At 40.5% G+C, this 60,948-nt stretch overlaps 2 protein-coding genes across 3 annotated transcripts; both read right to left on the bottom strand.

The window, feature by feature from the left end:
• Positions 1 to 10,053: 10,053 nt before the first annotated feature.
• CNTF (ciliary neurotrophic factor) lies at positions 10,054 to 16,916 on the bottom strand. The gene is made up of 2 exons (XM_028111393.2): positions 15,181 to 16,916; positions 10,054 to 13,996 (listed from the first exon to the last, which is right to left on the bottom strand). The coding sequence occupies exons 1-2, from the start codon at positions 15,292 to 15,294 to the stop codon at positions 13,511 to 13,513; spliced, it is 600 nt and encodes a 199-aa protein (XP_027967194.1). The 5' UTR covers positions 15,295 to 16,916; the 3' UTR covers positions 10,054 to 13,510.
• Positions 16,917 to 17,846: 930 nt separating this feature from the next.
• On the bottom strand, positions 17,847 to 59,518 carry ZFP91 (ZFP91 zinc finger protein, atypical E3 ubiquitin ligase). Of its 2 annotated transcripts, none has more exons than XM_028111392.2 (11): positions 59,053 to 59,518; positions 53,726 to 53,754; positions 28,437 to 28,646; positions 28,253 to 28,289; positions 27,078 to 27,179; positions 26,419 to 26,553; positions 25,605 to 25,655; positions 25,107 to 25,185; positions 23,855 to 23,969; positions 21,208 to 21,307; positions 17,847 to 20,861 (listed from the first exon to the last, which is right to left on the bottom strand). In XM_028111392.2, exons 1-11 carry the CDS (start codon positions 59,400 to 59,402, stop codon positions 20,351 to 20,353), a joined length of 1,719 nt encoding a protein of 572 aa, XP_027967193.1. In that variant the 5' UTR covers positions 59,403 to 59,518; the 3' UTR covers positions 17,847 to 20,350. The 2 variants fall into 2 exon arrangements, with proteins under 2 accessions (XP_027967193.1, XP_027967192.1); XM_028111391.2 differs by having other exon boundaries at positions 27,078 to 27,182; positions 59,053 to 59,517.
• Between the last annotated feature and the right edge of the window lie 1,430 nt (positions 59,519 to 60,948).

The raw sequence follows: 60,948 nt of genomic DNA on the forward strand, positions 1-60,948 counted from the left end.
GTGGAGATGCACAGCCTGGAGTCCCAGCCGGTCACGCCCCAGCACCTCCTCCAGGAAGGCCCCGAGCCCTGCACCCCCGGACTCGCAGGCCGCCTTTCGGCAGCACCCGCGGACGCTGCGAGCTCGGGAGACCAGCGGGGCCGCGCCCCTGGCAGAGACGCCGTGCCGAGGTTCCGCGCGCGTACTCACCCGCGAAGACCAGGTGAGGCGGGAGCCGCTACCCGCCCGCCCGCGGGAAGAGCGACGTCACGTGCGCCGCCTCCGCCGCGTTTACCCACCCAGTCCCCGCAGGCGTCACCCCGCAGAAGCGGCGGGAGGCCCGCGGCAGTTAGGTGCCCGCCGCGCTACAGGTGGGCGGCCGCCGCGCGCCGCGCCATCCGCCGCCACTCCGCGCTCCCCGCGCTCCCGGGCTGCCTGAGGCGCGCGGCGCCAGCCTTTAACCCCCGAGCCACCGGAAACGGGGCTCGCGCGCGGGCGACCGCTGTGCCAACTGACGTTGGGGGCCGACTACCAGGAGGGCGAGGTCGCGTGCGTGCAGGACGCACCCCGAGCCCGCTCGCCGGCAACGCCTCTTGCCCGGCCAGCTCCCGCGGTCGAGCTGAAGACGGGCCCGCCCCGCCCCGAGGGCCGGCTCTTCTTCCCTCCCCGCGGCCAGGCGGTGCACCCCGCCGGGAGCAGCACGGTGTGGGGGTGCGCCTCGCAGGCCTCCCTGCCCGCCACTTTGGGCGTCCTCTTCGGAGGCCCCCTACAGTCCGCAAGTCGGCTCACCGGGGCCCAGGCCTGCCCCTGCTACTTGCACCCGCGGGCGCACCTCAAGGTGTGTGTCAGCAGTGACCCAGAGCTGGGTGCAGTCCAGGCCGTCCCCTTTGGGGCTGTCTTCAGCTGCCAGGTGGTACATCCCTTGGGCCTTGTGAAGGACCAGAGAGCCCTGGGCCCCTGAGGGAGATGTTCTATCTGGACAGCCCCACGGACCACCCCACGAAGTGCCCCTCAGGGTACAACGAATACCAGGGTGGTCTCAGCGATGACTGCCAAATCCTCTCCTGCCTCAGGGCTGGGCCCCTCTTGGACCGGCAGCAGACAGCTGACCAGATGCCCCCATTTCTTCCAGGCCCCCCTTTGCTTAACAGCAGCAGTACCCGCAGGCTCTCTGTCCTGGTTGAGTCCAGTGGTCATTAAGGGGGGCAGGGAGGGGGCACAGGAGACTGTAAGGAGGCATCCTGACAGGAACAGAGGGCCTAGGGGCCACCCAAGCAAGCCACTGCAGAACCCAGCCCAGTCTGAATGCATAGATAATGACAAGAATTCTGTCCGAACTTAAAAATAACCAAACAGGACTCCTGCATCATTACTAGTTAAGGTTTTAGCCCATTCTCTTCTTTCTACCACCTAGATAAAAAGTCAGACATCCAAACATAGAACTGGTTGCACTTTGGGAAGGCACCATTGTAGAACTACACTGTGTTTCCTCAGACCCTCTTCCAAATCACCTAACACTCAAGTCCTGTCGGTCCCTTGCCCTGACACCCTCTTGCTGAGAAGCCCCACCCTCTCCACTGTGGTTCACAGGTTCCTCTCCCTCTTTGTAAGGGGCCAATAAGCCCAAATTTGTTCAAATACAGGTGTATTCCTGATGGTCTTTGGTAGGAAGGAATCAACAGGGCCACTGTTTTGGAGGGATGCACCAGGAAGCTTAGCTTTGGAAAACTTACATGCATCCCCAAAATCTACGTCACTTCCAACCACCCCTATCAGAGAGCCTTCCTGGTGGAGGTGCTGTTTAGCTCGGGTATGCCAGAGTGAATTGCCATTCCCTAACCCAAGACAGCCGTCTCTTGGAGAGCCAGTTTTGTAACGTTCTTGAAACACAGGCTTCATCACAATTTAACCCCAGAGTGGGTCTCTGGTTGTCACAAGAGCAAACTGAGGGTGTCCCTTTAAACCCTAAACTTTAGAACCACAGGGCATGCAGAACCTAGTTCAAATGGCCTCTTGGGGTGTGAATTTTTAGAGCCAATTCTGAAGGCACATGGAGAGACTCCAGGCTCCGGTAGTTGGAAAGCATGACCTCACAGGGTTGACAAGACCCCACTTCCCTAACTTCGGTTTTACTTCTTGGTATTTCAACTGCTCAAGCTACAAATGGGAAGATACCCGGATACTGATGAGATAGTATTGGGGCCAACTCCAAATCCTGAGAGGAAGAGGCAGTTGAAATCCGAGTAACACTGGGTTATTTGAGATCAGCTCTCCTGCTGCTGTGATGTATGCACATCGGAGCAGACAGTCAGCTAAGGACTGACTGTTGCCTGTCCTTCGCCTTCTCCGGACTTGTGATCACTACCATTTATAGAGACTTTCTCTATGTGAGAAGTACCTTTCTAAAAGCATCTCACTTTATCTTCACCAACCCTAAGTTCAGTAAGTAATGCTCATATGAGGAGACTGGGGCTCAGGTTAGGTGACTTGCCCAAAGTCTCATGCCTCCAATACTACGAATACTAATGCCTGGTACCTACTGAGTTTTAGACTTTGCCCTTTGCAAAGTTCGGTTTATTAATTGATTGATTGATTTGTAAGTAGGCTCCACGCCTAGAGTGGGGCCCAACATGGGGCTCAAACTCATGACCCTGAGACCAAGACCTGAGCTGAGATCAAGAGTCAGACACTTAACCAACTGAGCCACCCAGGCACCCCAAAATTGTTTAATTGCTTGAAAAATGGTTTTCATTAGGTACTGGGAATATCCCCATTTTACCAGAAAGGAAACTGAGGCTCAGGGAAGCAAGAAACTGCAGCTGAGCTTAGCAGTAAGTCTATGGCTTTGGTCCAAGTCAAATATCAGCCTCTGATAATTCCTTGTGCCTCAATTTGGTCCTCCATAATATGGAGGTAGCATGTTAAATTCCTACGTTACTTGAGAAGACTAAATGAGCTAATAGATACAAAGCATTTTGGAACAGTCTAGACTTTTTAAAATTTAACTAATTTTCTAAATTTAAATTTAAATTTAAATTTAAATCTATGAGGTCTGATTTGCCACTGCCTTAAGAGTGGGATCCCAGAGCCAAATCAGACAGACGTGAGCTCATGTCCCAGTCCCAGAATACTTGCTTGTCTACGGGGGCAAATCGTCTCACCTCTCTGAGAACTAATCTCATCTATAAATTGGAGATAATCATGAGACTGATGTCATAAATTGTTACAAGGATTAAACAAGAAAATGCAAGGAAATCCCTTAGTACAGTGCCTGGCACGTCACCCTGAGCTGTCACAATGTGCAGATAATTTTTTTTTTAAAGATTTTATTTATTTGACAGAGACACAGTGAGAGAGGGAACACAAGCAGGCGGAGTGGGAGATGGAGAAGCAGGCTTCCCGCGGAGCAGGGAGCCCAATGTGGGCCTCGATCCCAGGACCCTGGGATCACAACCTGAGCCGAAGGCAGACGCTTAATGACTAAGCCACCCACGCGCCCCTCTTTTTTTTTTTTTTTAAGATTTTATTTATTTGAGAGCATGAGTAGGGGGGTCGGGGGGACAGGGCAGAGTGAGAAGGAGCAGGGAGCCCAGTGCAGAGCTCTATCCCAGGACCCTTGGATCATGACCTGAGTTGAAGGCAGATGTTTAACCAACCGAGCCATCCAGGCAGCCCATAATGTGCAGATAATTCTGATGGTGATGTGCGGAGGTGAGTGGCAGTGCACTGGATACACAAAGATGTATCATCAAGACTTACAACTGAGTGGGTCAGACACCCACAAAATAGAAATTACTCATTGTGGAAATGTCACAGAGCTTCCAACAAAACATTATGGGAAAGTGAGGGACACAAATTCTAAGTGGGAAGGATCTGGCAAGGCTTCCTGGATGGGACAGGGCTCGGTCTCAGGTAGGCACATTTTCAAATAGGTTCAGTTCTGCTGGCCTGGGAGGAGTCAACAGATTCTTTCCTTCCTGATAGTCTCAATTCTCCCCCGACAATACATTTCTATTTGCCTCCTCCTCCTACCTCACACACTCCTTCAATCTCCCAGGAAGAATCCTCTCTTACTCCTCTCAACCTCTTTAGCAGGCATGTCACTGTGAGTTGGTCACTTGGCATGAGTTCTTGACCCAAATTGACTGTGAGCTCTTTGGATGGGGGGCAGGGATAGTCTGCTCATCATAGTTACTTCCAGAGCTCAGCATCAGGCAGAACACCTAATGAGTACAAGTTTGCTGAATGAGAGAAAACCAGAAGTTGTCTTGCGGGACCCCAAGTAATAAGAGCCAGCTATCAAATCCTTTTAGGTTACCTGTTCCTCTGAGATTATTCAATGTATTATTTCATTAATAAACCAGTTTTAAGCCCCATTTTGCCCATCATAAGGTGCTTGAATAAATAGAAATGTGAATAAAACTTAAGTTTTCACCGTCTCAAAATATTCTAGGCAAGTAGGCTAAATAAGTAAACAAGTAAGTAAGGAAATAATAAATAAGTAAGTAAGTAAGTTAAGTAAGTAAGTAAGTAAATAAATAAATAAATAAATAAAAGGAATGGGCGAAGGGGAGGTAGCAGCATGGTGCAACCATCCAGCATCCTATCCCAGGCACTGACAGAATGGAGACCGCTAGGCTACCATCAGGGAGTTGTTCCTTGGACACTACACAACGTTGTCTCCTGGAGCAGCCTTGGACAATGGGGTTGTTGCTATCTTATGGACACTGCAGGTCACATAAAATAAAGAGGTCTCTGTCTTTATTTTGACTTCTGAAGAGCTTAGAACCAAATTTTGGTCCTTTCTATACATTTTTGTTGCTAAGTTCAATCTTAGTTCCAACTTGGCTATTATGAAAACCTTCTTGGGAGACGCAAATTTGCCCAATTTGGAAGGTGGAGAGTAGGGCGATTTCCTGATATGCCTTAGGACAACTAAATCTCTGGTGACCATCCAGAATCACAGGGGGCTCTGCACTTGGATTTGGACAAGGGGACCCTTGCAGTTCCCTATAAAACTAAGGCAGAAGAACTGACCTGACCCATGGTGATTTTTCCTTCCTTCTGGTCTTGGTCCTGTTCATGCTAACTTTAAGAGGGTCACTGATATAAAACCTTGAATGGTTCCTCATTGCCTACGGAATGAATCTAAATTCCTTAGCATGATGTTCCAGGCCCCTGTGGCGGAGCCCTCACCTTCCTATCCAGCTTCATTCCTCAGTACTCACCTCCCCACTCCTTCCGTGACTGCTATGTTCCACATTCAAACTCAACATATTTAAAAACCAGACTTGAGGGGCGCCTGGGTGGCTCAGTCGTTAAGCGTCTGCCTTCGGCTCAGGTCATGATCCCCGGGTCCTGGGATCGAGCCCCAACTGGGCTCCTTGCTCCGCAGGAAACCTCCCTCTCCCTCTCCAACTCCCCCTGCTCGTGTTCCCTCTCTTGCTGTGTCTCTCTGTCAAATAAATAAAGTCTTAAAAAAATAAATAAAAACCAGACTTGTGCTCTCCTATGCTACCCACAATATCTGTTGCCCCTTCCATGTTTCCTGCCTAATTTGTTCACTCTCCTACTTGGGAGAGGGTACTCTGCGCTTCTTCCCTCTTCCTAAAGCTCAGTGTCCTTCTCCCCAGCTTCCTGTGCTAACTCCTCTGCCATGATTATCAGAGCTGGCCCCTTTTCTCCATCCCCTGTCACTTTTAATTTAGGTTCTCCATCATCAGGATTTTTTTTTTTTTTTTTGCATCCACTCTTGCCCCCATAAACCCACGTGCTCATAGGAGCTTGAGTGCTCATTTTAAAAATGTAAGCCTTATGTCACTTACTGGCTTAAACATTTCCAGTGATTTCTCTTTGCAGTATTGGTACCCTTTAGCCAGACTCCTAGGACAACACACCTGCAGTCAAAGATGGGTTTATTGGCTTGTTGCAGTGAGGGAGATGGCAGCATATCATGGGGAACTTTGGGGCACCTCAGTAAGGAAGTGTAAGCAGGGATTCATTATAGGCTTTGGACTTGGGTTAGTTTGGAGAAGGATACAGCGAAGTATAGTTTTGCTCTGAATTGGGTGCTGTGGGAAAGCAGGGGCAATTCTATGATTGGGTTCATTTTTATCTGGGTGGAAACATCAACCCCATACTGGCTGCTGTCAGAGTTGGTTGTACACTTGTCTGTGTTCAGCAGTTAAAACAACACCCAGATCCCTTTCCACACAGACTCTTCCCGCTCGTGAGCGAGAAAACAGGCGCTGATGTGCAGCGTTGATCCGAGGTGCGCAGCTCGATTGCAGTAGCGTCACAAGCTGGTCCGATCTAAACCTCATAGAACCATTACCTCACGGAAAGCTATCCTGAGACCATGATAAGTGAAACAAACAGCCCACTTCCTAATTTTGTCTAATCACAGACAAAAGCACAGTCCCTGTGGTGCCCAGAAAATCCCCAATCATAGAATTGCCCTCCCTTTCTGACAGTGTCCAAGCAGGAGCGAACCTCTGCCTTCCCAGGCCCTCCCCAGAGGCACCCAGCGGAAGCCTCATTCTACAGTAAGTTCCAACACTCTCTTACTGAGACACCCCATAGTTTCCCATGGTGTTCATTCTTCCTCGCTGTAACAAGGAATAAAGCACCTGCTTAACCACAGGTGTGTTTCTCCTGGTCTTTGGCCGAGGGCCTTGGCGCTCGCATCGTTCCCCTGCCCCTCCTGGTTTCAGCTGCTGTTGGCCTCCTTTCAGTTCCAAGAGAACAGGAAACTCAGTCCTGCCTCAGGCTTTGCACTCACTAGTTCCCTGTGCCCCTGGTACTTGCTGTCAGGGTGTTTGGGGGCTGACTCCTCATCATTCAGATTTCCGGGGGAAATAACCACTTGAGAAAGCCCATCGTGACCCCTTCTCTTGGTACTTTTATAATTGCACCTTTTTGATTTCCTACATAGTTCTTATCCCTCTCTAAATTGTATTATTATGTGTTGCCTGTCTTCCCCCACCAGAATTCAAATTTTAAAAGATCAAGGATTATGTTGTGTTCACCTCTGTATCCTAGTGCCGCAACCTTTTCCACGAATAGCTGAAACATATACTACCTTGAGAATAGCAGCATCTTCTTAATGGCTCTCTCTACCCCAGGCCACTTCCACGTCCAGGACAGCTCTCACAGAACCATCTGAATTGTTTTTCTAAAACAAAGAGAGTCTCTCCTGAAGGTACCTGCCCCTCACTCCTCCTGTCTCATCTCCTCCTGTGGCTCTTGGAGAACCCCGCGCTCAGTCCCGGTGAACATTCGCAAACATGCCTCATGCCTGCCGGCAGCCGAGCATTGACCGTTTGCTGGTCCTTCTCCAAAATGTTCTTGCCCACTTCTCATTTTTTCCCCCGAGGCCAAAACCCTAGTCATTTTTCAAAGTCTAGCTCCCAAAGTGCCTGTTTGGAGAAGTTCTCTCCATTCCTTCCTCCCCTCCTTGGGGCTCCCGCAGCTCTTCTTTCACATCCTGGTGCAATCAGCTGCACCCTGACTTCTGTCCCCATTGGCTGTATACCTGTTGTCTTTCTCAGAGCTGTCCCCGCCTGAAGTGCTTTCAGGGCAGGGAGCCACCTGCTGTCTGTGCCTCTTTCTTCAATTGTACAATAAGAATTCATACTGTAGGGGCAGAAAACTTCTTTCTTCCCCTCTAGGTTCATTGGCTGGTCTAATAATTAAATTGACAGAAGATGGATTAAGAAGAGAAAAGCAAATTTAATTTCGTACATACTCATATGAAAATATGAGACCCAAAGAAGTGACCGGAGCAGGCACATTTTACACCTTTTAGACAAACACATCCATGAGGAATTGACAAGACCCAGGGGTCTGGGCTTGGGGTAGTAAATGAGTGAAGTAACAAGGTTTGTTTAAACAGCCTTCTCAGCCCTCAGTTCTCTCTCTGGTGATGGGGAGGTCCCGCCCCTGGTACAGGGGGGGTACTCTCCCATGGAGATGTTTTTGCTTTCAGGGGACAAAGTGGGTGGGGGGGGCAGAGCATCCTTTTTGCACTGGCTTTTTAAGTAACTTATCAACATGCCAAAGCAGCACATTTTGGGGTGGCCTGCCATAGTACCCACCTCATAGAGTTTTTGTGAGGAATAAAGGAGTTAATGCATGTAAAGCAGAATGATGACCGGCACAGAGTAAAATGAACACTGAGTAAGTGTTTGCTACTATCATTAATGGTCTTTTCTGTATCCTCATTACTGGTCCAAAGGAGGTATCAATATGTACTGTTGTTGAATTTGGTTGGAGCAGGGCAGGAAAACTGCTCAAAGCCTGAGCTTTGGAGCTTAGAACCAGGTTGGTCAATTTTTTTAGTGGCCTGCTAAGTTCTCTGTGTAACCTCCAAATCTCCCTCCACCCCAAGATTTGGGGATAAGAGCCAGGGATAATTGAAAGAGAAAGCAGTCCAAAACGTTTACCTAGTGGTATGGCATAGGACTGGTCTGACTTAAAGATAGACACCTGCCTCAGAAATGTATTTTTAAAAAGCTTCCCTGGATCCCTTGTTTGAATGTCACTTATCCTGGAAGGATTAGCATATTTAATCATTACCTCGACTGGGTCCCACTTTTCCCATATCAGGGGAGCGATGATATATTAGGACCACCAGATGATAGTGGAGGTGGCAGCCGGGGTGGCCAGAGGAGTCTGGGTTATGAGTTGCTGTTCCCAGAGTTTCCAAGGTTTGTTAAAGGAAGGGTTGCCAGAAAGTGCTGGATGCAAGGGAGTGAAAATGATGCAGAAACACCAGATGTCTCCTAGGATGAGGTTGGTCTAATGGAGAAGCAGGAAGACTAAGTTGTAGTTCTAATTCTTCTACTTTCTAGTGGGGACACCTGAGGCAGATTACTGAACCTCTCTGGCCCTGGAGGGTGCGCGCGATATATGGCAGGGGACTCTAAGTCTAAAGGTGTGCTTTAACACACCCTGGGCAGCGTCTGCCAGGGGGAGCCTTGTCTGACCCCGATTACTGTGAATGGCACCTTTTGGGTGTAGAGAACAGCTGGTCTCAGCTCTCAGGGAGGTGCAGGATTCCTGGCAGCTCCCTGTTAAGACTGGCTTGGCCTCTAGTGGCCAAAGGCTCACAGGCACAACAGGGTGACGTCTAGGCTGTGACCAGATGGGATCATGAGGAGCAACTGGTATTTCTCTGAGATCCTTAACAGAGTTCTCTCCTCAGCTGAAGGCCTTCCATGAATCCAAGCTATTTGAGCCATTTTTTACTTGTATTCTCTATGTTTGTATGTCATTCACAAGTACTTTCAGATACTTGTCTAAACCATCAATCAACCTGTGAAGTTGTCATTTCCATTTCATAAATGAGGAAGCTCAGAAAAGGTGACTTGTCTCAAAAGTTTGGAAACTTACCAGGTTTGTCACAGAGCAGGATTTGGCACAAGTTTACAGTGGCTTGATCCAAGGAAAGTGAATTACAGAGATCGAGAACGGATTCCAACATAAAATGATCTCAATTGCTAGGTGGCCCATGGCAGTGGGGTGTAGTGAGTCTGGGAGCCAGAACTAAAACTCCAAACCTGTCAGGTACTAGGAGAGGGACTTGGGCAAGCTAATGCGCATTCTCACTTCCCTCACTTATGAGATGGTCTCTCAGAAGATAAAGGATAATATCTGACATAAGTAAATGCAGTACTCATACTACCTTGAACATGAGGATAAAAGTACAGCACCTCTTGGTAATTTTTATCTTTCCCAACTTAGTTTCTACCTTCAAACTAGACTAGAAATGGGCTAATTGGGGTTCTTCTCTGTCCTTCAAGTTTGCCTGGGGTTCAAAATACTTGAAATTTAACCATACGAAAGGAAATTTGCCTCATCTGCAGGCTAGCTGATAGGTATGGGGCAATCTACCTTTTCTGGGTAGACTGGCCTTGGGAGTTTATCCCAGTGGCCTGGCATCATGGTGATTTACCTGGCACGCTTGACTGAGCATGGCCCTGGCTGGGAGGATTACATTTCATCCAATGTTGAAATCACTTGAAATTCTTCTTGCTCATCCAAAGATACAGAAATAAAAGAAGCAACTCATGGTCCTGCTGAGGCGAGATCTTTATTGTTAGCCGTTCTTGGATCTTTATTTTCTATCTGCCAAAAATAGATGGATCCAAGTAATGTAAGAATCACATGCACATGGATGTTACTGCACACCCCACACACATTTCACCAAAAGATCAAATTATATTTTTACTGTCTTTATCTGTAGACTTTAGAGCTCTATAGAAACTTTTGAATGGAAAGATGACATTTTTATCATTTTCATTTTTTCAACGTACCAACATTCAGAGGGTTCATTCTTGGGTGGGACGAAGCAGGAGGCCAAACCATTCTTTTTAAATGCCCTGGCCTAAACACTGTCTAGAGACTAACCCACATGCACACACACCGTAAGTCAATCGAAGTAATATCCAAACTCCTTTTTTCCCCCTTTTCTCTTCACCAGTCCCTTTCTCATCATGGTGAAAGCCCCTTTGCTTCCTGCATTTCTATTTTACTCCTTAGTATTAATATAGAGAAGGTGCTCAGCTACTTGCGGAGCTAAGGATTCAGTCATTCTAAACCACTTCTGAGATAGGTCTCCCTAAAATATTTACTGGTCCTCTGCTTGTTTGACCAGTGGTCACAAGAACGAGTCATCCATTGGGCTTTAATCCACAGCAGGCTGGAATGACAGCAATACCAAGGCTATGACTTTATTAAAAACTCTCAATTCCCTCAGACCCATTTCAAAGCTAATTTTATTCGATGCTTGGCCTATGAGTTTGTGCCAATTTGCAAATTTTTTCCAAATCACCTTCTCAAATCAATGTAAAAAGAGTTTATCTTCTCTCATATATGCAATTCCTTAACAGATTCAAGAAAACAGAATCTCTCTCCCGCAGAGGACTTCTACAGGCTGTGGGAATACTCTTTACAAAATACAAGTTAGGGGTTAGGAACTACATTCATGCCTTTTTATTATTACACACACACACATATAACATATATATCACTATATAGTTACATGTTATACATTATATATAAATTTTATATTTATGTATTATGTAATATAGTTTACACATATATAAAAATATGATTCCCCAGAGATCCGATCCATATATAGATCTAAGGAATAAGGAAACTAAAATCTAAAGGCCAAAAATCTCTTTTCGGTTCTGGATCCTTAAAGAAACCATACTTCCACAGTGTTGCCATTATTCCTATCTGTATTTAAGACACACACCTAGAACATGGACCTATTGTTGGTCCCTTCTTCACGGTGTTGTCCATTTCAGATAAGCATGATGCAGTCTACACATTTAGATCCATTCACGTTTATGACTTTGTTTTTAAAGTTAAGTGCTCACTTCTCCCTTATTTTATCTACACTTTTCTAAGGATTTTCTCTATACTTCTTTTGAGGCATATTGCAAGTTTTTTTGAAGAAGAAACTGGTACGGAACTCTTAGCCCAACGCTGGGAGTACACTCTCGAGACTTGCTGCTTGTGACCTAATCGAGACTTCTAGAGCTTCCTATTTCCTCCCATTCAATAGTTAGTACTTGTACCTCTTCTGGACCCTCTGCCACTTTAAATATGCCTCTTATATATATAAATACTCCTTCACATGTAACTCAGGGCTTAAGCCATGTTCCATTGACTTTTGAAACTTCTGCTGACATCTGCTCTGCCACATCTGCTGAATATAAGGACAAACCCTCGGAGAGGGGTCACTCCTTTCAGATTCCGCAAGTCTGTAATCAGTCATTCCCCACTAAGAATTTGTAGTCACATCTTTCTCATTTGGTACTCAGACAACCTCTGAGACACAACTGAACTCTGCCCTCCTCCAGAAAGGGATTTCGGGCCCTTGCTGAGCTCCTTTTAACACCCTAACACTTAAACCTGTGCCTCCCTCCCAATTCCAACCATTATTGATGTTTTCTACGCATACAAGCTCATTCCCACAAATGCAGACTACAGAGCAGGGCCTTATGTCCTGTTTTGCCACGGTGCCCAACCCAGAATCCTCCTAACACTGACCTCGGGGAGTTTTGGACACAAACCCTTGTGGGAAAAAGACACGAGCTAGGTCACCCCATCCCATCTCATGCAACCTATGTGTGCTAGCCCCCTCTGACTCATGGTTCACTTAAGAGCACAGGAGCTTCAAATAAGTAAACTAAATTGATTTGGGTCCCACATCCGAGATGGTGGGTTTAACTGGTAGTGTGAAGTAACATTATACCTGAGAACTTTTGAATTTACATTGCACCACTAGTTTCACAGGCATGACCACAAATGACCTTTCCATTAATGCCCACATTTACCAGTTGTCTTTCACACTGTTTCTCTCAAGAACATTAAACAGGGCATCCTGCCCCTCTGTTGTGAAGCATGGAAGCTGTGCTCTATATTGTTTCAGAATCGCTGGCATTCCCGCGGGGAACAGAGTGGGCCTCACCCTCTCCTCATGACTAAGTCCAGAGAATGTGTGGTAAAGGAGTTTGTGACATTTTAACCTGAGTACTATTCCAACCATTGTCCATGAATGCTTGCTTACAGTGCCTGTATCGCTACACTGCTGATCACAGTAAACGTGAGGTAGGCTGCTATGAGCTGTGCCTAACCCAAAACATTTGTGGATACTTTATAAAGCAGGCTGTATTACTGCACATCCTCAGTTTCCTAATTTCAGAAGTCTGGTGAGCCTACTCTTTTCCCCAAACAGAATCTTAACATCTCCACTGCTCTCGTCTTTGCCAAGCGTGGGCAACAAATACTGCCTCTTTAACACAATTATGTCACTGACCTATCAGGACATATAATGGGGATTGTTTTCCAGTGCTGAGGATAGAATACTTGAATGTATTTTCCAACCCCGTGGCAAAGAGGTGCAGTGATAAAGGGTCATAATCAGGCCTCTGAAGTGAAGGACACATAGCCTTTGGGATGAGAAATATCTGGGTTCAAACTTAAGTGTGCCATTTGCTAGCTGGGTAACCTTGACCAAGTTATAATTTTTCTCATCTGCCAGATGGGAATAACACTACCTCCCTCAACAGGGTTGTTGTGAAGATTATAATATACACAGAGCCCCTGGCATACCACTACAATATAGTAGATACTCAATAAATGTTAGTATTTTTATTATCCAAGAGTTTGAATTGGCTAGAGTCCAGGATTTTTAATTAAGCTTCAATCTTCCCAGAAAAGTCATCTAGGACTAAAGTTAAACATATTATTTATCCTGTCAGACTGTTAAATCCTTGTAAACTTAACTTAGTGGGTAGAAAAGGTTAGAGCACTAAGGTGGAAGGATGCTGCCCTTGCCCCCCCACACGCACGCCCAATTGTCCATGTCGCCAACCCTACTTGATGATGAAAATGCCTATGGTCTCAAAGGTTAGAAACTTTCAACCTTTCAAAACTTAAGAATGGGAAAGTGAGGCCTCAGGCCTGTGTATATTCCATTAGAAAAGGAAGGAGGGAGAGAGAGGAGGGATAACTGTTATATTTTCTTGTCATTAGCAATATAATGGCTCCCATGCATTGGAATCCCAGTCTGATGAGAAATGACTCGAAGGTCATGGATGGACCTCACTGTCCACTGTGAAAGCTCTCGCAACACCTTTAGGCCCCATAGCTTCTTCTCAAAGAGACCACCATCTCCACCAATGATGGGCATCCCATCAGCCTCGTTGGGGGGGATCTTGTGTTCCAGGAACATCATTAGTTCCTCCAGCTGGTAAGCAAAGGCAGCAACTTGGAGTAGAATGGTATGTATTGCTTGATGGAAATCCCCTTCAGCTGGAGTTAAATGCACCTGCTGGTCTTCTAAAAGCCTGCCCAACATAACATGGAAGGCACGGTAAGCTTGGAGGTTCTCTTGGAGTCGCTCTGCCTCAGTCAGCTCACTCCACTGATCAGTGCTTGCCAATGGCACACCATCCACAGAGTCCAGGTTTATGTTCTCGTTCAGGCCCTGATGCTTCATCTGGCCAAGGATACATAAAAACATCACATCTTCTGTAATTATCCCAAAATTCTCATTTAATCCCTAAATCTCATGTAAAGTCTTATTCACCTTCCTTGTCAAGGATCCAAATTGTAAAGAAAATAAAAATGACTAGACTTTAGGAAGACCTTATTCTCTCTGAAATGATACATACTGCTTTGACTACCTAGTCACTTTTGTGGGAGAATCTGCAGCTTTCATTAGATTCTAAAGGTTGAAAAACACTAGTCTACAATTTTTCCTTCCCACTTTGAACTCCCTCCTGGAAACTGGAGTACCTGAATCATACTGGAGTTTTAAGTATTTTAAACATACTTGAAGACACTGACCAGACCTTAGGAAGTCCTAGAATTAACCCAATGCAGCATTTTTCTAACCCCCTCTCCTTCATTATCCACTCTCAATGGTGAGGACAATCCTTTAGAGAATTCAGTGGGAATTAGTTAAATAAAAATTAAAAAATAAAAAAAGGCACTAAAGAGTCTGATTTCTAACTGGTGAGGCTGTACAAAGATAAACCAATTCTCAGAGAACTTAAATTTAGAACTCTCCTTCAGTGTTTCTATAATAGTAAGCCTTAGGTGGAGACTGATGGTGATCTCCCTCTATCAGAAAACCAATCTGGAACTCCATGGTTAGTTCCTCTGACACTTCCCTAAGTACCCAATGAATCTTCTAGGGAATCCTTTTGATAGTGTAGGTGACCATTCTATTTAGACACACAGAAACTTGATATATGTAATGAAAAAGTGGGTGGCTAATACTGTACAGAAGAAATTCTTTGGGTTTATGCTGCTCAAAAATTCAGAACAATGTGAATGAAGAACCCACACTTAGAGGGCACATGGTTAATCTATTCTGGTAGAATTCAGATTGTAAGCAAATTAGGAACAGCCTCCATGACATGCAGCCAATCCCACTCAGAAGCCTATGTCTATTTTTCTTATTCATAGATCAGGTCTCCTAAACAGCCTAGAGAAAAAAATAAGGGCACAGGAGTTTCCTTAAGGTAAGGAACCATGTCAAATAATAGGTGCCCAATCTATGAATGACTATATGATTAGGGCCTTCAATGATTGGTATTGGGAGCTGGAACATGATAGGAAGGGGCTGCATCAGAAGAGATGAAGCGAAAACAGACAACAGCAAATCAGGCAACTTACATAAGATTCCAAAAGAGCAGTCAGGTCTGAACGAATCTTCCTTGCTAGCCAGATAGAGCGGCTACAGAGGTCCCGGCGGTGAGGGGTCAGCGGTGAGTGCTCTGCAAAAGCCATCCCCTAACTCAACTGTCCCAGGAAACAAGTGAGCTGGGTTTGCTACTGTCTACACTGGTCCAAATAAGAAATGTGACTCTCAGACTAAATCCACTGGGCATTCTCTACTAATGGGATTGTGCACCCCACCCCCACGCCCCTGCCTGACTCAGAGGTGGCAGCAAATTCCTGGCTGTGGATTTTTGTGCCTGTGGAATCAAAGGCCCCTTTTTAATCAGCTTTTTTTCCTGCAGTGTCTGCCTCCATCCCTCTCCTCCACTCAGTGCTGAGCCTACTTGTTTTTATGTCATTGTTTTGCTTTTGCACTTAGCAACAAGGTCACTATCACACTAATCCTCATGACACCCCTGCCTAATGTGATCTACTTTACATACACATTTTGTTATCACCCTCCCTTGCACTCCCCATGTCCTCTTCTTTCTTTCTCTCTCCTTTTTTGGCCTAGTAAAGTATTCAATAATATTATGTTATTATCATCAATACAGCTGCCACTGATTAAGCCTAGCTACTCTGGGCCAGACACTGTGTGAAAGGCTTTAAAGCCTTTATTTGAGTTTTAGAATAGTTCTATGAGATAAATATTATTTTCATTTTACATTAAGAAACTGAGGCTTAACGAAACTAAATAATGTGCACAAAACCCAGCAAGCAGGCACAAAACTTAAATTAGGTCTCTGATTCTCCCATTGACTTTGCAATTTCATTCTGTAGGATTTTCACATTTTGTTCAAGAAACAAAATTTATGCAAAATAGGTCCTTTAAAAATATAGCATCTTTTCATTGTGTATTTAAAGTTAGTTTCATTTACACTCAACTAAAAATCAGCAAAGTAAGTCATCTCTAACCTTGATCATGGTGCCTTCCTTGCAGCTACAGGATGAGGAAGGTACTGTTCAGGCCTGTTCTCTTCCAAAGGACAGGAAACACCCAACCCTGACTGGGAAACATTTCTACGGCAGTCTCAAGTGACAACATGCTTTCCTTTTTCTTCCTTATCCCAGTCATACCACATTGCTTCTTAACAAAATACGAGAATGAGCTGGGCTTTGAAATGAGGACAAAAGAGTTTAAAAGCATGTGCAGAGTTCTCTTCTATTGCATCTAACTTAACTCTGTAGGTTAGATAATGCTCCCTGAGCAAGAGCTGCAAGTGTCATCCCCAAATCAATTAACTTTCACTATTTCATACCATAGACATCATCTCTAAATCGAAACACATGCCTTTTCAGGTGCAAACTTCCATAGGGAAACAATAAACAAGGGGTGGAGAGGAGGAAAACTGAGACTGGCACTCACAGTAGGCCTTTTAAGAAGGTAGGAGGATTCTATTTTTATCTTTTTTTTTAAGTTAGTACTCATTGTGGACACTGAGTTTTATGAAAAAGCACTGATATTAAATGCTATCAAGGTTCTGTCATTATCAGACTACCATAAACCTCATAGCATCCTTAACGTTCTTTCTACTAGATTAATAAGGCCATCTTTTCTGTAACTCTGTCAAAACACTGGAGGAGTTTCCAAGTTGGCCAGCTGATCAAAGAATCCTATGGCAACTCAGCATTAGAGATCAAGAACGAAAGAGTCAGAAGTGAACTGACTCTGCCGGAGAGAAGCAATAGTACCTGCCACATAAACCCTGCACTGGGGGCACTGGATTCTCAGCAGCAATCGTTTTAACCCTTAGGATAACTGTAACTCAGTACAATCAAGGAAGACAAGTTGCTTCCATGAAGACAACTTTTATTTTTCTTCTTTACATATTTATTTTGGATATGCCTTACCTAGATTAAGAGAAAACAAGGATTTGAAAAGCAGAGTATCCCTTTTATTATAATTTCTTTTTACATAACCTTTTCAACCTAGATTCAGGTAACTACCTGTCTCTCCCATCAAAGGAGAAGGGTCCTGCACATTATAACAGGCAAAAAAGGCTTTTAGGAAATAAAAATATTTTAAATTGATCCATTACAATTTTTCAATTTTCTTGAGTACATTGGAAAGTGGGAAAAAGAAGGAGGGAAAAATGGTACTTCAAACAACCAGACTGTAATAACCTTAGCTGGGTTTAGTACACTCTTTGTATTTTTTCCAACAGGTACAAAGGAGGTTCAAGTGCTCTATGTAGAGGCTTTCCATACCTGAATTCCTTTTTAACTTCCAGTAATCCTGGCCAGTGTTTATCCAAACTCTCTGGAGCACAGTAAGTCTCAATTATGCAAGTAACCCTGGGCAACCAGAGACTAGGGGAAAGCGCATCTCCCAGAAATAATACTTGTATCTCAAACTACCTTTTCAGAATTTTGAACTGCCAATTCAAATTGGAGAATGTGCAATGGGAAGAGTTATTAAAAAGGTAACCCAATTTGATTAAGAGTACAAAATGCAGAATTTTAAGACTAAAAGGGCTCCTTGGAAGGACACAGAAGTAAACAGCATGAGAAGCAGACAGGGAAAGGGAAGAGGGCCTAGTTAAAGACGGCTTACTTACACCACTCTTATTGTGCTACCATCCCTTTATCAAAAGGAAAAAAGATAAAGTCCATGGAGAATATTTGAAGATTGATTGCAAACTGCTATAATAATTTATTGAAGGAAACGGTAGGCAAGTGGTACCTATAAAGAGGTCAAAAAACAAAAGGAGGAAGAACAGAAAATTTCTAATTATTAGAACTAACTTGTTGCTTTGGTGGGGAGGAGTGTGGTATAGGGAAGAACGTATTTTCCCTCAATCTCATCAAGTTTTTTTATGCAGTTTGCTTCTGTGTAGGTGGTTAAAATATCTGATGACTAACCACTGCAAAAACAACTTACAGAGACAAAGGAGAAGATAAATGTGACAAAGACAAAAGGTAATAGTGTGGGGTACAGATGCGAGCTAGTGAAAAAGTACAAAATGGACTTATAATGGGAGTGGAACAACTTTGTTGTAAACCCACCCAATCAACCTGATAGTATTTTCAAATGTACTCAACATACCAAGTCAATTCCAAATCCTTACTGTGGGCAGGAAAGCATATTCTATATCCCTTCTATCCTTATTCCATTTTCTACCCCCACACTGGAGGGATGGCAAATCTGCAACACTCTGAAAAGAAACAATAGTGCATTTAAGTCTATTCTCTGTAGGTGTCTGACTCCCTATTCCCTGGCATCCCAACCACTGACATCAGTGGGTGTAAAGTAAGCCTCTTTCAGAGATGACATTGTTACCCCTCTTTTTGGGAAAAAAATAAATCAAAGAGAAAACTGATAAACTTTATAGTTTTAGTGTTTGTGAAAAACAAGCTGTTCCTTATTTTGCTCTCAGCAAAACTTCATTCTTTTCCAGCAGCCATCACACATTTCTGACAAACAATGAATAGGGAGAGCCTTTAATTCCAGCTTGTGAGGTACACAGAAGGAGAGATACTGCCCTTCTAATTCTCTAAAAATGAGCCAAAATAGGTTTTTAGTCTTCTGGGAGCTATAAACGTACAAAAACACCTCCTGCCTCTCCCATGGCCAGTAATAGGCAATCCACCCCAAGAAAATCCCTATCTCAATGGAAGCGGTTATTCCCAGAATTTTAGGTGAAAGCCAAAGCCATTATTATAGATTATTGTCTATGGAAGCTTTCCTCTTCTGAAGTGTTACTTTTATAAAAGGGAAACAAAACAGAGTAATTTTCTTTGACTTCAAACTGTACGAGTCATAGACTATCTCTTCACTAATGGTAGTGTCCTTCACTAATTGGGAGCTGGAATGAAACAATGATAAAGCAAAGCAAAACCAAAAACAAAGCAAGGGGCCAGAATTGGGCCAATAGGAAGGTGTATAGAAAGAATTGATGGGGATAAAAAAAGAAAATAAATTCACAAGAGAAAATCTTTTTATCTGTAATTCAGACCCTGAACAACCCTTCTCTCATCCCCTCAAAATTCCTAAATCGCAATGCTCTAAAAACTGAAAGAGCACTAGTTACCAAAAACCTAACATCCTTCCCTAAAAAGGCTTCTTCTGAAAAAGCACTAGGCTACTGTAGTGATTTTGTTAGTGCTGAGGACCAGCTTTCTTTAAAGGCCACTGGAGAGCTATGATTTTAGAGGCTGGCTGTGCTTCTTCAACCCTATATCTTGCCTTCAAAAGTACCTCTTATGGAAAGGACCCCATGTCAGAATAACCTAATCTCTCCCAGCCCCACAAAATATAGCAACGAAGACCCCCCCCCAAAAATATCAGACTTTCCGTTAATAAATAAGGAATCTCAGGTTCCACAACACAAAAACACACATGTTCAAAGTGCAAATTTCTGCCATTAGTCTGGGACTTTTCTCACTGATACAGAGCCCTCCCTTATGGTCAGAGAAACCATGTAGAGGGCAGCACCGCCCCCCCCCAAGTTGGGAGCCTGCTTCCAAGCTAGTGAGCACCACTGAGAACCAGATGGAGGTGTTGGAAGGGGATTGAAGTGCTGGGGTCACAGAGGAGGGAGGTTGTCCCCGTGAATCCTTCCTTTCCAAAACCCAGCGGGGAATGGAGGGAATGGGCTTGAGTGAGAGAGGTGTGCTGTTTTAACAGCTCACCCTAAGGGGCCTAAAGTGCCAAGTCAAGCTGCCAGCCTCCAGAGATTAGAACTGTATGATACTTTGGGGATAAGTGTGCTGCAGTGGGTAGAAGCCAGAACCATAGGGCAGCAGTGAAGGAGAAGGGGTTTAGAGGACAGTAATATACTATCAAGAGTTAAAAGCTGATCCAGAGCACATCAGAGTTACAGGTTTAAGAAGGGATCTGCCGGTGAGCAGGAAGTCTGCCTGGCTGGAACTGAGTAGGAGGATAACTCTCACTTTAAGAGCTTCTTTTTTGCCTACCTTTTTGGTAAAGGCAACATCAATTTTATAAAGGGGACAATAGAGGGAGAAGAGGGTGGGTGTAGGTGTGTGTGCTGTGATCCACAATGGAAAGAGCAGGCCCTTCAGTTATTTTACTAGATTTTAAATGCTTTAAATTTTTTTTTGTCCTTTTTATCTTTTAAATACAAAGTCTGAGCTGTCCCAGTGCCCAAAGTCTTCCCTTCCACTAAGGTCCAGTAGAGTCTGAATCTTCAATCAGAACCTCTGTGGTAGCACCGAGTATATCCGAGTTCATGACCAGCCCTTCAGTGCCCCCACTGCTGCCACTTCCCACAAAGATCTTCCCATCAGCCATCAGGCTCACCCGTTCTGTCCCACTACAGTATGACTTTGACATCCCTTCAGCTTCTAGCAGGAGGCACTCTCCAGAGGTGGAGTTTCCCAATGGCTCAGGAAGAAGAGGAAGACCCTGCCCATCTGCAGGTTGTGTTAGGGACTCTGGGTTAGTGCCCAGGATATCTGTGCTGGTGATGAGGGCGCCTGCATTGGCAGCCAGAGCTTCGGCAATCAGCACCTCAGGGTGGCTTTTTGCTTTGTGTGCCACTACGCTGTCCTTCTTCTCAAATTTTTTGCCACAGATATTGCAAGAGAACTGGTAGAAGGAATCTGCATCATGCTTCTTCATGTGCCAATTAAGGGATGCCTTCTGCCGACACGTAAATCCACAGATCTCGCATCTAGGAAGAGTGGAAGAGGAAATGGATGATCAAACAAGAGAAATGAAGAGGGCTCTTCTTCAGGGTCAGGACAAGAATTTAGAGGTCACATATATAGGCAATAGTCAGTAACACACTTCTTGGGAAAAATGAGAAAAAGCTAACCAGATGGAAAATTCATCTGTTTCGTTTGTTTAAAAAAACTGAGGGAATGAGAAAAAGTTCACTAAGTAGCATCCCCAATCAATAATCACTCTAATTTGGTAAAAGTCAATAGCAGTGGCGACTGAAAAGTCTGCACAGGGACTAACCAGCAAGTAGGGGAGATCTGCGCTTTCCCACATGTCCACCAGTAAATAACACTCACTGTAATGGCTTCTCGCCAGTGTGAATCATTCGGTGCACTGCCAGATTGTGAGAACTCTTGAAGGCCCTAGCACAATATTCACAGATATAATCCCTTTGATCTAAAAAGAAAAATAATGTGGTTAGTGTTCCATTTAGAATCCTTCTAAGTATTTAATTTTCCCAGTTCACAATAAGTAAGCAGATAATCAGTCAAGTCAGTTACAATAAAAGCAATACTGTTTTCAATGTACAAAACACCTTGGATAAACAAAATTTTAAAAAGAAATATACCATTTTCAATTTTTTTTTAAAGTCCATACACTCAGTAGCATAAGGACTCGTTTTAAAAAAAAAACTAAACAAAGCAAAACAAAAACTAATGGGACTATGAGAATTAGAACCCCAATCTCAATCCCAGTAATCCAGATCTTGGATAAATTGCTTAGTAGTAAAGAACATTTTCCCTGGATTTTATTCTTTAAAACAGTTTTTTCTGGTTGTGAAAGCTGAAAGCTTATATATAAAGAATTTGGCACTGAGACCACCACCACCACCACCACCACAGAATTTGGTATTCCCTAGAAGAAAAGTGATCCACGATTAAAGTGGTAATCATATCTTCTGTTTCAGGTTTAAAAATTGTTACCCAAAATAAACAATTTAAATTTCTCTCAGAAGGTTCAAGTTGCTGCTATCAAACATATGCAAACAGTACCTGTATTCTTTACCTTATTCTCCTACCCCACCCACATCTTCTGCACCATTCAACTACCTCCCTTTCTTTCATTTCACAATCCCCCCACATTTCACAGGATTTTTGATGTATTTGGTAACATGGTGTAGAATCTAAAGGGCATTGCACTTAATTATTTCTTTATCACTTGGTTGGGAGAGAAGCAGATAAGGAGATGCTCTGTATCTCTTGAATAAATGACCACTATTGTTTTCTATGCCTTTCACTTAAAATTGCTACAAAAAGTCTCAGTGAAAACATGAGGGTAAGTTAAAAGGCAAACAATATGCAATTTAATTCTATATTCCATCCCAAACAGTTCTAAAGCCAAGTGTCGAAGAAGAGCCAAGTTTGTCCCAGGCTTGAATACATTTAGGAATCATTGGGGGAATCTTAGTAAATGCAGATGCTAGCTGAGCAGGTGTGAGACAGAGTTTGAGATGCGGTATCTCTAACAGCGGCTCAAGTGACACCAGTGCCTGCTGGCCTATCTTCTACATGCTGAGTAGGCAAGGTCTAAAAATGCACTTTTAACCCAGGGACAATTCTTAGTGTTTCCCAGGTCTTGTCCACCTTTCTAGCTTCATCGTTGCATGGCAAACCTGGGTGGGGCATCCACTTGCTTAAATAAATCACATCTTCAAAGGGAATCTGCACTAATTTGGAAAAAGAGAACTACAATAACATCATAAAACTGTACTAACCAGATGTAAATATTTGGAATGGACTGAACTTCTAAAACACTAGTTTGTCATAGCAGGCCTATGACATTTAGCTAAAGCTGGTTGTCAGAAACTACTTTGTAGAGAATAAAACATAATTAACAGGGAGAAGGAGTGGAGAAAAGGCAGCACACAGCAAGGAACAGAGTGGAGACAGCTCTCTCCCCGAGGCCACACAGTACAATGCAGAGACTGGAGACTCAGCAGTGATTCAGGCCTGACCTCAAGTCCTGGTGCTCTGAAATGTCCATTGTGTGCCAGACCCCGTGCAGCAAACAGCACTTTATATGTGATCTCATTTTAACCTTACACTAACTCCACAATATCGGCGACATTATTATCCCCTTTTTTCAGATGAGGGAAAGTGAGAAGTAACTTCCCTAAGTCACACATACAATAAAAGTAACCCTGCGTAGGAGACAACCAGAATTCCTAGTCTTACCCCCTACAACTGTTGGGAAGATGGTGTGTAATAATCCAGTGTCTGGCACCTACTCAATTAGCTCTAATACCCAGCTTCATTTGTTCCCATGAGCTGAACTGCATGGAGATTGTCAGTGGCTACAAATGAATGGAATTTGAAATCATTCTACATTATGTATAACGAAGACATTAGGTTTCTCTTTTTGAGTCAACAGTTCCTACAGGAGATGACACGTGAGGTCAGTGGCTAGCTTTCACAACTGCAGCAGCACAGAAGTGCCAGGAGCTACTTACTAGTTACCATAAACCAACAGGCAAGCCTCTATATCACTGAGGCTCTCTCTTCATACTCCTCACTTCTAGTCCGTAAGAGCTACTGCAAGTATCTCCTGGAAATGGAATCAGAAAATCCTGGTTCTGCTAAAAACTAGCAGTGTGACCAAAGGCAAGTTATGTAATATGCAAAGCCTCTGGTTTCTTAGCTGTAAAACAAGGATAATACAAGCAAACTTGGTGATGCTGAACGGATGGATAAGCAATAACAGTTGATACAGGATATGTGCTCAATAAAAAATTATCCTGGTCATAAAAGTCAAAGAATAAAAGTAAAAAGCCCTCATTTGTTCATCCCTTATAAAATTTGTTTTATTACATTTTATTTTCATACCTTTCCCTCACACTTGACTGTAGACTCTTAAGATTTACATTAGAAAAAAATATTACCAATCTACACATTTAAAAGTAGAATGCATTTAACACTTGATAAAACATTTTATTTCAGAAAGTACCTGTATGATGTTTGGCATGTCGTAGAAGTTGCTTCTGGAGCCTGAAGAGTCGCCCACAGGAGGGATGAGGACATACGTATTTCTTCTTCAGCAAATGCTGATACTTAATGTGGTGCTAACACAGTAAGAGAAAATAAAGAGAGATAAAAATGAAGACTTCCTCAAAGTTTGTTCCTTTGCTAAGTCAAAAGTTTTAATGAGGGGCGCCGAGGTGGCTCAGTTAAGCGTCCAAATCTTGATTTTGGCTCAGATCATGATCTCAGGGTCCTGAGATAGAGCCCCACATCAGGCTCCGTGCTCAGTGGGGAGTTAGCTTGAGATTCTCTCTCTCCCTCTCCCTCTGCCCCCATCCCCGCCCCCTTAAAAAAGTGCTAAAGGGAAACCAAATATTCTGAATATGGAAGGGGGGTGCAGTATAATAAAACAGTTAAGAACACAGGCTATGGAAATAGACCTGGATTCCAATCTGGGTCTATCATTCACGAGCAGTGTGACCTCAGGAAATGTGCTTAAATACTATGAGCTACAGTTCTCATTTGTAAAATGAAGACAACTGTAAGTGTCTCACAGCATTACTGCAAGGATACAGAGATCATGTGTTGTATGGTGCTTAGCAGAGCACACGGCATATAGTGGAAGAACAGAAGCAATCACTATTAGCACAGAGACAGAATCAGAGAGTAGGGCCTTAGTCTCATATTATCCTTGCTGCTCAACTAAAAATCAAACAGGCATTTCTTAAGCTTTAGTGATAAACATTTCACTTTCATGCTTTCTGCCAGACCTAAATAGAAGCTGTATCTTTAATTCATTAAAAAAAAAAAAAATCTACTAAAAACAGAAAAAAATAAAAACCCTAAAAATTAATTTACTTTAAACATTATTCAAGAAATCACAGGTTAGAGTTGCTAATTTTATTTTTTAAAAATACACATTAAAATAAAGTGTGTTCATCTGTGCCTTTGGTTTGTTGGTACCATCATCTCTTGTATCAGAAGTATTTATATCACAATGGGAAACACTGGACTATTCCAAGATTCCAAGGAAATCCTTTATTTGACCTCATGTTGTTAGACATTTTTAACACAATGACTTAAGTAATTTTATGCCTTTTTAAAGAAAGATTTTTCTTGACACTGTATGTCAATGATAAAGCCTACACACAAGTGCACGAATTATAGCATCCCATGAAATAGAAAAATCAGTAATGGAACATAACCTGAAAGGCTGCCTTACATAACAATTTACTGACCTGCAAATAGCGAGGGTGAGCCAGAACAGTTCCACATCCTTCCATCTCACAACGGACATATTGGATTGGAGGCTTTTTTCTATTATCAATATGTAGGAGAAAAGTTAGTAAACAGAAGAGGCACTCTGCACAGTGGCTTAACTCAATGCACTATAGGGAACAGCAATTTTATAGCATTAAGAGTTAAAATCTCTTTACTAGTATATAGCTTGCACAGAATTTATGTTAGAAATAAGCAGAAACTATCAAATGTTTGATAAGAGTTTTAAAAAAACAGCACAAAATAAACTAGTGACCTCCCAAAAGAAGTGTTAAGATTTTTAGAAACTTAAAGACCCTACAATGGAAATAAAAACACAGGAACTCTGCATCAAGGACATTAATAAAGTTGCTTTTGAGAGACTTTTACATAGCCATTCCTGCAGGGTAATTATAAGTAATTATGTGAGTAAAGTGCTTACCACCAGGAATAAGGAACATAGTAAGAGTATAAATTACCTCCTTTTGGGTAGTCGTGGACTTTTGTCATCTTTTCGCCTTCTTCCTCTCCTATAATTAAAGAACAGAGTAACTGTCCACATATCCCAGATTGAAGCTTACAGGGTGAAGGATGGCGAAAGACATATACTCAAGACCAAAGAGCAGGTGGCAGAAACAAAGGATAACACAGAATACACAGAGTCAAAAACGTATCTGAGAAGCTGAACAAAGATGTCATTCTGAAGTAATTTCACTTAAATAAATCTGCACTACAAGTTAAATACATACCTATCACAAACTATACATTACTATGGAAGATTTGGATAAACCTCAAGGTTACTACTTGAAGAATCATTCCAGTAAAAAGTCTATCACTTAAATTTAATCAATTTAAAAAGTAGAATAATCTATTATCTAAAAACCCTAAGAATATAAGCTATACTCTCCTTTTAATAGAACGAAAAAGACTAAACACTTAAAAGAAATCTTATTTCTGCAACAGGCAATGGCTGCTGGACAGGAAGTCAAGATTCTTCAATCACTTGCCCTCACTTGCCCTTCTTTTGAGGATTCACATTTGGCATACTTTTTCTTGCTACCCCTACTCCCTCTGCATCCCATTAGCTGCTGTCCTGCCCACTCATTTAGACATCTTTAAGTATTGCTTTGGATTAAATTTAAACTTTTCAGAGAGCCTCTGCAATAAAACTGTCAGCTGCTTGAGGCAGCAGCATGCACCTGTCAATGGCCCCCCTCACACTCCCACTCTTTTTCCCACCAGTGGCTTCAAAATCTGTTAGGTTTCCATTTTTAGTAGTAATTGCCTACTCACTTCCTAGGAGGTTCCTCATCCTCCCTAATTTCATTCTCTTCTTCTTTCACCTCTACCTCAACTTCCACTTTAATTTCTTTCTTCTCCTTCTCTTCTTTCACCTTCCCTGATTTTCTCCGTGGTTTTGGGGTTTCCCTGAAAACACAAACACATTTCAACACTGGTATCCAGCAAAGGATCTTTGCAAAAGGAACTGTAGACAAAAGGGTAAAACCTGCGATTATCATCGATTTATTGTAAAATTATGATCCTTAGCTCATGAAATGTGATTTCCAGTCAATTGTTCCTCACATGCACAGTAAAAGCCGTTAGGCTAACAATACCTGGGAATCAGAATGCACTACAGTTGTAAAGAGAAAGACAAAAGTAAAAAATTCTAAATATTCAGGCAATTGATGATACTTTGTATCATCAAGGTAAAACATGCAGACATCCAATAATTTGGATATGATCAAAATAAAGTTATATAACTAGAAGAGAAGGCTGTGTGAAGGAGTTATAGGATAATGTTAAATTGGCAAAACAAGTGCATGATTAATTACTCATTTAAAGTTAAGTCTATACCCATCAGTTCAGCAACAAGGTGAAATAAAAGCATGCAACAGTGCTTTCCTAACTTATTTTTCATCGACACGTCTATAGTAAAATCTGAGACATGCCTCTCTAAGTGAGGTTTGTAGGTCTCATCTCTTGGGTCGTCTTTGAATGGTATTTCCTCTTCACTGATTAACATCTCTTCTTCCTCTTCCTCCTCCTCATCACTACTAAAAAGAAGCAAATTTCTGGATTAGAAATTCCAGTTGTAAGGATCTTATCTGACTGGATTTTATTTGCTAATTTATTTAGAGGTTGCCAAAGAGTCACACAGTAAGTTATCTAGAATTTTCATCCTTATGGTCTAATTGGACTGCAATCTAGCTGTTTTATCCTCACAATGACAATTGTAACTAAAAATACATAAATCCTAGAAATGCTATTACTCGATTAAATAAAGGTAAGAGATGACTGCCCAATGGCACTAAGAGCTAAACAAAACAAAACAAAACAAAACAAAACAAAAAACAACGGACTTTATGAGGTGCCTGAGTGGTTCAGTTGGTTAAGCGTCTCTTGATTTCAGCTCAGGTCATGATCTCAGAGTTGTGAGATGGAGCCCCACGTCAAGATTCTCTCTCCATCTCCCTCTATCCTTAAACCCCCCTTCTCCCTCTCTTAAAACACAAACAAAAACAATGGACTTTATAATCCTGTGTCTAGTAATCCAATGATCTGCTTTACCAAAAAGATCAACAAAGCAAAAAAAAAAAAAAGAAGAAAAAAGTTCACATGATTTACCATGGAATACAAATTTCAAAAATCCTAGTCAAAACATCCACACTTCCCATCAGTGGCTAGCACAGAATAAGCCAGAATACAGAAAGTACTCAAGACCTGCTTTCTGGAGGTGCCTGGGTGGCTCAGTCGGTAAGCATCTGCCTTCGGCTCAGGTCATGATCCCAGGGTCTTGGGATCGAGCCCCGCATTGGGCTCCCTGCTCGGCAGGAAGCCTGCTTCTCCCTCTCCCACTCCCCCTGCTTGTGTTCCTGCTCTCGCTATCTCTCTGTCAAGTAAGTAAAATCTTAAAAAAAAAAAAAAAAAAAAAAAGACCTGCTTTCGGAACTAAGGTAACTAAAGATTACGTGGTTAAAGCTCTAATCAAGAACAAAGTGACATCTAAACTAAATACTAAAACCAAATTTTTTTTTAAAGGCTCAATGTTCTTTCAAGCAAAAAATAACTTTTGTGTGTACTCTATGTCCCCAAAGGTGTAAATATGAAATACGAAGTTTCTTACCTAATGCCACCTGGAGACTGATGTTCTTCTGCCCCATCTGGATAAAGAAAGCATAACAAAACCTTATCTTTATAAAGGAAGTCTGTATCACCACACCTACCCCTGAAAGGTAAGCTGTTCAACATTACATTTAAAATCAGCAGGCAATTGGTTATTAAATAACCATACTCCACTTGTACTGTACCATAATCAAGCTGATCTGTATTTGGTTCTGACTTGCAGATGAGCTGCAATGAACCAGTCTTTGACCTAGAACTTCGGGTGTTCTCTGTGTCATGATGCCTAGAAACAGACGTCCTGGTACTGCTGCGCCAGCCCCGGCTAGGCCTAGTTGCAGCAATGGAAACTTCCTGAGGGAGGGTAGAATCATCTTCCTCTTTCTCTTCCTTAGGATCTGGATGAAAACATATACCATTTGTTTATGGTTAACCAATAACCGTCTCAGTATACCAACTATTGTAAATAAAAAGTTAATAAAAAAGAAGGTAAATTAATTTTTTGTTCAAGCCCCTCAGATTTTTATATTGAGATAACAGAAACAAGATAGGAGAAAACTTACCCTTACTGTCATCACTCTAAAAACGTCCATGTTGTCAAGCAGTTTTATATCGTCTTATTTACTAAAAAATGCACTGCTAAGAAGTATGTAAAATACACCAAATTCAATTCATGGGATTTTAACCTTTACATCTGAGACAAAAGAAACTGGGAGTGGTCCCAGAAAGGTGGCCAGAACTTCTTATAGAAGTACAAGAAAGAAAGAACCACAGGTCCAGATGTTTTAACAATTGAACAACGCTGAAAGAAATTGTGAAAGAGGGATCCCATATTAAAAATGCCTTCCCTTGACTCTATTCAATAGTTCTTAGAACCACACCATGAATTTGAATTGGTCTATAGGGCAATCATGACAAGCTCTGCTTCAATCATCCTATGAGATGCTGTGCAAAGGTACACAATCTGGCCCTGTTATCCTATATTTTCTTCATGCTTTGAAGGGCAAATGAAGTGAGGTAGGGCCATTCACTCCTGAGCAATAAATAAATAATAAAAAGCTCAATTTAACTTTCATCCCCAGAGTAACTTATTACGTATATATAAGTATATATATACGTTAGTATATTAAAAGTATATTCTGATTATGGACAATTCTTATAATATATATGTATATATACACGTTAGTATATTAAAAGTATATTCTGATTATGGACAATTCTTTTAATAATCTCAGGATGGGAAAGGCCTAAGAATAACACAAAATTTTAGGTCTTAATACTGAGACCTGTAACTATATAAACATAAAAACAATTTTCAGCATGGCAAATTCCACTGTAAGCGAAGTCTAACAGCCCAACAGAAAAAGAGCAGTTCAGTAAAAACACATGGCTTTCACACAAACAAAAAGGTCAATCCTCTCATAATGGGAGAAACTCAAATGAAAAGGATTAGTGTGACACCACTGTTCCCCTATCATACTGGCAATGATCCGAATGTTTGACAAGTGTGTATTGGGAACGCTGGGGGAAAGAGACAGTAACACAGATGATGGCACGTGCACTGGCAAAACCTCTAGGAAGGACAATTTGGCAGTATCTATCAGAATTATAAATGCGTATCTTTTCACATTAATTTCAGCTACTAGGAATTTATCCTACAATTACAATCACACTTATGAAATGACTTATGTATAGAGGTAGTCATTACAGCACTGTTTTTACTAGTGAAAGAGCAGAAAACTAAACATCAGGAGAGGCCTGGTTACGTGAATTATGATACATCTAGTCAGTAGGCAACTGCATGGAAATAACTCCATGACACTTTATTATGAAAAAAAACCCATATCATAGGTATACATTTGTTTTATATGTAGACATAGAAATAAATATGCTATACATCTAAGAATGTATCTTTTATAGGATAATATTATTTCTGGACAGATATACAAGAAATTGATAAATACCGGTCACTTCCAGAGAAGGTACAAAAATATGCCCAGTAATTCCTCAGTATCTACCCTAGGAAAACAAACTGGCATATGGGGGTTCATGTTTATAAAAGCTAAAGAATGGAAACGACCTATCCCTCACTCAACAAGAAAATGTTCAAATAAACCATGGCATATTACTGAGATCGAATATTATATAGAGGTATCTGTAAAGAATGCCATGGAATTGTTGGAAAAATATTGTTAAACAGAAATTAAGCAAAAAATAAGACACAAAACTATATATAACATTTTTTTTAAGATCTGAAAAATATAGTTTCCTCCACTGTGGAACACGGTGGTGAATGGGGGGCTACTTCAACTTTAACTATACTCTTTGAAAGTTTTATGAAAATACATTTAAGTAATGAAATAAAACTAGTTTGAAACGCACAGAACAGCAGTGGGAAGTTCTAATAACCTGACATAATTATTAAATCAGATATGCATTTCCTTTCAGTTTTCCTTCCCACTCATTCATTCTCAAAAACTGTTATGAGACAAAAAAGGACACTGTATATTGATAAAAGGGTCAATTGAGAAGATATAAAGATTATAAACATATACACACCTAATGTATGAAGCAAAAAAATGACAGAATTAAAGGGAGAAATAACCAGTACTAAAATGAGAGAGAGAGACTTCAATACCTTACTTTCAGTAATGGATAGAGTAACTAGTCAGAAGTCCAGTTAGGAAATAGAGGACTTGAGCAATACTATGAAAAAATCAAACCTAACAGATATATAAAAAACACTTCACACAAAACCAGAATACACAGTCTTCTCAAGTGCACACAGAAGATTCTCCAGGGAAGACCATATGCTAGGCCACAAAACAAGTCTCAAGAAATTTAAAAAGACAGATCATATAAAGAACGTTCTCTAATCACAATGGCATGAAACTAGGTATCAGTATCAGAAAAAAAACTAGAAAATTCACAAATATGTGGAAATTAAACACACTCTTCAAACAAACAGGTTACAGAAATCACAAAGGAAATTAGAAAACACTTAAAGATGAGTGAAAAGGAAAACACAAGATAGCATAACTTACTGCAGCAAAAGCAATGCTTGGGGAGAAATTTATAGCTATAAACGCTTACATTAAAATAGGAAAAAAAAAAAAAAACCTCCACATGTCAATAATCTACACCTTAAAGAAAAAAAGGGAAAAAGGAAGCCAAAGCTAGCAGAAGGAAGGAATTGAAACTTTCAACTAAACTATAAAAAAAAGGCTCAAATTACTAAAATTAGAAATTAAAGTGACTACATTAGACCTTACATAAATAAAAAGGATTGAGAACACAATTAACAACTGTATGCGAACAAATTAGATAACCTACATGAAATAAACACCTAGACATACACAAAAACTAACTCAAGAGGAAGAACACACAAGTGAAGACAAAGAATCAGTAATCAAAAACCTCCCAAAGAACATTATCAACCATAGCCAAACTATGGAAAGAGCCTAAATGTCTACTCACTGATGAATGGATAAAGACACACACACACACACCCACACACACAATGGAGTATTACTCAGCCATCAAAAAGAATGAAATCTTGCCATTTGCAATGAAATGGATAGAGCTAGAGAGTATTAACCTAAGCAAAATAAGTTAGTCGAGAAAGACAAATACCATACGATTTCACTCATATGTGGAATTTAAGAAATAAAACAGATGAACATGTGGGAAAGGGGTAAAAAAAAAAAAAAGAGGGAAGCAAACCATAAGAGTCTCTTAACTACAGAGAACAAACTGAGGGTGGACGGAAGGAGGTGGATGGGGTTGGGCCAAATGGGTGATGGGTTTTAAGTAAGGAGGGCATGTGATGTTATGAGCACTGAGCGTTGTATGTAAGTAATGCATCAATGAATTCTACATCTGAACCAACATTACACTATTATGTTAACTAGAATTTAAATAATTTGAAACAAACAAAAAAATAAATACAATGACGACTTCCAAAACCAAATACCTCCCAATAGAAAAAAAAGCCCAGGAGCAGATGATTTCACTGGTGAATTCTACTAATCATTTAAAGAATCAACACTAACCCTTCTCAAATTCTTCCAAAGAAATAAAAGAGGGAACACTTCTCAATTCATTCTGTAAGGCCATCATTACTCTTGATGCCAAAGACAAAGACTCCACAAGAAAACTACTGAACAATTTCCCTTGCAAACCAAAGTCAGCAGCACATGAAGACTATGCAGCATTTTAACACTAAGATCAAATGGGATGTATCCTAGGATTATGAGGGTGGTTCAATATACAAAAATCAATTGTTATGATATACCACACTAATAGAATGAAGGGAAAAACCCCACACAATCATCCCAAATGATGTAGAAAAAGCATTTAACAAAATTTAGCAGACTTTCATGGTTAGAACACACAGCAAACTACAACAGAATGAAACTTCCTCAACCGGATAGAGGGCACTTATCAAAACCCCAGGGCTAACATACTCAATGGCAAAAGACTAAGAGCTCTCTCTCTAAGATCAGGAACAAGACAAGGATGCCCCCTTTCCTCCATTTCTTTTCAAAGCTATACTGGAAGTTCTAGCCCTCTGGCTAGAATTAGCCAAGGGGGTGGGGGAAGCCACCCAAATTGGAAAGAAAGAGGTAAAACTACCTCTATTTGCAGATGAAATGATCCTATTTCTAAAGAAAATTCTGAAGATTCCGTAAAACTTAGGTAACAAATTTAGCAAAGTTGCAAAATACAAGATCAACACACAAAAATATTGTTTTAAATGTACCAAATGAGTAATTGAAAAAGGGAAATAACAATTCCATTTACAATTAAAAACAATAAAATACTTAAATACAGGTAAAATGTCAAGAGTCCCCAAATTGATCTACAGATTAAATATAATCCCTATCAAAATCCCAGCTTCCTTTTTTGCAGAAATTGAGAACATGATCCTAAAATTCATATGAAAATGTAAGGGACCTAGATTATCCAAAAACAATCTTGAAAAAAGACTCATTTTGTTCTTACCAGTCTTCACAATTTACAACTCACAACAAAGCTGCAGGAAACAGGGCGCCTGGGTGGCTCAGTCCATTAAACGACTGCCTTCAGCTCAGGTCATGATCTCAGGGTCCTGTGTTAGAGCCACACATCAGGCTCCCTGTTCACCAGGAAGCCTGCTTCTCCCTCTCCCTCTGCTGCTCCCCCTACTTGTGCTCTCTCTCTAGAATAAATAAAATCTTAAACACCCCCCTACACTCACACAAACAAAAAACAAAACTGCAGTAATCAATCAGTACCACAGTGTGGTACTGGCATAAGGACAGACAGAATGACCAAAGGAACTGAATTCAGAGTCTCAATATAAACCCATACATCTATGGTCAACAGATTTTCAACAAGTTTGCTGAGACCATTAATGGGGAAAGAATAGTCTCCTCAACAAAGAGTGCTAGGACAACTACATATCCACATGCAAAGAATGAAGTTGAACTCTTACTTTATGCCATATGTAAAAATTAATTCAAAACAGATCAAAGACCTAAATAGAAGAGCTAACGCTAATAAACTTTTAGATAAGAGCCTAATATTCAGAACATATAAAGAACTCACAGTTCAACAAAAAGACAAACACCAACTAAAAAATGAGCAAAGAACTTTAAGACATTTCTCCAAGGAAGATATACGAATGGCAAGAAAAAAAAATACACAAAAGATGCTCAATATAAATCATCTGAGATGCAAATAAAAACCATAATGAGATTACCATTTCACACTAACTAGGATAGCTCTAATAACCTAAAAACAACCCAGAAATGGGGTGCCTGGGTGGCTCAGTCGTTAAGCATCTGCCTTCGGCTCAGGTCATGATCCCTGGGTCCTGGGATGTAGCCCCGGGTCGGGCTCTCTGCTTGGCGGGAAGCCTGCTTCTCCCTCTCCCACTCCCCCTGCTTGTGTTCCCTCTCTCACTGTCTCTCTCTGTCAAATAAAGAAATAAAAATCTTAAAAAATAAAACAAAAACAAAAGCCCAGAAATAAATGTCGGAGAGATGTGGAGAAACTACAACTCTTGTACACTGCTGGTGGGAATGTGAAAGGCTGCAGCCACTGTGGAAAACAGGCAGTTCCTCAAAAACAAATATAAAATTACCATATAACCCAGCAATTCCGCTCTTAGATATGGTCCCCCAAAATTGAGAACAGGTATCCAAACAAATACTTGTACATGAATGTTCATTTCAGTACAATTCACAAAAGCCAAAATGTGAAAACAATCCAAATGTCCATCAAAAACTGAAAGGATGAACAAAATGACGTATATCCATACAGTAGCATATTACTCATAAAAAGGAATGAAATACTAATATGTATTAACACATGCTACAACATTGATGAACCTTGAAAGTACTATGCTATATAACAGAAGGAGACATGAAAGTCATATGTAGAATTCCACTTACACAAAATATTCAGAATAGGTAAATTCAAATTAATGTTTTAAGGTACATGAGGTAAAAGCAGATTAATCTTTGTTAGAGGCTAGGGAGGGGGGTAATAGAGAATGACTATTTTAATGGGCATGGGGTCTTGTTTGGTGGGAATGAAAATGTTTGGAACTAGATAGAAATGATGTTGTATAAATAACATTATAAATGTACTAAATGTCACTAAATTGTAGGCTTTAAAATAGTTAATTTTGGGGCGCCTGGGTGGCAAAGTTGGTTAAGTGTCCAACTCTTGATTTCAGCTCAGGTCATGATCTCAGGGTTGTGAGATCGAGCCCGGAGACAGGTTCCACACTGGGCATGGAGCCTGCTTGAGATTCCCTCCACCCCTACCCACTCTCTTTCTCTCTCTAAAAAGTAAAATAAAATACGAAAATAATATGGTTAATTTTGTTGGGTGAATTTAACCTCAAAAAATCCCCAAACAAAAGGCACTGTCAGGTTCCCACAGCAGAAATTGACAACCAAAGGATAACCCATACATTAGGATAAACAATCATGACCAGACAGAAAAGAACCAAGTTTCTTTTGTGTGACACTTTAAAGATAACTTCTAGCTGTTTCTTATAATAGCAGTTGACTTTGAAGAGGCTCCTTGATATACAGTAAGAAAGAAGAAAAAACCCCCACAATACCCTAAGTGAAGGAAGACATCAGGCAAACTACTGTCTGAGCAACATAACATGGAGGCACAGAGAATACAACCACATTCTTGAAAGAGGAAAAAGGGACAAAGAAAGAATAGTTGATAGTATAATTACGACAAAAAGATACTGTCACTAATGGCAGGGAAGTTACTCCTAATTCTTTTAGGTAGCAAAAGATGAAATTTAACAGTAATTTATCTCAATCCTACAGCAACAGATAATTCTTTCAAAACAACCTAACTCAACAAATTCCAAAAGATGAGAGCCACTTCATCATGATAAAACACTTCAAGGCAGAAGGGCTATTCTACTATGATCTGGTTTTCCTTCAGGTTGCCCTAGCTTTCTAACTGAAGCTTAGAGAAATTAAATGCCTTGTTCAAGATTACAAAGCTAACACTGACTGTGGGGTGAAACAGAATGGTTGGTTGGTAAGCTGGGAAGAAACCACAGTAAAGATCTTCTCATTTCTATTTAAATATTTACATTTTTTCCCTGGAAAACTAAAAAATACTTGACAAGTATTAAGTGCCTGACAGTATGATGATATATTTTTTTCAAATTTAGTCCTCATAACTTTGTCTATTCTTGTTTGTACAGATGAGGAAAGTAAGTAACTAACTTCCCCAGCCTCACAAATTAAGCTGTGGAGCTGGGATTTGAACCCAGGTATATTCAAGCCCAAAGTCTGTATTCTTTCTATTATACCACTCCTAACCATACAAAAGAGAAATGGCAAAAGCGCCAGGGAAGGGCTTAATTCAGATTTGGCTTATTTCCACTCAGCCGAAGGTTCAAGGTGCCAAGAGAGGGTCTCATTTATGCAATATAATGACTTAAAGACCACAAGAATTATTCCATGAAAGTGAATTTTTAATCTAAAACTGCACATATTTGTTTTAAAACAGAGAAACAGAAGGCATATTTTATGATTAAAAACCAGAACAAAGCTGAGAGATTTTCAAACTTCAATTAAGAAATTAAATGATTAGTACATTTCAGTCTGGTTCACTCATTTTTAAATCAACAAGACTGTGTGTGTGTGTGTACATATGTGTTAATACTTAGGATTTTTCTTTCTTATTCCAGTCATTTTCTTCACCACTTACTATATCTGTGCTTTTATTTTCTTTCTTACTGGGCAGCTGTCAGCCACTGGAACACTGACAGAAAGAAAGTGAAGGATAAAAAAATACTAAGGAGCATTTATAAAATTTCTATGAATCTTAAAATTTTAGGTCAAAAAATGAGAATCACAAACTAAGTTATTAATTTTCAAAGTACAGGCATTAGGTGAATTAGTTCTGTCTCTTAAAGAGACTTTGCTTAGATGCAGGTTTGAGAAAGTGAAAGGATGTATTCTTGACACTGTTGCTTTGAAAACTAGTGTTAACTGAATAGTCTCTATAGCTCAAAATTTAATATTTAAATTTGAAAAGATATGGTTGGACTCTGAAGGATGAGTAAGTGCTAGCTAGGTGATAGACGGGAAGTAGGAAGAAGAGCATGTGCAAATATCAGGAGATGCGGACTGGAAGTAAGAAGACCAGTATGACTGGAGCAGAGAGAACAGGACAACTGTCATCATTTATACTGTTGCTGAAAAGGCAGGAAAATGTCTAATAAAGAAGGTCCCTGGGGAGCCTAGGTGGCTTATAGTTGGCTAAGCGCCCAACTTTTGATTCTGGCTCAGGTCATGATCTCAGGGTCGTGAGATGGGAGCCCCAAGTCGAGCCCTGCATGGGGCTCTGTGATCAGCACAGAGTCTGCTTGAGATTCTCTCTCCCTCTGCTCTCCCACCGCCCCTGCCCCCGCCACTGTACTCAAGTGCTCTTTCTCTCTCTCAAATAAATCTTGGGGGAAAAAAAAAAAGATCAAAGATCCTTGAAGGATTTTAGATTTTATCCTAATAGCCACAGAAAGCCAGAGGAAGAATTTAAGTCAGAATGTGGCGTGATAACATTTGCAGTTTTAATGTTCACTCTGGTTGCAGGCTAGAGAATCACCTCTCTGGGGCGGGGGGGGGGGGGGGGGGGCGGGGAGAGTGGACTCAGAGGGACCTAGCTAAAAGTCTACTGCAACTGACCAGGCAACAAACAATAGCTTGAAAAGGAGTAATAGCACTGGAGATGAAAAGAACTGGAGATTTGCAAAATACTTAGAAGACAGACCAGAGAGGACTAGAAGAATGACTTCATAAAAGGATAGAGGGGGACAGAAAAAGGTCATGGATTTAGTTTCTAGATTTATGACCTGGACAACTGGATAGATGGTGAAAGTATTCACAGAGAAAGATCAGGTGTCTTTTGTTGTTTTGAGGAAACAGTAGCAAGAATATGTATTCCATTCTGGACAAGTTCAATTTGAGATGTCTGCTGAGTAAAACATCAGTGGGTCTGAAGTTCAGAGGAAGGGGTCTGGGCTACCTACCTACAAATGGGAATTGCCATTATCATATTCAATTATAGTGCTATGATCTAGATTTAGCATTGTCCACATAAAATGATCATTTTCAACTTTCATGAAATACGTTTTTAGCTATTCCCAACATTTGCTTATTCACTGGTTTCTCTGTTCCAGAAGTAGTTTTGTATTATAAAATCTATTTAAAAAAATTAACCATAATATAGTTTTGCTTTGTTCAGGTCTTTGAATCCATTCTCTCCTAAGTATTCTGTCCTATTTTGATGGTAAAATGTAGCGTAGCAGGGTATCTGGGCATATAAAGACAGTTGTACTGAAGTATGGGTGTGACGCTGACAATGAAGATAAATCTAGGAAAAGGAAAAAGCACAACAGTGCTGCAAAAACAGAAAAGCTCAGAGATAATGGGGAACTGGAAATATTATAGGGAGAAATTTGGGAGTCCACCTAAGGAGAATTATGAACAATAAGGCTGAAGAAATATAATTCATTTACACTGTAGAGGCTCTGGATCTAAGCCTAAGAAATTTGAAGTTAGAGAGATACTACAGAATCTCTGAAGGTTATAGGGTAAGAGTTACAGGACTGGAATGGAGATCAATCTGGCACATGGTGAATTCATAATAAAGGAGCCATACTGAGCCTCAACTCAACTCAGTTCAACAGTTGTGTTGTTGCAATTAAGAAAATCAACTGGGATGCAACTGTAGTATATCTAATTTTACTAAGGACCTTACTTAAAAAAAATTTTTTTTAAGATTTTATTTATTTGACAGAGAGACACAGTGAGAGATGAAACACAAGCAGGGGGAGTGGGAGAGGGAGAAGCAGGTTTCCTGTGGAGCAGGGAGTCCGATGTGGGGCTTGATCCCAGGACCCTGGGATCAGGACCTGAGCCGAAGGCAGATGCTTAACGACTGAGCCACCCAGGTGTCCCTTAAAAATTCTAATAGATAAAAGGTTGATAGACTTGAGGTCAGGTTTGGTCGGGGGGGGGGGGGGTTTACACAAAACAAGAAGATCCTGACCATAGTGAGATGTAGAGGTAAGGAAGAAAGGGGCATCCTGGCTATGTGGCCTCTGACCCTGCTATTCCACCAGAACAGCCGTTGTTCAGGTTCCCAGCGTCTCCCATGGAGTTAGATCTGACATTTTTCAGTTCCCATCTTACTTATCTTTTGACAGTTGGCTTTCACGGTTTCACACTTTCTTGGTCTTTTTTTCCTACTTCCCTGGTTTCCCCTTTTCAGTTTTCCTTGGTAGATTCTCCTCCTCCTCCTCTGTCCTTTAGATTTAAATGCCAAAGCTCAGTCCTAGAGTCTCCTCTTATTCTATACCATTCTCTCTGTAATCTACTTTTGCCTGTCAAATAGTATCCATAATAATAGCCACCTTCCTAGGGGTTTCAATATGTACTCAGTATAATGGGTGAGAGACAATGGTGATGCCATGTACTATGAAAGAGCTGCCTTTTAAATAATTAAAGTACAAATCAATATAAAATGAATATAAAATGAAAATACAGCACATATGCAAAATCACCTAAAATGAATCTAGCATGTGAGCTAACCTAATAAATGACCAATAATAAGAAATATTATCATGTGACTGCCAGTGTTCTAAGTAGTTCACATGAATCACCTTACATTGAATTCTCAAAATACTCCCATTAAGTACTTATTACATACTTTCCTAATTTTATAGACAGGCAAACTGAGAGACCTGGAAAAGTTAAGAAAACTTCCCAAGGTCACATGGTAAGTTCAGAGCAAAGCAGAGTTCAAATCCAGGTTGTCTGATTTTGAAAACTCTGCTCTTTAACGGTGATACTCTTACAGTAAAGAAACCCTGAACTCACTTCTGCTCTACATGCACTTTCTCTATCTCAGCATTATACATCATCATTTCTAGATCTTGCACTTTGGTTGTGATACTACTGTTCCTCTAAGACTGCTTTTGCCAAGGTCAACAATGTTGAGCAGGAGCTCTTACCTTTGTGTGTTATGCACTCCTCTGGGGGATGTGGTAAAGCTTATATACTCCTTCCCAGGATTACTATTTTTAAGTATACAAAATAAAATAGGATTTGAAAAGAAGACTTACAAAGAAAACTATAATGGAATATGGTTAATCCACAGATCCCTTGAACTAAAGCTAACGGTATGATACCTTTTTGTTCTTAATCATGCATAATCTTTCGGTAGCCTTTGCCACTACTGTCCCAGTTACCCTCTCCGAAAAATTAAAATGCTTTGCCTTTCCTTCACTTCTACCATTTGTTCTTGGACCTTTCATCCTTCTCGGTCTCATTTGGGCTCTCCATACTCTACCTGAAATGTTGGTGTTTACAGGCCTGCTTCTCTTCTTACCAAAACACCCGCATGATCTCATCCACTCCAAGTTCAAGGACGGTCTAAAAGCCCAAACTTTTATAACCAACTATCTACTGATCATCTCCTCTTTAATTTCGAGACTTGTGAGACCCGAAGTGGAAGACCTAGCTAAGCTGTGTCCAGACTCCTGACCCAGAGGAACTAACAGATGATAAATGGGTGCTGTTTTCAGCTTGTGGTAATTTGTTACACAGCAACAGAAAACTAATCCAGTGGTCAAACATGGTGGTTCTAGCAACGCCTTTAAAAAAGAATGCATGAGTTACCAAGTAACCTGATGCTAGGAAATGCTGGAATCACATAATTCTCCTTCTCCTAGAACCTCTTTTTTTCTAACACCAAGTCCACCAAGCAACTTTCTAATCCTCTGGTTTTACAGCAAAGCCCAAGATTTTTAGTGATACAGAAAGGTCCAAAACAACAGAATAGAGTTCTGGTGATGGAATATAAGATGCAAATGTGACACAAACAGAGGTTGAGAGGCACTTCTGCAAGTGAGTCTTGCCGTTTTGGAAAGCTGCCCAGAAACTGCCATGTTATTAAGAAGCTGGACTAGCCTAGTGGAAGATGAGAGGCCATGAGGAGGAAAACCATGGTGCTGGCTCACAGCCAGCAACAACTGCCACACATGCTGGCGTAGCCATCTTGCTCCATCAAGCCCTTTCAGCTGTTATGTGACTGCAGCTGCCCAATGAGCCCAGGAGAACAGCAGGAGAACCATCCAGCCAACCAAAGAACAATAATAAACTGTATTAAGACACTAATTCAGGATGATGTGTCCTAAAGCAAAGACATAGCTGATAGTCTCAAATTTTCTCATCTATAAACTGAAGGATTAGAGATGATCTCTGAGATCGTCCCCAACATAATGATTCAGTCTTTCACTCTTCACATTCTCAGATATAAGAAACAAAACAACAAAAATAGATTTGGTGGGATGTTACATAGGTTAGACGGAATAAGAGGAATATTAGAATTAATCAAGGTTTTAAGTTTTAAATAATGTGCGGGGGACTTCAATACTGTTAAACACAGCAGACTGAAATATACCTTTTTTTTTGTTTCCTTCTAAAATGTCATTAAAATGACTAAGAAACACAAAGTCAAAGGAACTCAAAAGGAGACAACAGTCCTATGATTTCATTTAACAAAATTTTAGAAGACCAAAACCAGGAGAATGATAAAGATTTTATACATCAAGAGGAGTTTAAATTTACACTAAAGGTGGGGAAATAAACGAGTAGCAAGCAAGCACACATACACATATACACTTTTAGCCACTTCAGAAAGGAATAGGAATCAGAGTCACAGGTACCTCTGAAAGAGGTTACAAAGAATAAGACTGAAAAGAGAAAAGAGCAGGTGGAAGGTTTTAAAAGCAGTAAGAACAACCAGACCCTTTCATCCCATGCTGCCAGCAACTATCCCTCCTTTTGAGCAGAGGTTTACTATTTAGGAAAGGCTGAACTAGACAGGCTCTGACGGCAACAATTTCAGGTAAGAGCAGAGGTGAAGTATTATCAGAGAATAGGGGTAATTAAATGGAAGCAAAAATAATAAATGCTGAGGACCCTCCTCATCGATCTCCCACCTACCTCATGTAACCAGATAGCAGAATTTCTCTCTGAAGAAACAGAAATGGCCTACAGAAAGACCAGGCCCACATCATCTCTTTATAGCAGATAGAAGTCTAATCTGTGTACACAGACCTCCCAATCAGCATTTTAGTACTTTACTCTAAAAAGTCAGAAGAAAGTTAGGGAACACCCAGACTTAATAAAAATTTCTGAGAGGCTAAAGAAACAAATGGGAAAAACAACTTGAAAGAAATGGGCAATTCAGGGAACAGAAAAAAAAAAAATATATATATATATATATATATACCCATAAACATATCCTAGGATGGGAGGCAAGTATATCGTTAAAGAATATAGCCACCTGGGTGGCTCAGTCAGTTAAAAGAGCCGACTTTTTTTTTTTTTGAAGATTTTATTTTATTTATTTGACAGAGAGAGATTCAGTGAGAAAGGGAACACAAGCAGGGGGAGTGGGAGAGGGAGAAGCAGGCTTCCCGTGGAGCAGGGAGCCCAATGTGGGGCTCGATCTCAAGACCCTGGGATCATGACCTGAGCTGAAGGCAAACGCGTTAACACCTGAGCCACCCAGGTGCCCCTAAACAGCCGACTCTTGATTATGGCTTCGGTGGTGATCTCAGGGTCATGAGATCAAGCCCTGCATTGGGCTCCGTGATCAGCGGGGAGTCTGCTTAAGATTCTCTCTCTCTTCCCCTCTCTACCTCTCCCCCAACTCACACTTGCTCTCTAAAATAAATACATCTTTTAAAAAAACCAATAGTAATACACTCAAAAAAAAGTTTTTGGAAATTAAAAATATGATAGCAAGAATTAAAACCCTGAAGAAAAGGTGTTACGCTGAGAAAATAGAACAAAAGTAGAAAGGGTTAAGAAATGGGATAAAAGATCAAATTAAACAGAGAAAGCAAAAGTAACAGTTAACAAGAACATAAAACCTGCTATAAATTGAAGACATGAATTTTAATTTAATTTAAAGTCATTCATGTGTTAATTTTATGTGTCAACTTGGCTAGTGTGATGTTGTGATCTGTAAGAAATATATTAGGTCTTCATCACAAGTTCCTAACTTGCAGCTCCCCAAACCCTTGGAATTTCCTGTTAAGAGTGACAAAGGTGTTTCTTGTCATGTTAATAACAAGACTTCTGGACCCCATCTGAGGAAGGTAGTTGGTTGCCAGAAGGTTGAACCTTTATTCTCCTGCCCCCTACTTCTGGGGAGACGAGGGCCTGGAGGATGAATGGAACACCAACAGCCAATGATTTAATCAATCGTGGCCGCAATGAAGCCTCTATAAAAACCCAAGACAGGGTTCAAAGAGCTTCCAGGTTGGTAAAGACATGGAGATTTGGGGAGAATGGCATGCTCTGACTGGGGAGGGAAGGGAAATGACACCAGCTAGACCCCAAGACCTGACCTTTACTGCCCACCTGCTTGTACTCACCGACCTCTGTCTCACATTTTTTACTTAAAACTCTTCTTTCTAGCTTATCTCTTAACTCAGGCAAATGGAAACTGCAACCACCCCTCAAGCAATAGTGACTGTCCAGACAAGACCTCCAGCCAGCCCACACCACCCAAACCAGTTTGAATGTAACCCCTGACTTGTACCTGCCCAGATGGATCATGGAGTAACCCCCTAGAATGACCAACTACTGTCACCTCATTATAATACTAAAATCTCTGGCCAAGAAGGAGCACAAGCGTCATTTACAAATATATATGTATAGGCATGTTTCCTTAAGGCACATACATGGCCTTACACCAGCCTCTACATATGATAAGGCTTCTCTATCTAAATATTCATCCTAACCCTAAACTAACCCTAACCCTAACTCCTTACTAGGAGAGTCACAGCTTTGGAAGTTATTCTCCGAGATCACCTTATTTGTTGCAAATAAAAGTTTTCTTTCTTTTTTTCTGGTGTAGTTTCTATCTATGATTCACCAAGGAGCTAACTCATGTTGGTTCCGTTACAGAAGCTTCTCGCCCTTTCCCCCATACCTTGCCCTATACATCTCTTTCAACTGGCTGTTCCTTAGTTATATCCTTTTATAATAAACAAGTGATCCGGTAAGTAAAATGTTTCTGAGTTCTGTGAACAGCTCTAGCAAATTAACTGAATACAAGGAGGGGGTCATGGGAACCTTTGATTTATAGCCAGCTGTTCAGAACAGGTAACTACCTGGACCTGCTACTGGCATCTGAATGGGGAGTGGGGGAGCAGTCTTGTAGGACTGAGCGCTTAACCTATGGAATCTGATGCTATTTCCTTATAGACAGTGACAGACTGAGTTGAATTCTTGGATATCCTGCTGGTGTCTGAGAATTGCTTGGCTGCTGTGTGCTCTCCTCTCCAACCCCACTATGGTGCCTAGCTGTTTGGTCAAACACCAGACTAAATGTTGCTGTGAAGGCCCTTTTTAGATAAGATTAACATTTAAATCAGTAGACTTTGAGTAAACTACCCTCTATAATGTGGGTGGGCCTTATCCAATCAGTTGAAGGCCTAACCGCAAAGACAGATTTCACCGAGTTTGGCTTCACGATTCCAAGACCACCTCTTATCTGAATTTCCAGTCTGCTGATTTGCCCTGTGGATTTTGAGAGCCACCACCATCACAGAAGCTAATTCCTTAAAACAAACCTCTCTCTGTATATGTCCTATTGGTTCTGCTTCACTCAAGGGCCCCAACTAATACAGACTCTGGTACTGAAAGTGGTTCTAGAGGAAGAGAATACATTTTTTAAATTTCAGTAACATTTTTAAAATTTTAAATCCAGTATAATTAACACAGTGTGATACTAGTTTCAGGTATACAATACAGCAATTCTACACATCACTCAGCGCTCATCATAGTAAGTGCATCTTAATCCCCGGGCGCCTGGGTGGCTCAGTCGTTAAGCGCCTGCCTTCAGCTCAGGTCATGGACCTAGGGTCCTGGGATCGAGCCCCACATTGGGCTCCCTGCTTGGCAGGAAGCCTGCTTCTCCCTCTCCCACCCCCCCCCCCACCTGTGTTCCCTCTCTCGCCATGTCTCTGTCAAAAAAAAAAAAAAAGAAAAGAAAAGAAAAAGTGTATCTTAGTCCCCTTCACCTATTTCACCCATCCTCCCTGGACCTACCTCACCTCTGGTAACCATCAGTTTTTTCTATTTAAGAATCTGGGTATTTTTCTTTTTTCTTTGTTCATTTATTTCTTAAATTCCACATATGAGTGAAATCATAGGATAGATGGCTTTCTCTCATTTATTTCACTTAGCATTACACCCTCTAGATCCAACCATATTGTTGTAAATGGCAAAATTTCACTCTTTTTTCATGGCTGAGTAATATCCCGTTATACATGTATATATAGCCACTTCTTGTTTACCCACTCTTCTATCGATGGACACAAGTTGCTTCCATAATTTGGCTATTATAAGTATTGCTGCAATAAACACAGGGATACAAGTATCTTTTCGAATTAGTGTTTCCTTATTCTTTGGGTAGATACCCAGTAGTGGAATTACTGAATCATTCAGTAGTTCTGTTTTTAATTTTCTGAGGAACTTCCATACTGTCTTCCATAGTTGCTGCACCAGTTTGCATTCCTGCCAACGGTGCAGGCGTGTTTTTTCTCCACATCCTCACCAACACTTGTTTCTTGTGTTTTTGATTTTAGCCATTCTGACAGGTGTGAGGTGGTATCTCTTTTTTTTTTTTCCCCACTGTGGTCTGACCTGCATTTTCCTGATGATGAGTGATGTTGAGCATCTTTTCATGTGTCTGTTAGCCATATGGAGGTCTTCTTTGGAGAAATGTCTGTTCATGTCTTCTGCCCGTTTTTTTAAATTGGATTTTTTTTTTGGTGTTGAGTTGTAGTTTTTTTTATATATTTTGTATACTAAAACTTTATTGGGTATGTCATTTGCAAAAACCTTTTCCCATTCAGTAGACTGTTTTGTTGATTGTTTCCTTTGCTGCACAGAAGCATTTTGATGTAAATCCCAAGAGTTTATTTTTGCTTTTGTTTCCCCTGCCTCAGGAGACAGAAAAAGTTGGTATGGCCAGTATCAGAAAAATTACTGCCTATGCTCTTTTCCAGGATTTTTATGGTTTTCAGGTCTCACATTTAGGTCTTTAATTCAAGTTTTTTTTTGTATATGGTATAATAAAGTGGTCCATTTCATTCTTTTGCATGCAGCTATCCAGTTTTCCCAACACCATTTATTAAGGGGACTGTCTTTTTCCCCATTGGATATTCTTGCCTCCTTTACCAAAGACAAATTGGCCAGAAAATCATGGGTTTATTTCTGGGCTCTCTATTCTGTTCCACTGATATGTGTGTCTATTTTTGTGCCAGTATCATACTGTTTTATTATAGCTTTGTAGTATAGCTTGAAATCAGGGATTGTGATACCTCCAGTTTTGTTCTTTTTCAAGACTGTTTTGGTTACTCAGGGTCTTCTCTGGTTTGCTATAAATTTTAGGATTATTTGTTCTAGTTTTGTAAAAAATGCTATTCGTATTCTGATAGGGACTGCATTAAATTTGTAGATTGCTTTAGGTCACATGAGACATTTTAACAGTATTTGTTCCCCCAATCCATGAGCATGAAATATCTTTCCATTTGTTTGTGTCATCTCAATTTATTTCATCAATGTGTTACAGTTTCTTTCACCTCCTTGATTAAATTTATTCCTGGTATTTTATTATTTTTGGTGCAATTGTAAATGAGACTTTTCTTAATTTCTCTACTACTTTATTATTAGTGTATACAAATACAATGGATTTCTCTATATTGATTTTATATCATGGGACCTTACTGAATTCATTTATCAGTTCTAGCAGCTTTTTGGTGGAGTCTTTAGGGCTTTCTGTATCTGCAAATAGTACGAGTTTCACTTCTTCCTTACCAATTTGGATACATTTTACTTCTTTTTCTTGTCTGAGTGCCGTGGTTAGGATTTCCAGTACTATGTTGAATAAAAAAGTGCTAAGAGTAGACATGCTTGTCTTGTCCCTGATCTTAGGAAAAAAGTGCTCAGTTTTTCACAAATGAGTATGATGTTAGCTGTGGGTTTTTCATTTTTTTTTTTTATTCTGTTGAGGTTTGTTCCCTCTAAACTTTCTTTGTTGAGGGTTTTTCTCATGAACAGATAATGTACTTTGTCACATGCTTTTCCTGCATCTATTGAAATGATCATGTTTTTATCCTTTCTCTTACTGATGTAATGTATCATGCTGATTGCTTTGCAAATACTGAGCCACTCTTGTGTCCCAGGAAAAAAAATCCCACTTGATTGTGGTGAATGATTTTTTAAATGTATCGACAGATTCAGTCTGCTAGTATTTTGTTGAGGAATTTTGCATCTATGTTCACCAGATATACTGGCCTCTAGTTCTTTTTTGTAGTGTCTTTATCTTGTATTGATATCAAGGTAATGCTGGCCTCATAGAATTAATTTGGAAGCTTTCCCTCCTCTTCTAGTTTTTGGAATAGTTTGAGAAGAATAGGTATTAACTCTTCTTTAAATGTTTGGTAGAATTCACCTGTGAGGCCCTCTGGTCCTGGACTTTTGCTTGTTGGGAGTTTTTTGATTACTGATTCAATTTCATTGCTGGTAATGAGTCTGTTCAAATGTTCTATTTCTTCTTGATTCAGTTTTGGGAGGTTATACGTTTCTAGGAATTTATCCATTTCTTATAGGTTATCCCATTTTTTGGCATTTAATTTTTCATAATGTTCTCTTATAAATCTTCTGTATTTTTTTTAAAGTAGGTTCTATGCCCAGTGTGGAGCCCAATGTGGGGCCTGAACCCACAACCCTGAGATCAAGACCTGGGCTAAGATCGAATCAGACACTTAACCAACAGAGCCCCCCAGGTACCCCAGTCCTTTGTGTTTCTGTGGTGTTGGTTTTTATTTCTCCTCTTTCATTTCTGATTTTGAGTTCTCACTCTCTCTTTTTAAATGACTCTGGCTAAAGGTTTACCAATTTATTTTTATTTTATATATTTATTTATTTATTTTAGAGACAGCATGTGTGCACACATGCGTGAGCAGGGGAAGGGGCAGAAGGAGAAAAAGAATGTCAAGTAGACATCCCACTGAGTGCAGAGCCGGAAGCCCAATGCAGGGCTCAATCTCACAACCCTGAGATCATGACCTGAGCCGAAATCATGAGTCAGACGCTTAGCCAACTAAGCCACCCAGATGCCCCTAATTCTGTTGATTTTTTCAAAGAACCAGCTCCTGGTTTCATTGATCTGTTGTAATTTTTTTCGGTTTCTATTTTGTCTATTTCTACTCTACTCTTTATTTCCTTCCTACTACTGGGTTTGGGTTTTGCTTGTTCTTTTTCTAACTCCTTTAGGTGTAAGGTTAGGTTGTTTATTTGAGATTTATACAATACAGGCCTGTATTGCTATAAACTCCCTAGAAGAAGAGAATCTTAAGGATGAGTTTTCTGAATTGGTTCTGGGATTTCTGGAGTTTCTCTGATTAGATTTAAAGATACTAATGACTAATTTTCAGAGGTAAAGAGAACACTGAAAGTCTATGGCATGATATGGTAACAGAAATAGGTAAAAAATCACCAATGCATACTCCTGATCAAATACTTATTAAATAAGAGACAAGGTTCTGGTTATCATGTACTTGATACCTTAGCTAATGAACATGAAATTGGCTAGCTGCTTCTAATTGCACTGAAGTTGAGAAACTTATAGGCATGTGCTTAGGGATTCAAATTCCTAGCTCAAGCATCACATAAATGACCTGAAAGTTTCTACGCCTGCCCTGAAAGAAATCTCTACCTCCTACAGCTGCACAGCTGAGATTGCTGGAAACCAAACCAGAGTCTCACCAAGGCCAATCTCCAGTATAGGCACTGCCGAGTGCCATCTGCTAGCCGCAGAGACCAGCAATAAGTCCCTGATATGATACCATTCCCCAGGATTATCAGCCAGCTACCTAATGGCAGGTTCATTAAAATGGACCACTTCCATTATGGAAGTGGTAATGTTTTGATCTTAGTTGAATCAACATTCTGGATATAGATTTGCCTTCCCTGCCTAGAGTGCTTCTGTAAAAAGTCCATTTGTGGACTTACAGAATGCCTTATCCCAGTCATGGTTTTCCACACAGCATTTCTTCTGAACAAGGAACTCACTTCTCAGCAAATGAAATGCAGCAATGGACCCAGACTCATGGAATTCACTGGTCTTACCATGTACCCCACCATCCTAAAGTAGCTGGCTTGACATAATACTGCAATGACAACAACAAACACTGGTGAAGTTGTGGAGAAACAGAAATCCTCATCTATCACTAGGGAACATAAATGTCACAACCACTATGGAAAACTCTTCGCCAGTCTCTTTAACATACATTTACCATATACAATCTAGAAATTTCACTCGTAGATATCTACCCATATATACCCAAAAGAAATAAAAACATCCATCCACACAAAAGCTTGCCCATGAATATTCACACTATCATTATTCATGATAGCTAAAAAGTGGATTAACTGATAAATGGATAAATCAAATGGAGTATTTCCATACAAGAAATACCACACAAAGGAATGAAAATACTGATATGTGCCACAACATGAATTAATCTCAAAATTATGCAAAGTGAAAGAAGCCAGAGACAAAAACAAAAAACACATATTCTATGGACAAGTCCATTTATAAAATGCCCAGAAAAGGAAAACCTATATGGATAGAATTATTGACTTGAAATGGGTGTATTTTATAATGGTAAGTTATGTCTCAATAAAATCATATTAATAATATATGCATCACAGCACTAGTTATAAAAGCCAGTAACTAAAAGCTACCCAAATATCAATCAACAGTAATATGAATAAATCATACTTTCACAATGGAATACTATGCAACAACAAAAATGAACAATAACAAACACAACCTAGAGAAACCTCACATAATGATGAGCAAAGAAGTTCTACCAGAGAGTACATACTCTATTATTCCATTTATGTAGAATCCACAAAATGGCAAAACAGATCTGTGCCATTCAAAGTCAGAGCGGTGGTTATAGTTGGGGGTAACTGATCTGGTTCTGTTTCTTGAGCTGGGTGATGATTACCTAACTGAGCTTGCCTCGTCAACATTCACAGCTGCACGTTTATGCTAAGTGTTCTTTTGCATATGTATCGTGTATCTTAAAAGACTTTCAAAAAGACCACCTGTAATCCTAGAAAAAAAACCTGAGAATTATCAAGTGTCCTTTAATCAGGTAAGGGTTAAACAAATTGTAGAATATACCCCATCCATAACAACAAGAGTAACTAAAAACAGTAAAATGATTTTGAATAAAAGGTGAGACTGAGAGTTTAATACAAATTTTTAAGCACCCAGTGCTTCAAAATATGTTTTCCACAAATTCTAATTTTATGAACTATCCATTCAAAGGGGGGGCTATCTTATAATCAATTAAGTTAGGTAGTTACTGCATATTTTGGTACTTATATTGCCTTTTTTTTTTTAAAGATTTTATTTATTTGTCAGAGATACAGAGCAAGCGTGCACAAGCAGGGGGAGTGGCAGGCAGAGGCAGAGAGAGAAGCAGGTTTCCCGCTGAGCAAGGAGCCAATGTGAGACTTGATCCCAGGACTCTGGGATCATGACCTGAGCCAAAGGTAAACACTTAACTGACTGAGCCACCCAGGCGTCCCAGTATTTATATTGCTTATTACTCACAATCAAAATTTCGAGAGGTCCTGCAACAAATAAACCAGCACACTGATGACTCCAGCACCTACACTGACTCTAATACTCATTATTCCACGAAACACGTGAAACTCACTTTAGTAAACATTAAGATATTATAGTCTCCCTTTTTAGTAAGGCTTTATCTTGCACAGTTTTAGTTGGAGGTTTGAAAGTGAAAGAAAATTAGTGGATAAGGTAACACTAGAATTACTAATAACTACACTGAGACATAATCGCTATACTTCATTACTGTATTAGTTGAAAACAGAGAACAGAACGAAAACATAAAGCCAAGTTAAAAAGGACCCTGCCGGGGGCGCCTGGGTGGCTCAGTTGTTAAGTGGCTGCCTTCGACTCAGGTCATGATCCCAGGGTCCTGGGATCGAGCCCCACATCGGGTTCCCTGCTCTGCGAGAAGCCTGCTTCTCCCTTTCCCACTCCCCCTGCTTGTGTTCCCTCTCTCGCTGTGTCTCTGTCAAATGAATAAATAAAATCTTTTAAAAAAAAAGACCCTGCCAGGCTCCACCTCTCAAAATTTCTGCTAACACTCTTGGAAGCCCCACTGTGATGATGATAATCCTCTGGCAGTGGTAAACTAAGTTTTCATGTTTCAAGTTTTCCCCTTTTTGCTTCTTCTGTGTGGGATGCTCTTCATCTGGCTATTTGCATATATTCAGGTCTCAGCTCAAATGTCACCTTCTCAAAAGAGGTCTTCCCTTGACATCTTAACTTCATCAAACACTTTATCACATTATTTTAATCAAGTGTTTCATTGCACTGATTTGATTATCGGCACAATCTAGTACCTAGAATAGTGCTGGACACATGGTGGGGTGCTCAACAATTACTTGTTTAATGAATTAATAAACACTATCTTTGCAAATTTCCACTTGTTTTTATATATACCCATCAGGATTAAATAAATATAGCAAGAACAGGGACCACTATTACTTCAGTGTGAAGAATGAACATGGCACTTTGCAACTTAATAATTTTAAAACAACAGCAAGTTGCTTTTTGTGTGTGTGCAAAATTATTTGTTCAAACATGTCAAAGGTTCTTATTTTTGACTGAAGGAAAGTATATTTCAAGTCATTTGGAGTAAATAAGAACAATCCTGAAAACAAAACAATCCTGAAAACATCTTGTCAATATTCATGAAACAGAGAGCTAGTAGTACCTCTAGAAAATATCAAAACCTGTTCAAAGTTTTTAAAAAAACCTCAACCTCTGAAACAAGTACAAGTTACTTCAGTTAAAATTCAGCAGACTGAACATGAAAACTACTCCTGAGTAACAGAACAACTTTCTGAGAAGTGACAAGAAAAAGGGAAAGAATTGAGGTGAATTCTAAATATTACAGAGCACAGGGAAAAGTGACCATCACAGCCTCCATTTCTTTATTTCCTGATCTAGTTGTTTAAATGTATGTAAGAATCAGTTCTTATGTACCTATTTACTACTCAAAGTTGAACAGCTACCATAATAGATAAACCAAGAGATGAAGATGGGAGTTGGAGAGTTTTTTTTCAAAATTTTACAAACAGCTACCTTTTACTACGTGTTCACTGGATTCCAGGTACTGAATTTGCAATAAAAGGCAGAACTTGAATTCAAACCCTGAGCTCTAACTCTAGATCCAGAGCATTTAACAAGTGAATTAGAGCGGGATTGATTTTGAAACCGAGGTTACCCAGAATGGAGTTGTGATCTCGCCACAGCTGCACAACTACCTAACAAGCCAACTTTTCTGGTTTAAGACAGCTACACAAAGAGCAATTAATTTATCTCCAACAGGGATTCAAAATTTCCACCACATCCTCCAAGTTCTCCTCAAGGCAACCCAAGTAATTTCTTTATACATACTCTTTAGACACGTGAAGTACTCTTAGCTTATAAAGGCAGGTTGGGGGTTTTGTCTTTTGTTTTAATAAAAACTGCTCTGGTACTTGACTGCCACCTGTCTCTACATTTTCACATCATAACATTTCAAAATGATCTCTGAATAAGGAGCACAAGACCTTCCATGCTTGGCAGACATACCCTATTTTTCAAGCAACAGCAGCAACAAAACCGAAAATCTGCTAGACAAATTAGTCATGCAAAGTTTTCTACATAAAAAATTTGTCTAGAACAAATACTTCTGCCTGGTAAACTATGAAATACTAGCCTCAGATTCTAAAATTCAGAGAAAAAAGAAAACTGATCACTGATAGCTAATTATTTACAAAGCAGCCACCAATTCAAGTTACTGGTTCCTAACCACAGTATCATTCTTCTAAGTAGCGTAAAATCCAGGTTTTAAACTTGCCTTATACATGTTATATATATTTTACATATTCTCAAAGCATTCTTTGTGAAGAGAAAAATCTTAATTTTTTATATATAAACACATGCACATATATAATAAATTGGCCAACCCTCAGTTATTAAGTAGATTTCTGTCAGACATAATAAATGAAATATGCTTAGGAGTATATCTATTCAAGTTGTAAAAAGGGTGCTGCATATTAGAATTTAGCATCAAGAAATGTAGCCAATAACTAGAAAATATAGCATTTTTTATACGAATATATTTTATATGAATAATGAATGAGCAACTGGTCCAGCATATTAGGGGCAATTTTAATAACCCAAACTGCAAAGCCAGAATGAAATCTTTTTAAAGAAATGTTTAAAAAGAAAAAGGTAGACATTAGCTTTCCTTCGTAATCCTGATAAGCAGAAGACCACCTTTAATACATATATTTGTTTTGGTAAAACTCTTTAAAGAGAAACCACCAAATGATCCCATTTAATTATTCACCAGGCTGAAATCTCAGAACACATTTCTTCCCGCATTCTCCAAACTGCATTTATAATTTGAGTCTCTACCAGTACTAAGATTTTGTCTACACTTTACTGTGTTGTGTATCATTCCTCTCCTTGTTACTTTACTAAAAATAGCTAAAAACAAATTGTAATAAATTAACATTAAATAATCTGATTTCCCATCATTAGGTTTCCAAATAATGCCAAAATGTTTCACCAGCCCAAACTATTAGCCAAACAGGTTCTAACTATATCAATTATTTTTTTTTTTTACTAAATGAAGGTCACTTTTAAATGGGAATGATCTGAATTATCAGGCTGAAGCTTATTCTATTTCCTATCAGATCGTAAAGTTATCAGTGTTAATATACATGACAGATTAAGAATGACCAAGTCTTACCTTTGTCAGTTGTCACTTTGTCTACACATCTGAAAGAAATGAGAACCAAACATTAAATAAACAATCTTGCATACTTTCCTAAAACACAGATATTTATCTCTTTCAGGTTCATCTTCAGAGTGATACAGAAAGCATCTAGAGTAGTGTGGTAAATAAACTTTCTGCAGTGATGAAAATATTCTGTATCTGCACTGTCTAATATGATAGTCATGTGTTGCTACTGAGTGCTTGAAATAGCTTGTTTGTAATTGAGGAAGTGAATTTTTAATTTTAATTAATGTAAATTTAAGTAGATACCATGCAGCTATCAAAGCTTACAGCATACAACTAGAGTATCATTCAAAAAGTTTTTAACTGTAAAAAAAATTAATACAAAGAAAATATTACTAATTTTGTTATATTAAGTGGTTATATAAGAAAATGTCCTTGTTTTACTAAATGCAGTAACTAGGGGTGAAATAATGTTTGAGATTTCCTCTAAAATACTTCAGCAAAAAAAAATAAATAAATAAAAATAAATTAAAAAAATAAAAAGAGGCAAAGGGAGATAAAGATAACAAGCATGGCAAAATCTTGATAACTGCTAAATCTAGTGGTAAATATTGGGCATTTCACTGTACTATTTTTTCTACTTTGTGTGTACTTGACAATTTTCATAATAAAAATTTAATGAACCTAACAGAAAACCCCAAATTATTATTTGTTATACCCAAGTCAAAAAAATCTATTTCTATAAAGGCAATAGACTGGACCTCAGAAATTAATATAACTTGTACTTTACAAATTAGCAACAGTGAAGAGTCTAATGTTGTAACAGTTATAAACTGTTAAAAAATGTTGTCATGTTTTTAATTTGGTAACATTCCTTTCATTCCTAACTAAGCACAGTATAATGAACCTCTATGCTGGAGTCATTACCCAAATTCAAAAGTCCACAGGTCCTGGATCTTTACTATAAAGATGTCACATGGTATCTCTGAGCTAGTACAAAGTTTTTTTGTTTTTGTTTTTTGTTTTTTTGAAAGTAAACCTGATGTAAATGAGGACTGTTATGTCATAAAGAATATCCAAACAGAGAAGCAATGTAATACAAATTCGTTCTCTTTAGAAAAAATAGCTGTCATTTTCTCATCCCACTTTTTAAAAAGCTGGGTATTACTTTATTTTAAATTATATCATCAACGTCCCAAATAATAATTAACACAAGACAACTCTAAAGAGAAATACAGATGTAATACCTAAATTTTGAAACATTACACAATAAACTTCCCTCCAAAAACCTTTTGGAACGGGAAGATGTTTCTTTACCATACTGATTGCCCTGGGAGGAAAAGCCAGAATTTTAAACTTATACAACTGTAACTTTCTCCAAAGAGCCACAAAAGTTGTTTCAATTCAGAATATTACTGCCTTTTCATTCTCACTATCCATGACATTCACTTTTTCCATACAAAATGATATAGCAAGAAAGTGTCATCTGAAGCTTTATTATTATTTTACCTTAAGAAAAAAATAAAGCAAAAATGGAGTTCCATATCCCAGAAAATAGAGCAATATTCAGGAACCCACCTGAACTTATAGAAGTATCTCTAAGAATATGCAGTTTTAGCCAATAGGGTTACTCAATACCTAAATTAGAAGTTTAAAAAAGTATTTATTGAAGTTTTATATGAAATGCATTGGATATGAAATGCAGAGGACTTATTATCATGGTAGAATGAAAAGAAGCCTTTTTGCAATGTAAACTAGTCTTAGTCTAACAATTAGTTTCCGTATTAGTAGAAAGCCTGGGTGTTTTAACTTTATGAATCAGAAAAAAATTGGTACTATATATACTGAAAATTAGACATGTATATAAACATCTGCATTTAAAATGTAAGAATCTGGGGGCGCCTGGGTGGCTCAGTCATTAAGCGTCTGCCTTCGGCTCAGGTCATGATCCCGGGGTCCTGGGATCGAGCCCCACATCGGGCTCCCTGCTCGGCACGAAGCCTGCTTCTCCCTCTCCCACTCCCCCTGCCTGTGTTCCTGCTCTTGCTCTCTCTCTGTGAAATAAATAAATAAAATCTTTAAAAAAAAAAAATAAATAAAATATAAGAATCTGAACTCGAGTTTATGGACGAAAATACAGTAAATGATGAGCCTAATTCTTAAGTAGTACTGATAGATATAACCTTTCTTCAAATTTGGTTTCTTTCCTTGTAACTGGCTTTAAGTTTTATTTTAAAATTATTTTAGCATTTAACTTTATGCCTTTCTCTTGAGCAAATTGCACTAAAAAATTATTTCCTTTCACAAGGATTTCCTGCTCTTTTCATTAACTTTTCAATGTTTCAATGCAAATGAAAATGTTATAAACATAAATGTGTATAAAAATTGTAACTTAATTATCATTTATACACATTTATGCTTGTAACAAATCATAAATTACCAGTTACAGATAAAGACACAGATTTAAAGAACTTAAGTGACTTGCCTGGGGTCACTCATTTAGTAGAAAGCTGAGACCTGAAACTTTCGGACTGTACAGTCCAATGCTTTTTCCACTGCACTACTTTGCCTTCTAGCAGAAAGAGGTTTCAATCAATCCAAATTTCTGTATTTACTGACCTTTTAAAGTACTGTACATTTTGCTGTCTCTTCAATCAAGAGAAACAAATGTAGGTGAAACAGCCATTACTGAGAACTTATAGGAGGAAATGGTGGGATATGGTAAAAGAACCTGAATAGAACAAGTAATTAAGATAGAAATAAATCTCTTACTTCCTTTTTTAAAAGGGTCACATGTTGTTAGGAATATACAGGTCAGAAGGTACTTGACCAAGACTCAGTAAACTGATACTCAAAATCTCATGAAATGTCTTAAAGTATTAAATTTCTTACTTAAAGTTTATCACTCTGAAAATCTGTAAACCATGCGTACATTTGACAAACCTCCACTAATCAATTCATCTTCCCCTCATACTGCAAGGTCCTTGAAGACTAGGGCCATGTCTCATTTACCTTTATAAAACCTATCACACAACAGCACCAGGCCCAGTTACTGCTCAATCATGATTTCCAGGGCATGCAGTAAATTAAAAATGTGTAACAAATAAATTATCACTTAAAATTTAACAATCTGATCAAAACTGTGTAACTTAAAATACATAATAAAGAGACAGTTCTGAGGCTAAGAGAAGGCAAAAGAACACTACTATCTTTCATGATATTGGATGTGAGAGGGAGGGACACTAAGAATTAAGACTGTATTTCTCTCCCCACAGGGAATAACATGGAGAAAAAATTGAAGGGATTTAATTAAGTCATCTTCATCCAAGTTCAACTGTTTTAACATTTATATTGTAGAAATAAAAACTCATAAGTACTTTTTTGCCAAGAGTTAGTAAAAAAAACCCCACAAAACATGAAGTGGAAAAAACTACCACACTAGGTGTCATTATCTTAAAATATCATTTCTATAAGTAAACTGGTAGAACAGTGGGAGGGAAATGTGGCAAGGAAACCTAGGTATATTTAACTCTCAAATGGGTAGATGAGGATGGAAGGGCATTTAAAAAATATATTGTTATTAACCTTCCCAGGTATGGCAATAGAAATAAATGAAAAAAATTCTGCAGCGTTTACATGAAAATCGCTACACACCACTTATACCTCTATCATTCCATTACCACTCAAAACAATAATTTTTAACAAATATTGTATGTACTACGTGCCAGGCTTTGTTAAGTGCTTCACATGCTATATTTAATTCTAACTAATTCATCTCATAAGGATTAACATTATTTCCTACAGATAATGAAACTAAGGCATATACAGTTTAACAAATTTGTTCAAGGAATTTAACCCAAGTAAGGGTAATGACAGCTCTTTTCAAATTGGTAAAATGAAATATAGAATCTTAAAATTTTTGTGACTGTGAAATTCATCTATAGCAATTAGAATCCTAATTGCAGCCAAGTGATTTGTAAGTACAGATCTTTGTTGTCCACAGAACTGTAGTCACACAATAAATTCTCTAAATTATATTAACTTCAATAACATTCAAAAATTTGAAGCACATCTAATACCGCAATATGATACCTTTGGATTTTCTCTTCTTCTAAGGCAAGCAAATCACAGACTTAATTCTTAACTTTGGAACAGGAGTGTTTCAAGTTTTAAATTTGGTATAAGCCAAATCTTGGCATAATCTCTATGGGAGGGGACCCTTAAAACTGTGATTCCCCCACTCCAATTTGTCCTTTTATCAATTTTTTTCACTTGAAAGTCAAAAGACACAAACGATGTTTTCAGTAACGAATTCAATGACTAATATGATTAATTTCTACAATTTACAAACACATGCACTTCAGTATTTTCAACAGAGGAACATTTTAATACTAACAATTTAAAATATGTATGTATGTTCCCGGGCGCCTGGGTGGCTCAGATGGTTGAGCGTCTGCCTTCAGCTCAGGTCGTGATCCCAGGGTCCTGGGATCAAGTCCCGCATGGGGCTCCCTGCTCCTTGGGAGCCTGCTTCTCCCTCTGCTTCTCTGTATCCCTCTCTCTGTCTCTCATGAATAAATAAAAATAAAATATGTATGTTCCTAGTCCCTCCATTATCTCTAGGTAATAAAGTAATTCCTTTCAGAGTAGCCTAAGTTTTAAGAACGAAGTTCCTACATTAAAACATAAGCACAAGCAGACAAGCAAAAACTAAAAAAACAAAAAAACACTAAAAAATACCCAGCTAATCCTGTTGTATGAACGACTACACTTAAAATTGGCAGAGCTACGTTTTACACTAAGTACCAGATTTCTAGAACAGGTGAAACGTGATGTGAAAATTTAGCAGAGTGGAAAAAGCTATATGAAGCTACTAGTACAACTAGCCCTTGAGCTAATTAATGGGGGGTGGGAGGGAGACACACACTTTTGAAGGCTAGGATGGTGTTGTTGATTTCCTAATGGGGATGTGATGTAATACCGGAGAGCCGCCGTACGAGGGGAAGGGACAGGCTGACAAAGGGAGTGCAGATGCCAGAGTGCGGGCGAAGCCTGCGGCGGCAGGAAAGAATACGGTCACTAAGGAGCGAAAGAGGTGTATCCCACAAAGAACGACTTCAGGGAGAGGGGAAGTGGCCCCACAGTCAGAGGACACGGGGGGAGGGCCAAAGAGCAGCGACAAGACAGGAGCAGGGGAGCGGCGTGACATCTGGCGTGCGAGCGGCAGGGGGCAGAGCAGGCAGGATGTCACGTGGAGTGGGCGCTACGGGAGCCGAGAGGGTTGCGTGCGGACAGAGGGGGGTCTTTCCCACCGCCTGAAAGACTGCGTTACTCACAGGAGTCGCGGACTCTTCTTGCCCTGAGCTGGAGACGGGGGCTTCGCGGCCTGGGACTGCTGCCCTGGGGCGTCGGGAGGCCTGGCGCTGGGGCTGCTCCTCCGCCGGCGGGGATACTCGGCCTTCCTCCGGCGAGACACAGCGGCGGCGGCGGCGGCCGCAGCGGCCCGGCCCCGGTCCCGACCTCCCCTCAGCACGCGGCTGCTAGTGGTCCCCGCAGGCGCCGCCGCCGCCGCCGCCTCAGGGGGCCGTTGTTGGGGCTCCTCTGGAGCCGCCCTGGCCGCCGCCGCCTCTCCCCCTTCCTGGTCCTGCTGCTCCGGGGGTCTCGGCTCTTCCGTCTCCCCCGGCATCGGGGCTCGTCCGTCCCCCACCCCCTCGTCCCAGGCGGCGGAGGCGGAGGCGGCGGCGGCCGCGGCGCTACTCCCCCCGCCCCCTTTGCCTCCCGGAGCGTCCGGCTCAATCTCACTCTGCGCTCCTCTTTCCCCCCCCTCCCCTCTGCCCGGCTCCGAGGGCGCCCCCCCCGCCCCCTGCCACTCAAGGCCCGCTACCGCTGGCGGCGCGCGCGCGCTCGCCACAGACGTTCAGCGGACCAATCAGAGAGGAGGGACGGCTTCTTCGCCCTGCCCCTCGTGGTCTCTCACGCAGCGACGTCCCGGGTTCCCTCCCCCACCCCTTCCTTCGACCAATCAGGAAACGGCTCTAAGGGAGCGCGCGAGGTTTCCTTCCCCGCGCACCCGTTCTCACCGTTAAACGGCTGCGTCTCGCGACAATCCTAAAGTGACCTTCCTCCACCCCCACCCCCCGCGCCACGAGCTCAACGCGCGCTAGGAGCAGTGGGAGGAGCAGGTCCCGCGAGGAGATTGGTGGAAGGAAAACGCACCTTTTTCCCCGCCTCGCGCGCACCCTGGACTGGCTGCGCGCGCACCTGCCTCCCTAAGGAGCCGCTAATGCCACAGGGCTCTTTCTATCCTTCTTCCTTAAGCCGCGGAAGTAGCCTTGGCGTTCTTCTGCCTCCACCCAGATCCCACTTTCCTGTCTGTGACCTTTCTGTCCCCAGCGCCGCCAGGTCTTGCGGGAAGAAGGGGGAAATTTTTTGAGTTGTCGCTTCTCCTTTAAGAAAAAAAACCCCGTCGACTGCCGGATGAAAGTCTCTGAAAAAATGGCGGCGGTAGAACAGAGGCGGGGTCGTGAGGGCAAGGAGGGCCCTCCTCTTGGCGCATGCGCAAAACTAACTTGTCAAAAGGCATCTTGGGAAATGAAGTCCTAAATATCCTGAGCTTTAAAGATGAGAAACCAGAGGCGGAGAGGATGCTGGGAGGTTTTTGACTGATGCACAATGGGAAAGGTAGTTTACTCTTTCTGCGGTCGGCGTTTGCTCCTTCAGGGAGGTAGTATTTCCGGGTTAGGCCGCGACGCCCGCACAGATCTGAGCAGAAATGGCGAGCTAGTTGCTGGTTGGGATAGCTTGGGATGGTTTTCCTGACTTTTAAGTTGGTGTTGGCGAAACATTTCTTGGGTGGCCACGTTAGTAGCCCTTAGTTTGGTTACTTCGCACCGCTTAGCGTTCATGCCTGCGGTATTCGCCTCGTCATCCTGTGTGTGACTCCCTAATCTGTGAGCTCCCGGAGGTCAGGGACTGAATCTGGATCCGTCGGGTGCTCGGGGTGTAGCACAGTTCTCAGCACTCCTTTGGTTCTTAATAAAAGTCTGGAAAGAATTGTAGAGTTGCTGTTCTACTAGATGTTTTCGGCGCCAAGGAGCTGGCGTCGTCTGCTTGGCTGTGGTCCCTGGGCTGCAGGGAAAGGGGAAGGGTTGTTAGTGTGATTCTGTGACCTACTCAGAAACCGAAGGCCTCCTGCGTGCTCCCTGCCTCGAAGCCACTTGGCTTCTGTGGTT

Source organism: Eumetopias jubatus, unplaced genomic scaffold (genome assembly GCF_037043125.1).
Source record: "Eumetopias jubatus isolate StellerSeaLion01/CBP00866 unplaced genomic scaffold, mEumJub1_p1.0 scaffold_13, whole genome shotgun sequence".
NCBI lineage: Eukaryota > Metazoa > Chordata > Mammalia > Carnivora > Otariidae > Eumetopias > Eumetopias jubatus.

Coding starts and splice junctions, on each gene's coding strand:
- CNTF (XM_028111393.2), bottom strand. CDS start 15,294: ATGGCTTTTGCAGAGCACTCACCGCTGACCCCTCACCGCCGGGACCTC. Junction 13,997..15,180: donor CTGCTCTTTTGGAATCTTAT/GTAAGTTGCCTG, acceptor ATCCTTGGCCAG/ATGAAGCATCAGGGCCTGAA.
- ZFP91 (XM_028111391.2), bottom strand. CDS start 59,402: ATGCCGGGGGAGACGGAAGAGCCGAGACCCCCGGAGCAGCAGGACCAG. Junction 25,186..25,604: donor CCACGACTACCCAAAAGGAG/GTAATTTATACT, acceptor TATTGATAATAG/AAAAAAGCCTCCAATCCAAT. Junction 23,970..25,106: donor CTCACCCTCGCTATTTGCAG/GTCAGTAAATTG, acceptor TTACTGTGTTAG/CACCACATTAAGTATCAGCA.